The 72,089-nt window shown below is 45.4% G+C and overlaps 1 protein-coding gene across 1 annotated transcript; it reads left to right on the top strand.

Annotated features, from left to right (window-relative positions):
• The first annotated feature begins 60,336 nt into the window (after window positions 1–60,336).
• Window positions 60,337–71,619, top strand: Serpina6 (serpin family A member 6). The gene is made up of 4 exons (XM_036205652.1): window positions 60,337–60,946; window positions 62,508–62,778; window positions 69,829–69,976; window positions 71,440–71,619. Exons 1-4 carry the CDS (start codon window positions 60,337–60,339, stop codon window positions 71,617–71,619), a joined length of 1,209 nt encoding a protein of 402 aa, XP_036061545.1.
• Window positions 71,620–72,089: the final 470 nt, after the last annotated feature.

Genomic DNA, 72,089 nt, shown 5'->3' with positions numbered 1-72,089 from the left:
CTCTTTGGTCTCTTCCAGCTGTCTCACCAACTTCCTAAAAAATAAAATAAAATAATAAAATAAAATAAATAAAAAACCTTACAGGCTTTCACTGCCCAAAGGGTCACTGGATTCTTCATAAATTCTTCAGATTTCTTCTGAAAACTACCAGCCCCTATCCCACCTGGAAGGGGCTTCAACATGCTCCTTCCAATGTTGAGACTGTCACCCTCTGGTTGGAAGAACCTTCCCACTAAAAAACTACAACCTCCTCTCCCTTCTTTTTACTCTTCCAGAGATGGGAAATGTTGGCTAACAGCCTCAAGTTATGAGGAATTGAGTCAGGCTGTCCAGGTCAATAGTCCCTAGGCATAAAAAAATGGCTTAGCCCCAGCCTGACCCTTCAACTCTACATCCTTTGAGGTTTCAAAAGTCAATGCCAGACCCAGTCTCTCTCTCTCTGCTTGCAGATCAGGATATAGCTCTCAGCTACTCTCTCCAGTTCCATGCCTGCACACCACCATGCTCCCCACCATGATGGACTAACCTCTGAAACTGTAAGCCAGCCCCCAATTAAATGTTTTCTCTTATAAAAGTTGCCTTGGTCATGTGTCTCTGCACAGCAATAGAACAATGACTGAGACAATCATGAATGGATGTAGCACTTATCAAATACTTTTTCTGCATATATCGAGATGATTATATGATTTTAATCATTATGTTGATTGGTGGATCATGTTCAGCAACACCTGTGTATTGAACCATCCTCGCAAAGCAGGTTTAAATTCCTTGTGGTCCTGCTATACAATCTTTCCTTTTTCAAGTTCTCTTGGATCCAATTTGCTAATATTTTGTTAGTAATCTTTTTCTAGTGTGTTTGACAGGGTACAAGGGGTTTAACCCTCATATGTGAGGCTTTCTGGGAGTAGTCAGGATTCCAAGTTGTTCTCAAAACCCCTTGAGAAAGATGGAAAAGAAGAAAATGGTTGTTTCTTGATGGTCATTGGTAGGGCTGGGTTTGTTCTAACCACTAACACAAAAGCACAGCTCTCACCTCAGATGGAATGTAAAGTTTATTCTGGAGTCAAATCTGAGTGACTGTGGCCTGCGAACATAGAATTAGGGTTACCTCAAAGACGTTTCAACACGGAAACAATTTCACAAATTTTTTATAGTGACAGAAGGAAGCAAGCTATAAATCTAGATATTTTTGAAGTTCCTTGGTGGGAACATCAAGAAGAAGAGCTTTAGCAAAGTGACAAAGTCTCTGCTACAGACCTCAATGCTATTGATGACATTCTTAGCTTCAGGGTTAGTAGAAGCTATTGATTGTATAAATTATAAAACAAATATACCAATTTGTCACAAGAATGCTAGGTCTAGCAAAGGAATGGGCAAGAAATGGCTACTACAGGGGCTAAAGGTGGCCCAGGATAATTTGCCTCCAGACCTGTAACATTCCAGCTGCACAGCCAAAGAAGTTCTGACCAGTAAATTAGTCTTGTAGAATCTCTAACACAGGTGCATGCATACACACACACACACACACACACACACTCACATACACACATAGGAGTTCACAGTCCCCATGCTGGTCAAGCTCTCCCATACCAGCTAGGATGATCTGTGTTTTGGATCAGATTTAAACACTCCATTATGCGCAGAGCATAAACAGCTACCACTCTGAGATTAATTCCTCTCACTGTGTCTGGGGCTGATCTTGAACATTTGTTGAATGTCTGTGGGGACTTGAGGAGCCTCGAGACTCTGGCTACCCAAACCCTTATGTATGTGTACCTAGCTGAGTCAATAAAGTTCCTTCCAACCCAGGAGTGGGACATGCTCTGCTGAAAATCTTTAGGAGGTAGTTAAACATCATGGGATATTCTATCTGATACCTCCACCCTGTCAGGATGGAGGGAACAAGTGTCTTTACAATCAGGCACCCCTGGAATCCCTACACTAAAGGCAATGAGGTTGAAATAAAGAAAAGAGGCCACAGAAAACCACAGCATTAGGTAGGAGGTCTGCCTGTCTAAGAAAGACTTCATTTATGAAGGACATCTTTGAGGAGGGGACAATGTTCTTAGGTATCACAGGTTTCTGTTTGCTTACTTTCTTTTAGCATTCTGAATATATCATTTCATCCTCTGCCGAGCCCACTGAGAATCCACCTGCCTGGTCAGTTGAGAACTGTTCTCTCCACCCTGGTAGAGGCAGCTACTCTCCTGGACTCTTCCTTCCCAAATAAACCTCTTTCTCAAAAGAGTTTTGGGTGAAGACCCTCATTCACTAGTGCACAGAAGAACCTTGCTGGGACGTCCCATAGTGGACTGAGCAAGGGGGAGTTGGACAGAAGAACCTTGCTGGGACGTCCCCTAGTGGACTGAGCAAGAGGGAGCTGGTAACACTGAGCTGGAGATTGTGGCTCCCCAGGAGAGGAGCAGAATTGCTGTGTCCTGCAGGGAGACCATTCCCCATCACACCAGGTATATCCTGACTTTCCCAAAGAGTCAGGATACTCTTCCTTGCTGAAGCAGTTCTAGGCCTGACTCTCCTGAGAAGTCAGAAAAATTTCTTTTCCAAGGTTGGACTGTTTCTTTGCAGTCCCAGCCATCACAGCTGTGCTAAATAGCTTCAGGTGTCTGGGACACCTCCAGGGCACAGCTCTTGTTCTGAGTAGCTCCAGGTGTCCGGGATACCTCGCCCTCTAGGGCTGAACTGTCTCCTTGCAGTTTCAGCCATCAGTTTACTAATATTTTAGTGCTGAAACCTGGGACACCAAACACAGAGTTTGTGCAGTTTACTTATACATTCAATCACAGATACCCAGCCCCATCCATAGAAAATAGAGTCTTGCCATCAACCAAAGCCCACAAAGTTGGAGAAGATGGGTGTTTCTTCGAAGCAGACATATACACAAAGATACAAGGAAAAAGAAAAGTTAGGGATCAGGAAATCTCCAATGGACAAAAGAATTCTCCTATCCCAGATTTCCCATCTCAAAGGAATTTAAGAGACTCCTGAAAAAGGAATTCAAAATAATGTTCTTGTGAGTACTCAAGAACACCCAAGAGAATCCACATGAATGGTTCAATGAAATAAAGAAATAGTTAAGCTTAGAAAGAGAAACTATAAAAGACACAGATATCATGAAACAAAATCAACAGATTTTTCATATGAAGAAGTCAATGTATGTATTTTTTGAAATAGAATTGAGAGTCACAGAAACCATCTAAATCAAGGGAAAAAAGAATTTCTGAACACACACACACATAAGTGTCACAATTGAAGTTAGATCTTTACACATGGCCAGCTGGTGCTCTACCACTGAGGTACACTCCCTATGACCTGTTAGAGGCACATAAGCCAGTTAGGGGTTGTGAAGGGAGAGAGTAAAAAACATTATTTTATAAGACTGGTAATACACCTCTATAAAAATATATATTCCCATTATAGTGATACAAGAGAGAGACGAGACAAATAGAAAATGTAATTAATGAAATAATGGAAAACTTCTCAAGCCTTTGTAGGTGGTATTTTCTGTCCTGCCAGCCAGCTCTCAAATAACCACACAGAGACTTATTATTAATTATAAAGCCTCATCTGATAGCTTAGGCTTGTTACTAACTAGCTCTTGCAACTTAAATTAACCCGTATTTTGGCAACTTTTTTCAACATGAACGGCAAGTTCATCTTCTCCCCGTGTCTCTTGGTGACTCTACCCTTCATCCCTGTGCTCTCTCCATGTCCATAATTCCTCTTTCTGCCTAGCTATTGGCTATTTACCTCTTTATTAAACCAATGAGAGCAACATATCTTCACAGCATTCAAAAAGGGCATTCCACAACACAGCCTTATGAAACTCATAGACTCCCAATTGCATTCAAAGAGACCCTCTCCAGAATACATTCAGAACGAACTGTCAAAAGTCAAAGGTGAAGAATTCTAAAAGCAGCAAGAAAACACATGGGCATGTTTTGCATAATGGAGTCTTCCTTAAACTAATAACAGGATTCTCAGTGGAAGCCTTGCAGCTCGGCAGAGGATGAAATGATATATTAAGAATGCTAAAAGAAAGTAAGCAAACAGAAACCTGTGATACCTAAGAACATTGTCCCCTCCTCAAAGATGTCCTTCATAAGTGAAGTCTTTCTTAGACAGGCAGACCTCCTACCTAATGCTGTGGTTTTCTGTGGCCTCTCTTCTTTATTTCAACCTCATTGCCTTTAGTGTAGGGATTCCAGGGGTGCCTGATTGTAAAGACACTTGTTCCCTCCATCCTGACAGGGTGGAGGTATCAGATAGAATATCCCATGATGTTTAACTGACCAGATGGTTACTGGAAGGTTCATCTCTAAAGAATATAGGTCCAAGCGTTTCCCACCCTCCTGAATTCTGATGACTAAATGTATTTTGTACAATGGTTTATTCTCACCAAATAAATATAAACTCTTCATGACCCACTGGCTGACACCAGCCAGGCTGTTCACTGTTAAGAGCTCAGAGGCTTTCTTCTGGAAATGACATCCAAGGCCAGTTGCCTCTTGACCTCACTGGAAATAAGCCCACCAATTTCTTCTCACTGCATGTACTGCAACTAAAATTAAGGCCCTTGAAACATGGGGTCCACTTTTTGACAACTGAAGATGAAGTCCTTTTAGCCTCCAGGAATGCACAGCCATTAAACATCAAGACGAAGCTAAGCACAGACATTCTTCAAAAAAGGATATAGCCTTGTAAGACACAGGTCATATACTAGTTAGATATAATTTGCCAACTTGACACCACCTGGAATCATCCCTGAAGAGAGTCTCACTGGGGATTGTCTACATTGGGTTGGCCTGTGAGCGTGTCTGTAGGCGATTTTCTTAATTTAATTAATGTGGGAAGACCCAGTCCACTGTGAGCAGCACCATTCCCTATGCACAGAGCCCTGAACTGTATGAGAACAGAGAAATCAAGCTGAGCACGAGTGAGCAAGCAGGTGAATGTGCGTGCATTCATTGCTCTCTGCTCTCAGCTATGGGTGTGATGAGTAGCCCCTGCTGAGACTTCCACACACTTACAGACAGCAATCTGGAGCTGAGAGCTAACACAACCCCTCTCTCCCCTAAGTTGCTTTCTATCAGGGTATTCTCTCACAGCATACGGAATTAAACTCAGACATGTGGCTTTCCCAAAGTGGCAAATCTCAAAGTCTGCCACCATGGTGACACTCTCTTTTTTACATCTCCTACATTTCTGGCCACTCTTTATTTCCTTAGAAGGAAACCAGAGGGCAACAGATCTGTGAATGACTTTACCAAAGACTTATACTGTAGGAGGAAATCAAAATGATTGGAGGTATGTGGGCTAACGCCAAGCATACAAACAAATAAGAAAAGGGACACTTGTGTGAAATCCAATTCCTCCCGGTGTTTGTAAGAACAAAATTCTCTGTATGTTCTGAGATTTCCCTTGATGTAAAAACACATGAGGTAGAAAACTTGTAAAGGAGAAATGTGGGATTAGATCCAGGGCTGCACGTGGTGAATTAATTTAACAAACATTCTATCTTCAAACAAGGTGATCCATAAGTACCACTAGGTGGCACTCTGTTCCATCTCAGAAGGTTACTTAGAATGAGCCTATTTTATCCCACCCCTACATGGTTTAGGACTTTGCCTCTCTCTCTCTGTCTGTCTCTCTCTCTCTCCTGAGCAGATTTCTCTCATAGCTTTTCAGAACAGTGTCATTAATCAGGTAGTCAATGAGTCATTAAGTCATGTGACTTTACCAAAGCTCTCCTTGACCCCACTGAGGCTCCTGAGGACTGACTGATGATGGTAACAGAGTGCTGATGTACAGAATTTAATGACAGCTGGGAAAGGTGGGCATGGATACATGCCTGTAATCCTAGCACTTGGAAGAAAGAGATTGGAGGAGGAAGAGTTCAAGGTTATCCTCAGCTACATAGTGGATTGGAAGCCAGCCTGGGCTACATGAAACTGCCTACAAAAATTTAAGAAAAAAAAAAAAAAAGAGCAGGACTGTGGTGGTTCATGCCTTTAAGGCTTTAATCCCAGCACTCAGGAGGCAGAGGCAGGCAGATCTCTGTGAGTTCAAGGCCAGCCTGATCTACAGAGTGAATTCCAGGACTGACTCCAAAGCTACACAGAAAAACCCTGTCTCAAATAAATAAATAAATAAATAAATAAATAAATAAATAAATAAATAAATAAATAAATAAGAAAAATTGGACTTTGTAACCTATCAGACAGATGGAGAGAGACCACCCTGTGGCAACTAGGTCTGTGCCCACCACAGCACTTCATGATCTCAGGGGGTTTTGATCTCCACTTTGTCCTGGTTGTGGGACTGTACCTAATACAGAATAAAAGTGAATACTGCTGCTGCTGTGTTCCCCAGTGGAAACACCCTGGAGAGCTTAACTCAGGATGACTTAATGCTTCCATATTGTGGGCATGAAATACAAGAAGCAAATTGCTCAGAGGCTGGGACATGTGCAGTAGTCAGTCTGAGGTCTTCTGTCCTTGGTAGTCTTTCTTCTCCCCGTGGTACAGAAAGACCGTGCTGTTTCAATGCTGTTCTTAGTTTTGATGGCAGAGTGCTGTGCTCACTCAAACGCTGGTGACCTACCCAGGCAGGGAACCTGGCTCAGCAGATAAAAGCATGACCTGATATCCTGGGCTCTGTTCCTGGAATCCATATAAAGGCAGGAGAGTCCCGTTCCACAAAATTGTCCTCTGAATGCCACCCCCCATGCCATGACACATGCGTGTGCATACACATCACATATGTTAATAATAAGTTTAGTAAGTTTACAGCCCATATTCAACCATTGTCATTTGTGTACCAAATGCTCTTAGTCATGGGAACAGCAAAAACATAAAATGAAAGTATCATCTAAGTAACCCGGCACCATGAAGTTGTGAATACTGCCCCCAAATCCAGAAGAATCTGGTGATGGCTGCAGAAAATGGTGGTCCATCCCATGACCACAGTGGTGACCCATTATGGTGCTGTTGGTCCTTTTGCTGGAAGAACAGAAGGCAGAGATGCTCAAAAGAATTTACTTTGGCCCCAAATGATTAACGTATTTGGGTGATATGTGTGGTCCAAATTGACCTCTCTACAAGGAAAACTAGAACCTGGATTAATAGGCAAATAAACTATAGCCTAATCTATGCAAGCCCATAATAACCTTGTAACTGAGCCTCAGCACACCATCACAGCAGCTCAATCTTAACCAGGCCCAGGCAGAAGTCTGCCAAATTGTCTCAGCAAGGTGAGACGTTAGTGCATTCAGCTAACCTGCTGTCGTTTCTTCTATCCATTCATGGAGAGAGTGGCCTTAAGCTTCTTTAGGTTACGTGATGCCTAGTCATGGAAATTCCTCCATGCTCAAATATACTTTGTTAGGTTTAAGCAGTCTTAGGGAGTTTAACCAGCTGTGTACCTGACTGCTTTTAGATATGGCATCTATAAGCAGAGTTCATAGCAGTGTGATTCATAGGAAGTACCATCTGCAGATGAAGGAAAAGCAAAAGGCACCTGCATTCAGCTTCGCATGACTGGAACACAATCCCTGAAACAGCTGAGTTCATAGAGTGATGGGATTTATTTTGCTCACAGTTTTGGTGGTTTGCATCCTAGATCAGGCAGCCTTATCTGTTTAGCCCCTTCAGAAGGCTGCACACCACAGTGGAAACACACGTGGGAACAGACAGATATTGCAAACCAAAGAGGCTGGCATCCCACAGTCCCCTTGATGACCATGCTTCCAATGACTTAAGAACCTCCCACTATGCCCACCATAGGCAGCGGGACTTAACCATAGGTGCCTTTGGGGGACAGTCAACATCCAGGCCAAGGACTTTGCTTCTAGTTGCCACAGGTCTGTGTATCTCACAAACCAAAGCAGGTTTATTCCACCACAGAGTCATAACTGTTGCATCATTACTCAAAACCTAAGTCCATTGTCTCATTTGAGACTCACGGCAAACTGAGCTGACCTCCCAGAAAAGGCCAAAATAAGCGGTACATTTCCAAGAGACAATGGTGGAGCAGCCATGGGGTCAACAGTCCTATTTCTAACGTGATAAATAGACAGGAAGTGAGAATCAATTCAAAGCAAACTGGAACCCAGTGGAGAGAGCGCTGATGGAGTTTGGCAACTGGGTCACACTGGGTGGGATGCAACCCAAGGGCTTGGGCCATCCTGCCCCTGTTACTTTGCTGTTTGAAGCCCACACAGTTCCTCTCTGGTTTGGGGGTTGGTTTTGCATGCAGCCTACAGCTTTCAGTGGTGGGCACCCGCTGTACTGGAGCCTAGGAAATTACCTTCCTAGTTTCCGGGGCACTTGGATCACACAGCACCACTATGAACTGCCCCACCGAGGGCTCCGCTAAGGACCTGCTTCCAAGGTTTCTCTTCTCAACTCCTGCATTCTGGGTGTCTGTAAAACCAGTATTACTCAGGTGACAAGAAGATCTGTTGCCACAGAGTGCTTTTCAAGTTTAACGGTGAATAAATGGAGCCTTGGATGGCTCTTTTCACATTTTGCCCAAGGCTGGTCAAGTGCTCCATCACTGTACCCATGTGTACACAGCCAACTGCTCTAGCTAATACAAACTTCTTGCAACACTGCTGGGGTGCTGGGTGCTCCAAGTGAGTGTCCCCCTACAGGCAAAGATCCTGTCTGCTCTGCTCTGGGACAGAGAGATGAAAGTAGGGCACACAAAGAAAACTCTAAGCTCAGCGAAGGACGACATAACCATGCCCTTATGTTCCCTTACCCTATGCAAGGGAAACAGCATGGGAATCAGAGGTGAGCCTGATCACCAGGAGCTGGCCTGGCAGTGTGAGCCCCATTGAGACCCACTGTGAAGTAGGGACAGAGGCCAATGTTTCTGGGCTCCTAGATGGAAACTGAGTCAGAAATGGGAGATATAGCTTACACATCAAGTCTCCTCCTAGAAGTAGCCAACAACAAACACATTGACGTTGGTTCTATCATCATGACAAGACTGAGAGACCGGAAAAAAATCTTCCGACTGCATGGAGGGGTGTTGCTCCGTGGTGGTGGGCATCAGTCAGTCAAGAATAGGCCACAGGGTCAGCATGCAGTTCAAACCCCTTCTAGAGCCCCAAGAAACAGCCAACAGCAGCCACCTCACCTCCAATCCCCAGTACAAGCTGAGCAAGGTTCCTGAGGTCCTAGGAAGCTTCCCAGGGTGCAACAGACAACACACAACCCCTCTCAGCTCAGTACCAGCCTGAGCCAGAGCCACATCTTGGAGGTCACATGGTGGCTTCTGTATAGGAATTAGGTAAATATGCCCTCCCTGAGGCAAGCCTCCTCACAGCAAGGACTAAAGCAGCATCTGGGAAATATTGAGAGGGCTACAATGGGAGAGAATAAGCTGTGTGGCCTGACATCAGTGCCTCGGCAGCTCTGTGCCTTGGGGTCTTTGCCCTCGGGGTCCACTCTTGAGGATGCAACAATAGTCATACATAGTATCTCCATAAAGACTCTGACACGGCTCCTTTTTCAGGCTCCCATTTGTTCTGGTCACACCCTCTAAGGAATGGTCCTGTCCCTGCCTCCTCTGTCTCTGCATATGTACTCACTCAGCCACTCTCCAATGAGAGTCCTTGGGATTACATTCTGAGACCAAGTCCAAAGATTCTCCCTGTGTGAACACTCTTAGCCGGATTATACCATCAAGTGCCCTTTTCCAAGTCATTAACACTGCAATCTTGGGACCAAGAGCCCACCAGGGGCCCGACCTTCCAGGAAAGTGAGGTGTGGGTCACAGAGGTCAGAAGAGAAGTAGGTGATATGGAGAAGAATGAGCCCCCAGGTTGGTCCTGGACCCAGCCTCAGCATGTGGGGAGATTTCAAGGATGTGTGAAGCATAGGAAAGAGAAAAAAGAGGCCAGAAGCTTCACAGAGGTCTTCACTGTGTGTACTGGGGACCATCCTGGATGGCTTCAGTAGTTCTCTGAGGTAGGCTGCAATGACCACAGGGCTCCCTCACCTTCTGCATTCTAGATGGATGGCTCTGGCTGGTTACACTACACTAAGTTAGTTCAGGAAAGAACAGCCATGCCCTCAGGTCACGCCATCATCTGGCCAGGCTCACATGCTGCCCCACGCTCTCCTTGGGCACAGAGGGTCCAAGGCACGTAGGGACCAAGTGTCTCACGCCCTCTGTTGCCCTATAAAGCCCCAGGATACAAGTATGACAGACAGCTGCGTGTCTAGCCCACTGGCCCCAGACGACTCTGGTCAGTAAGTCCTTTACCAGCCTCTTCTTTGCCTGGGCACTATCACTCAACCTCCCCAGCTGGGTTGGCACGGGCTGCACAAAGGGGAAACAGGTACCAGCTGTAGTTCCTTTGGGCAGAGCAAGGATACAAGAGTGGCCTCTCTCTGCACACCCAGGGTATCAGAGGGACACTGTTGAGTATTGGGCAGGGCTGAACTAGTAGTCTGTTCAAGTGCCTCCCAGGCCTGGGCTAGCTTTAGGCTTCTTGCCTTCCACTGGATGCTGGCTTCAGAGGATCTGCTTCAGGGAACCCCACTCTTCTCCCTTGAAATTGCTCTACTTTGGGGGTTCTTACTCCTTGGTGTTCTTAGAACCCAGGCCCAACTGCAGACATAGTGTGTGACTTTGGGGCTCAATGACCTTCAACTGCCTTAGAAGAGAAAGGGGTCCCTTTCAGCTCTAGCTTTTCAAATCTAAATCCCAGAGCTCAGTCTGAGATCCTTGCCTTCTGCTCTCTGGGCTCCACTCTCCTGCCCAGTGACCATCTACCCTGATCTCCTCTTGGGAACTCCCAGCCCCCAAGGAAGAGATGTTCATTAACTCTCCAGATAACCTTCCTGCCCCTCTGTTCCCTCCTCCTCCCTCATTCTTATCTGGGTTCATAACCCCAAATTCCATCTCTGCTCTATGCCCGCAGCTAGCTTTGATGGCTAGAGTTTGCAAAGCCCACCTCCCCCACAAACTGCCCTGAGGTCATCTCTTGGTGAAAGTTTGATATCGCCTTTAACTCTTATTTCCCCCCAACTACTGTTTAAAATGAGATTTAGAGAGGTTTAAATGTTTGTTGCCACAAAATGACTGTTGTCAGAGTCCAAATTGGAATGCAAATTTGTTCTCACCTCTTCATATGCCCCACAACTGGATTCTCTTTGACTCACTGGCAGTGGCCTGGGTAGACTGCTGAGCTGCCAGGGGGATCTCACACTACACATTAATTGACCCCTCAAATTCTTGTTATCCTCTGTGCCCAGCCCTGAGCCTAAGCCACATGTTCCATGGAGGGAGGGTCATGGGACTGCCTCAGCTGCACACAGAGCATATACCAGAAGCTGGAGACTAGTCTGACCCAGCTCAGCCTTCTTGGCTGAGTGACCTTGAAGAAGTTGCTGAGCTGCTCTGAGCTTTGCTTTTCTTGCCCTTTCGAATGGACAGAACCTGATGTGTGGAACCCATAGGTAATAGCCACGAATGCCTCCATGTCTCATAGGCTTCTGACCAACAGGAATCCTTAGGCTCAGAATGTCACAGGACTTGGACAAAACAACAAATTCATGCTCAAGTGACCTCCAATGTGAAGGTTGCAGTAGTTGGGAGAAAGGGGTGGGGGACAGAAGTGCGTGCCATCTGGGGAGCTTGAGCAAGACTTAGACCAAGGTGTGGCACAGCCACTCTGTGCTCTGGCTGTGTGTGGCACCGCAGGATCCTTCCTGGTCTGGCCAGCAGCTTCTTTGCCCATGAAATCATGAAGACAATGGAAGCCACCCACCCTTCTATGAAGCAATGAGGTCCTTCTCATCCTGGTCTTACCCCCTTGTTGGGTAACTTTTTGTGATTCCATTTTATCCGCTCTGCCTTAGTCTCCACCCCTGGTAAAGTTGGGCCATGGCACTTACATCTTAAAGCAGAAGGTAAGATGGCCACTGCCATGCTTGGTGACCCCTGGAACCACATGGTAGGAGAAAACAAACTCCCACAAGTTGACTTCTGGCCTTTATGTACTTGATGTGGTGCTCACATTTGCACATGCATGAACAAACACACACACACACACACACACAATTTTAAAAAGAAAACTAACTAATGAGTTCATGTATCTGAGCCCTCATAACTATGATGGTTTCCTCTGGTTCTTTCCATGATAAGAATGTAGAACATGCCCCAGCTGGGCACACAGCTTTAGGAAACTGATTGCTTTTACATGGTGTCAATGGTTGGCTTGGTCAGTGAGTCACCATAGAACTAATTTGGGCCTTTTGTCCCCTTCTCTGCCTTACAGGACAATGCCACTCTATTTCTTTCAGAACTTCCTCTTGCTAGCAGGTCTGTGCTGTCTGCTCCCTGGCTCCCAGACCAAAGGTCATCAAACGACAGGTAACTCAGGCCATAACAAGAACCAGAAGGACCCCCAATGCCAGAATTTTGCCCCCACCATCACCAACATCTCCTTGTCCTTACTCCAAAAGGCAATCCATTGGCCCGGACAAACCAACATTGTATTCTCCCCAGTGAGCATTGCAGCTGCCTTCACAATGCTCTCCCTGGGAGCTAGAGGCAACACTCACAAGCAAATCTTCAGTGGGCTGAGGTTCAATCTCTTAAAGATGCCTGAAATGGAGATCCACAGGTGCTTCCAGCACCTCCTCCAAAAATTCCTCCAGCCAAACTACCAGCTCCAGATGATCACTGGCAGCAGCCTGTTCATTGATAAGCATCTGGAGGTGGCAGACAAGTTCAAAAAGGTGGTTTCAGAGTTGTACTACTCGGAAACCATCCCCACCAACTTCAGGGACATTCAAGAAGCCAAGACACAGATCAATAAACACACGTTGAAGAGAAGCTATGGATATATATCAGAGGTGATCGAGGACCTGCCAATTGACACAGCTCTGGCCCTGGTGAACTACCTCTCTTTTGAAGGTAAAGTGGGGCTGACACTGAGGAGGGTAACCACGGAGGTCAGAACCCTAGGGTTCAAGTTCTTCTTCTCAACAACAAAAGAATGTCTAGACAGGTGAGAAAGTAAGCAGGTAAGAGCATTATTTAGAAGAGGCAGTATTTGACAAAGCAGACAAGCTAGGGAGCAGCCTGGTGGGCTCATGAATGATAATCACCCTGGGACAGCTGGGGTATTGCTCACTATAGGATCAACATAGAGATGATGGTGAGTGTGGTGTGTGTCATGGACATCATTTAACTAGCCCCATATTTTATGATAATTAAGTCACATCATGAGTTAGATGACCATGCCTTGGAGCATATCTATTACCAGCTTGAAATGAGAAGTGGTGAGGTTTTACATTTATTCACTTACTGCTGTGTGTAAGTGCATGCCTACATATGACATAGAACACATGGGGCAGTCACCTCACACACAACCTGTGGAAATCGGTATTCTCCAACATCTGGGCTCCAGGGATCAAATTCACATCATCAGGATTAAAGGCCGCTGATACTCAACCTTTTAATAACCATGATATCCAAAAGAGAAGAAAAACGAAACAAAACAAAACGTTTTACTCTTTAGGCTATGATTATCCCACCTTTGTAGGGAAAGCTAACTGTCCCTTTCTGGACAAAAGAATTAGTAGTTGCCCAATGTAACTAACCTGACCCCCAACACCCAGCTTGGCATCCTGTCTGGGAAGGGGAACCCCCCCCCTACATACAGTAGGGAACTGGGGATTAAAGGCAAAAACTTCTCTCCACCATGGCTTTCTGGCCCCTGGGCAGAGTCCTGCAGAACAGAGACCCCAGGCCACATCCAGGACAACCGAGGTCCCAGCTCTACTGTGACAGAGGTGGGCCTTGTCCACACCTCAGCCCTATCCCCTACTCCTTTCCAATGAACTCAATCCCTGGGGCTCTGTCTTCTCTGATGATCTCAGCGGTGGCTCTCACACAACAGCAGAGACACTCACTGTCCTGGCATTGGTACACATGACGTTTCCCCTGCGTACTGACTAAATGACTGTCTGTGAGGGACAGGACTCTTCCACCAGGGAACTTTGACTCAGGAGGTTCCTATTTTCACTGAGAATCTCCAGGCAGGGCCAGAGTTACATCTCAGTAATGGAGAGGGGGCTAAGTATATGGGAGGTCATAAGTTCAATTTCTATCACAAACAACAAATACTCATAAAACTATCAAATATGCCTAATACCCCAAAGAGCAAAGGGACAGAGGGAGGGAGGAAATTGCAAATTTTCCACTAAGTAGTCTGATACAAAAATAGTCTGTATCTTCTCCAGCTTCAAGTGGTCCTCACAAAATCCCTTCAGCAGACTTTTGTGACCATACTCACCCCATTTGCGCTTGATGAAGCTATGGCTAAGAGGGAAGTGTCACACAGGGGACCGGAAATCCCTTGCTCTGACACCTAAATTTTGATCCCACCCCTCCCTGATACCCTCTTCTCTTTCCCCAGGAATCCGGAATGATAACTACATTGATCAAACTATCAAAGTTGAGTTCTACCTGGATACAGGAGAGGTGGTTTATCTGTCCATGATAAACCGTCTGGATAAATTTTACCTGCAAAAGGATAGGCATCTGTTCAGCTGGGTGCTGATGCAGCATTATGTAGAGAATTCCATCGCCTTCTTCTTCTTGCCAGACCCGGGGAAGATGCAGCAACTGTTAGAAAACCTGAGCCCTGAGTACCTCAATAGCATCCAGAGGAACATTAACCAAAGGTGATTCCCTAGTCTGGAGTAGGCCACCAGTTAGGATAGGTGAGCCCAATCCCAGGTTCACTGTTATGAGTCACAACCTGGAACCTCTGGAAAGTAGCACTAGCCAGGTTGGGTGGACTCACAAAGCTCACTGTGAACTCTAAGGTCCTGGTCTTAGAAGTTGCCTTCCCATTATGCACACTGTGCCTTCCAAAGGTACACTACTGGGTTTATGACAATCAGAACCAAGAACAGGAAGATGGGCTTTGAGACAAAGACCCCAGTTGGTCCAATTTCCAGGACAGAGTGTGCACAAGGGATGCCAGTCTGAGAATGTCGGTAGAATAACTGTCCCAGAAGCAGCAGACAGCTGCCATCACGACAGTCCAAAAGGACAATGCAAGGGAAAGGCTCTAAAGGAAAAGGGGAAAGCCTGGCGGTGGTGGCGCACGCCTTTAATTCCAGCACTCTAGAGGCAGAGGCAGGTGGATCTCTGTGAGTTCGAGACCAGCCTGGACTACAGAGGAAGTTCCAGGAAAGGTGCAAAACTACACAGAGAAAAGAGAGGAGATTTCCATAAGCTTCTTGGATGCACACAGTTTATTGGCCATGGAGCCTGAAGGCAGGACTAGACATTGGTATAGGTATCATTGGTGGGCAAACCTTCTATCCAGAGCACTTATCAGAATTGCTGCATTCTTAATGAAAATGATACACGCTGCTAAAAAAAAAATTGACATGTGCCTCAAAGCATGCCATACTTGTGCCTTGGACTCTCCTTGAAAAGGCACTTCTCTCAGAGAATGAGTTCATTTGGGTACCATGACTTTCACAGTGGACACAGGCAGAGTTTGGCAAGAGAGGCCTAGAGAGGGAAAGGTTAAAAGTGGGCACTTGGGTCACATTTGCAGGATATTCTGCCCTTTGACACTCTTCAGGGTGGTTCGTTGGGTCCCTGAGAACCAACGGGTCAGAGTGTGTTCTCTATCAGTGAGCCCAGGTCCTAGTGTCTGGTCTGTGGGCTTGAGGCAAGTGTGGGCAGAGGTGCTGCTCTGTTGAGCACAGCCCTGAGGCCCTGCACCCCCAGCAGAGAGCAGAGAACCAGATGGGGCTCTGATAAGAACTAGTCACAGAGCGGAAAGACAGTCTGTTCCCAGGCCTCCTCCAGCTTTCAGGGTCACTCTGCTCTGCTTGTCTGACTAGATGTCACCCAGCTGCGTTGGCCCCACCAACTCTCAGGAGTATCCCTAGCTATGGTGGAGGAGGTAAGACATGGTTCCATGTGAGCACCCTGAACCTGTCAGGAGGACTTCTCAGAGGAGGTGGCACTAGGGGCTACTTCTGGGGCTATGAGGACAAGATGGTCCCATTATTGGCAATACCAGACCTCTATGCCAATATAGAGGAAGTTACAAGGACAGGTTACCAAGGTGACTTACCATCCCGCTGTGGACATCAACCAGGCAGTAAATGGGAAAAGAAAACACGTTCACAACATGGTGAGTGCCAGAAGAACAGGGAAAAAGCCATGAAACCCCTATGTTTTTCTTCTACTATGACAGGGTTGTCAACTTAAATTTCCCCAAATTTACCGTTTCTGCAACCTATGACCTGGAGACAGTCACAAGGATGCTGGGCATCACCCAAATCTTCAGCAACAATGCTGATCTGACAAAAGTCACAAAGGATGCTCCTATGAAGGTATCCAAGGTGAGGCTGCCTAATCTATGTGTAGTTCTGGATGTCTGAAGATCAGAAGGAAATGTAAAGAGCACAGCTTAGGCATGAGGCTGAGGATGGAGATAAAGACACATGAGTAGGTTCAGCTCTGAGGACTCTCAGGAGGTATCTGGGAGGATGGGATTAAAGGTCAGAGCTGGGAAGTGGCTTTTCATGTCGGTAGTACCATGGTTTTTCCCTAAGGTGTTTCTCTGATGATCTTTGCCCAAGACCTTCTACTGTTTGAGATTTGGTTTGCTCATAATTATGCAGAGAATCTTACTTAGGCTCAGTTACTTTAGAGAACATTCTATAATCTTCCATAAATGTGAACCACAAAGTCCAATTTATGAGTGAGTTAACCAATGAGGGAAAATCAGTAGACCAAAAACAAGAGTGGTTGAACATGATGAGCTGCATACTTTGGGAGTTTGGGCCCTCTGAAGGTCACATTCAGAGTCCTTGTCTCAAGAAGGTCAAAACTGTGCACTTGAAAGGGGACACATGTAACAGAGGGCTCAGAGAGGTTGTTCCCTCTAAGGCTTCATACCAAGGGTATGAGAGATGGGAGTTATGAAGGGAACAGATAGAAAAGCAGGCCAAGTCAGGAAAGGTTCTGAGTGATCATGAAGAGCAAGGAAGTTGTGGACAAGGTAAAATTGACCAGGAGGAGACAGGCCCCAGGAACTCTCTCCTTGACTGAGGCTTCCACATAGTCTTGCTTCAGCCTAGAGTGGGGACTTCCTAGCTTCTGATCCACTTCTACCTCTCTCTCCCTCTCTCTCTCTCTCTCTCTGTGAAGGCTGTGCATAAGGCTGTGCTGGGAATTGAAGATACAGACAGAAAAAACGTTCAGTTTTCTAATGTATTCGGGATTTCCTCGCCTAAGGTCCCCACTGTCAAGTTCAACAGACCCTTCCTAGTCATCATCAAAGACAAAGCCTTAGATCTTCCCTTTATTGTGGGCAAAATAGGGGATCCCAAACCAAAATAATTATACTTGAGCATCAGTTCCCACTTTCCCCACCAGGTTCTCTCCCTAGATTACTTCAAGCATGGGTATCATTTATAATTTTCTGGGGAAGAGCAGGGAGACTATTTCTAGTCATTCCCATGTATAGATGGCAATGACAAACCAAAATAAATAGATAAATAAATATTTTTTTTAATTTATCCATGTCCTGCTTGGTGAACACATGAGCCAATGACTTCACCGAGGTTCTTTACAAGATCTTCACCTACAAGCAACAGTAATCTATAGAAATAAAAAACATGTTTAGAAGGCAAATTGATAGACATATCACATATGTTTAACAACAACAACAAATAACATTAACCTCCCACTGGGTCTTCTGACCTCCTGAGCCACACATTTTTGTTCAGGCATACAGTACTAAATAAGGGTTCCCTCCTGTGGTGCATATCTCAAATCTAGTCAGAAAACAGTTGGCTCCACCCATGAGCCAAATTATTATTCTACTACATCTTAATTACTGTTCTGTTGCTGCAAAGAGACACCATGACCAAGGCAAACTATAAAGGAAAGTATTTAATTGGGGGCTTGCTTATAGTTTCAGAGGGTGAGTCCATGTTCAGCATGCCGGGTGGCTGGCAGGCATGGTGCTAGAGCAGGAGCTAAGAGCTTACATCCATCCACAAGCAGGAAGCAGAGAGTGAGACTGGGCCTGGCATTGGCTTTTTGAGAACTCAAAGCCCACCCACCACCTCCAACAAGACCACACCTCCTAATCCTTCCTCAATAGTTCACCAACTGGGAACCAGGCGCTCAAATGTATGAGCCTGTGCGGACCATTCTTATTCAAACAATTATGCACCAAGAGACCTATTTTGTCTGTTAAGTCCATAGCAAGACCACTGGAAATAGTTCTCCCCTAGCTAACAACATGTGGGGCACTTTCTGGCCCTACAGGGAGCAGCAGGTAGAAAGCAAGTTTACAGCCCATCTCCAGCCCCATTTCTCTGTTCCTGAAACCAGTATCTCCAGTGACTCCAGCAGTAGGGACTCATGGTCTAGTTCTGGAAGACAACAAACAGCAGTGGCCAGGGCCTGCATTGTGTGAGGCCTCAGATGTCACCCTGGACAATATCTCATAGTGAGGTTGCCTACTCCTGACAATGGCATTGTCTACCAGAAACTTTACAATCCTTGGGAGTACCATCTTTTACCCACTCTGGGTTTCATTCAAACTCTTATACCACCGTTTTTACTGTTCCTCAGATGCTTTTCTAATACTGTATGATACTCCAAGTTTAGAAGTATATAGAGAAATATTTTAGAGAGGGTGAGAGGAATCCCTGAAGTCCACTGTCATCCATTACCAGCCAATGTCAATCAGTCTTGAGATTTGGCAGCTAAGGGGCTACTAAAAAAGAAAAAAAACAGTGTAAAAGCTAGACTAGAGATATGACTCAGTTGGTAGAGTGTTTGCCTCACATATGCCGGGTCAAATCCCTAGAACCACACAGGCTGGGTGTGGGGATGCATGCCTCTAGCCACATCACTTAGGAAATGATGACAGGAAAGTGAGAAAGTTGAAAGTCATCTTCAGGCTACACAGAGAATTCTAGGTCCAAGGCCAGCTTGGGATATGTGAGACCCTATCAAAACACACACACACACACACACACACACACACACACACACACACACACACACAAACCAATACTTACTAGCATTTAATAGAGCAGGAAAATACTGCCTGCCTTAGTTATTCTGTCAAAAGAGCAATGCTTAGTACAAATACATGGATTGGGGAACATTACCTCACCTAACCATCCAGAGTTCACAGTTAGTCATTCACCATGGGACATTCAGCCCCCTCAACTTGGGGCACTGCCACAGCGACATCTCACATTTCCTTGTGCTCAGGTCCCTAACGGTACCTGTGATCATGCTTTTTCTTGCCATGATTGTCTCAGTGGCATTCTGAGGACAGCCACAGCTCTGGTGCGATGTCAGGACTCCTGAGCACAGAGTTTTTCATAAGACTCAAGCAACCCTGTCTCAACTTCCAAGGCTCCGATGCTGTAGCTAGACAGTCCGAGAGCCCAGCAAAGTGTACCTGCTGCCCAGATCCTCCTGGACACTCCTGTCCTGTGGAACTACCATCCCAGCCTCAGAGGGCTGGGTTGGACTCAGGTAAAATAAAATTACTTCTTGAATCATGTGGTCCATGACTCAAGTCTATGATGTGTCCACAGAGGAGCGGAAGGGGCGACTGACCTGCTAGAACTCACCCAGCCTCCATTTCAACAGCATCAGCAACCAAACTGCTCTCAAGTCCCAAACTGCCCTTCTTTTAGGGAAAGGAAGCAGACCTGGGGTAACTAGATCCTGGATAGTCCAGGGTATGGAAGTTATGAATCAAATTGTGCAAATTATTGCTTAGATAAGAGTCTTTCAAAGGCACAGACATTCAAAGAGAAATTGGACTTTTCAAAAAATAAAATAAAATCTGTACATGAGAAGGAACTATCAGGAGAGTGAAGGGAAACACTCAGAATGTAAGAAAATGCTTCAGATCATGTATCGGTTAAGGGAATAATATCTGAAAATGTAATTGTAAAATTATAGCACATCTTTATGCATACATACACTCACAGATACACACTCAAAGACAGACAGACGTACACATACACACACACACACACACACACACACACACACACACACACACACACACACACACACCTCTTCAAAGGCTCCAACCAGAAACCAAACAAATCCATTAAGCCTTGGCTATTTCCCCAAGGAAGATACACAGTGACTTCTCCACAGGGAAGGAGTGATCCACATCAGTTGGGGTTAAGGAAACAAACACATCTTTAATCCCAGCACTCAGGAGGCAGAGGCAGGCAGATCCCTGAGTTTGAGGCCAGCCTGGTCTACATAATGAGTTTTAGGACAGTCAGGGACTTTGTCTCAAAAAAAAAAAAAAAAACAAAAAGCATGGGTGTGTGGTTATTTACAGGCACATAGGTGACTTTAAGGAAGCTGCATCTCTGAAAAGCCTGACACAGCATCATGGGTGACATGTCTGGAAGGCAGTTCTTTACACAACTTGCAGGTAGCTACACCAACATGTGGACTGAGTTATTTCCCATACCACCCTCTGGCTTCTCTAGCCCACATCTGGAATTATTTCCAAATTCCTCCTGGACTGGTTCCCCACACATTCACCTTCTACCACAGCAATAATGCCGCTTCTCTAGAACTGATTTTCTGTTTCAATCACTCTTACATCACAGTAACAAAATATCTGACTATAGCAACTTAAATAACCCAAAATTTATTCTACCTCATGGTCTCACGGAGCATTTAGTCCATGGTTGTCTGGCTCTCTGTACTTGGACACAAAGTCATGGCCACAAAGGCTGTGTCCTACACTCCATGGTGGGCAGAAAGTAAAGAAAAGAGGGATGACAGGAAGAAGGCAGGGCAAAAGATAACCTTAAGGGCACACACCCGGTGACTACTTCCTCCAGCTAGTGAGCTCCCCTTTGCCTTCATCACTTTCCCCAAAATGGCATCATATGACTCCATCCACAGGTTAGATAGATCCAAAGAGATGCTCATATTCTGATGTTCTGTCTCCTTGGCGCCCCAGAGTAGAGAAGGACAAAATGCCTACATGTGTCTTCTTCAGACTTTCACCGATAAACAGTGTAACAGTTTTCAACCACCAATAGGACGAGAGGAGGAATGATGAAAGCCACACCTTAGCTGGGCTTGACAGATTGGTCTCTACACAGATGTTCTTTTGAAGTCTGTGTGAGTGAAACAGGAGAATATGTAGTGTTTCCCGAAACAAATTATGGCACAGTAAACATAGGGCAGTTTCCATGGAATGTACTGAGAAAGAGTAAGCGTTGTGGAGAGAGTCAGTTCTAGAGCTTAAAAACATTGGCTTCCAATGTGGCCTCCTCCGTCAGCCATTACCTGTCTACATTGGACAAGCCATTTTATGTGCTTGGGGTTTGACTGTCCATTTTAGCATGGACAAAACCAGCCCAGTGCTGTGAGGCCATGAAAGAATTAGTGAGCTTACACAGTGCATGGGACTTTGTGCAGCACATGCACCTGATCAACTAACTTTGACCCCAAGAATGACCTCCTGCCTGGAAATGGTTAGTTCAGGACCCTGAGGGAACATCTGTGCCCCAGGAAAGGGCTAGGAGTCGAGGCTAAGGCCTGTTCCTTTTGCCCAGAGCACAGTACTCAGGCCACATCTTCACTCCCCTCCCAGCCCCATCATCCCCTCCTTTCCAATGAGAACACAAGGCCAGGGTCATGACTGTGAGAACAGATCTCTGAGGCCCCTACCTATTCTGATGGCCATGGTGGTCATGTTTTTGTACAGCACTGGGGAAGCTACCCAGGTATTTGTACTGTATCTAGGGGCACAGGAAAGAAGTCAAGGCACCCTGAAAGGTTTGCCTTGAATATAGCTTAAACCATGGCCTGAAAAGGACAAGAAGTCTCCAGAAAAATGGTGTACAGGTGTGAGTTATGGACCACTGATCACCTGCATTCATTATCATTTAGCATCTCCAGGCTAAATTAACATAAATTAAATAAACATAACATTACATTTTTTCAAAGATACTTTTCCTTTGTTATCTGCCAAAATATATCCAAATTCTACACCCCTCCCCAAATTCAAGTGACCCTCACAAAGCCCTTGTGCCATATAGGGTCCATTCTTCTTCTATTTTTAGCTGATAAAACTGGGGCTCCAAGAAGCGAGTCCTGGCTCCTTTCTTCTGATACACTTGCACAGAACTAAATCCTCCCTATCTGACACCCGCTCTTCATCCTCTCCAAGCACAATTATCAGCAACTTTGAGTGCCAGTTCATCAAGATGGAGGATTTCCACTTAGAATATAGAAAGACCATCAAAGTACTGATGCTCAATAATGTGGATGTGTATCACCTGTTCTGAGTCAAGGATCCGTCTAGCATGGTGCTGGTGTATAGTCACAGCCCCGTGACCTGCTTCATCACACCTGATAAGGGGAAGATACAATAGATAGAGGAGAGACTGACATACCCACACTTCCACCAGATGAATCAACAATTTAGCCTAAGGTGATGATTCCCTGTCCCAGGAACTACCCAGAACCACCAACCTCTGATCGTTATGCAACAAAGGCCCTAGAAGACTGGCCAGAAGCTGGAGCCACAGCCTTTGAGCTTCCAGGCAGACTCTGTTCATTTCCATACCATAGGCCAGGCTTGTTGACAGAAACAGTGCTCAAAATAAAGAGGTAAACATGTTGTCCTCAGAGGAATCACACCCCAGCATGGACACATTTCATCCTCAACAGGCAAAGCCCAAGGTCAGGGGCCACAGCTGCAGTGTCTGTTATGGCTGAGCCAAGAAGATGGAGATGGTTCTCAGGCCCTAGCCTCCTTAAGCTTAGAAGTCAAGGTGTACGGTCCATGGAGTGTTGAGAGGATAGGGAAAACCTCAGACAGAAAATAGCACTCAGGGCATGACTGCAAGAGACTCTTTGTCCCTCTTGCATGGGGTTTATTGGGTCCCCAGAGCTGTGTGCCACAAATCAGTGAGGCGGCCCTCTGTAAGCTTAGCCCACACCCTGCGCAGACTGTTAAGTGAGGTGTGCTATGAAACACACGGACACTCAGGCGGGCCTGAGGTGAACTGTAGGCAAAGGTGCCACTCTGCTGCCTGGCCCAGCACTTTCTGAGGACCAGAACCTGCAACAGAGAGCAGAGAACCCAGCTGGGGCTAAGAATAGAGCTGTTGAGGGCCTAAGACCCAAGCTGAGCACTGAACCTTCAAGCTACCTTTCCTGACCACTAGGGTGGTCAAGGTACACATTCCTGAATTGTCTGTGTCTGAAACCCATGATGTGGAGTCAATGATGATCCTACTAGGAACCCCTTTTTCCAACAAGGAAGCCAACCGCACATTGACTGTGGAGGACACACCCCAGGAGTCCTTCAAGGTGAGATCACCTCACAGTGCTGTTCATTGTCCATTTGAGTCAAAGAGGATAAAGGTAAAGATCAGGTGTGAGGTTAAGGGGAAGGAAAAGGGTATGGATGAAGGCAAGGCTGAGCTCCTGCAGAGGACTTTTGGGATTTATCTGGAGGATGGGGTCAGAGATCAAAGCTGCAATAGGAAAATTCTTGGGCTGCTGATAATGTAAGTACCTCCCCTGAATGGCCTCCCTGAACCTCAATCTCACATGTGCCCAGGACCATTGAGTCCTTGGGAGTCAAATAACCCATATTCATATAGAGAGGCCTAGGCTTAGTGACCTGGGACATTATTCTAGAACTTTCCACCTGTGGTATTTAGAGTTACTAGTCAACTACAAAGTCAGAAGTATTAATGAACTTTCCAAAGGTACCACTGGTTCAGAAAAATTAAAGGCAGTTCAGAATGGGCTGGATACCCTTGGAGTCTAAACACTCAAGGTCATCTTCAGAAACCCAGTCCCCAAAGTACTCACAGCTACACACTGGAAAGGGGATCCTTGTGCAAAGGCCATGAAATACAAATGGGCCTCCCACTGGGAAGCTATGAACTATATCCAAGGCCATGAGAGACAGGGGCAGGAGGAAAGCATGGAAGTGAATAGGCCAAAGCAGGTAAAGACTGGAGAGAGGGGAAAGGTTTTCAGTGACCCCCATGGAGCGGGTTGAGGGCAGGACAACACCATGAAGGGTGGACACAAGCCATCGAGGTTCTTCCTTTGTGAGTTCCACATGAGATCTTACTCTAGGCTAGAGTGACTGCTGCCCCCTCCCCCTCTGACATGCCTCTGCTTACCTTCTTATAGGTAAGGCTGTGCTGACCCTTGATAACAAGGGGACAAGACCCACTATGAATTTATGCCTGAAAAATGACCCATGGACTGATGTTCCTCTTGTTCAGCTAAATAGACCCTTCCTAATATTGATCCAGGACCCAGAAAAAAATGCCCCCCTCTTTTTAGGCAGGGTGGCACATCCCAGAAAGTAACTGCTCTTGGGAATCAACCCTTCTCTTGAGAGCCAAGTCCCCTCCCTGCTGACATTAAACACAGGATAGTTCCACTCACTCCTGAGCACCCAGCAAATCTCTCTCCTGGTAGTGTCTGTGTCTTCCTCTGTTCCCAGAGGTGTGTGGGGACTCCATGTCACAGTGCATCACTGTGTCCCCTGCATCCGTGTTTAGGAGACCCCGTGCTGTCATATCTCCAGCACTGAAGGGAGAAGGCTGTGTCCCCTTCCGGCTGCACTGTGTCACCTCACTGGTCCTGTCCTCTCTGTCTCACTGGGCATTTCCTGAGAATGGCTGGAGGAGATGGTTGGGAGAGCTCTTCCTCCTCGGGGCTGGAGCAGGACCCCAGCTTCTCCCCCTGTCATTTCTTCCCTGTCAGAGGAGTCTCACAAATCCCCCAGTGAACAGAATGTCTCTGGATCTTGGCCTCTGTCTTCTGAAGCCAATCAGGGCCTGTGAGCCCAAAGTTGCTGCTGTGTTCCCCTCATCCTTGCTGTCCATGAAGCCATGCTGTATAGACGGTTCTAAAAGTCATAACAAGGATATGTCACTACAGAAGAACATCCATCCTCTCCCATGATTTCCCTGAGATCTTCCTGTAGTCATATGCACCTGCCTCTACCCCCATCCTTAGACTCTCAATGTAGTATTCCAAGGGCAAGCGTAAGTCTCACAGTAGATCTCAGGATCCACCCTGTCATCAGGACCGGTCAGCCCATCCCTGCCCTCCTCAGCCCTCAGCCTTGCTAACTGGCTGTAGCAGCCAGAAGCCCCCTCCCAGAGAATGCACCTACTGCCCAGAACATTGCTGTGCTATGGGGGAGCTACCCATTCTCATCTAGAGACACCCCCCACCCGTGAATAAACGTGGGCAGAAAGTATTGGCTTGAATCATTAGATTATTAGACCAAAAGTGTCATAGTCTTGTGATTTCACAGGACTTGGTAACTAACACACCCCAAGTATTTCTTTAAAAGTGACACTTTCTATAGTGGCCTAGTAATACCTCCAACCTCCCCAAGCTCCACCAAGGATAATACCATCCTCCTGACTGCACTGACACCAGACTTCAAGGTGTCAGGACCTGGGTTCTAGCTGAGACTGGCACATGCCCTCTGTATGACCTCTGCAAAGTCATCAAACTCTGAGCCATCATACTTCTCTTGGGAATGATAAAGTCTGTTTTGATTTGGTATGGTTTTTCCCATCCCAGGATCCCATGTGCCACTCTGAAGGATGGTGTCCTTTCCGTCAGGAAGGATTCTCTGAGGTGCTGGGGAACATTCCCTGAAAGCCCATAGTAAGTAGCACTTCACAACTCTGGTGAAAAGACAAGGCATCACTCTCCTCATCAGTAAAATGGAGCAGAGCAAGGGAGTTGCTTGTTCCTTCAGGACAAAGCTACCAACAGGAATTCCCATGCCTGGAAAGCTTACCATTCCCCACCCCCACCCCCACCCCCAGAGAGCTAAGTCTGCACCGACACAAAATAAAATCTCTTGCTGAACCTTGAGGAATCTTAGGCCCACAACTCAAGTTTTGAACATTTTCCTAAGATCACACCTGGCTGCTCACTGTGCTAGAACTCTCCCTGCCCCCATTTCACAGACCTACAACAGAGCACAACATTGTGAGACTCCCCATTGGTCCCCAAACTGCCCTCAGGGAGACAGGAAGTATATGAAAGTCTGGCTGAAGCCCCAAGTGTCCCAGGGAGGAAGAAGGGTGGCTGGTGGTGGTAGTGGAAGGAACTTAGGAAGTAAGACCACAACTGCACTTTTGATGACTGTGGTAGATACAGGAGAAGCAAGATGTTACCAGGTTACCAAAGCCATGCCACACACTACCAACATGACAAGAAAGGTTCCTACTGGGGACCTTAGCTGGAGTTGAATGGAGCTGTCACTTCCCAGTGGTGACGGGGCTGCTCACCTGGACACAAAGAGAAGCTGGTTTTATTGGGGGTTTGTGATGGACTAAAGTTTGGTACTTGTCCACTAACCCTGGACGTTTTAAAAACGTCTCATGCTGGAACACTCTAGCCTTGAACTTGGGACACACTGTTTCCCTGCACCTTGCAGCTATCACTTAGAGCCAGAAATAGAGCACTGTTGTGACATGAGTGTAGAACACAGTCACCAGGTGACAGCCTGCACCACTTGAAAAGCTTTCTGTTCCATGCCAGAAGTAGTACTCTGAAGAGACAGTCAGGTGTATGTCCTTTGTGCTTGTGTGGCCTCCAATGAAAGAAGGCTCAACATCAATGTGTATGCATGTGGGCTCCTATAGGTATGTCTGTATGTGCTGTGTTTCTGTGTGTGATGGTGTGTATGTGTGTGTGTGTGTGTGTGTGTGTGTGTGTGTGTGTGTATGTGTGTGTTTGTGTGCCTGTCATTATCAGTCTTTATGCATACCTCTATCTGTGTCAGAGTGTGTGCACCTGTCTGCAGAGGTAGAGCATGGAGCAGATGCACACGTGAGGATGAAGGCCCTTTTTTTTTCTCCCCCTTCTCAAGGCAAAGCTTCCCCTCTCTGGGATGGAGGGACACCATCAGTTTTTCTCAGCACATACCAAAGACCCCTTCTCTGGCATTAGACACTTGACCTATCTCTCCTCCTGTCCCCAAACAAACAGACCTGCACAGTACAGTACAGAGGCTAGGTCCTCCGTGTGAGACTTCCCAAGGCAGGAATGGAATCACACACACTGACTGGAGACAGGTAACACTTCCTGAAGACACCATGGCTCAGGCACAGCCATAGGCCCCTGATGCTCATGGACCAATTGCCCTGTTCTCAGCTGCTCCTTGAGAACAGAACTCCCTCCCTTCCCTGATTCCACAGAGGTGATGCAGGCTGCTTCCACAGGACTAACCCTAGAGAAGAAAGGGCAGGCCGTGGGTCACAGCTGCACACAACCAGGTTCACAATCTACCCTAGATTTTCTTCCGCCAACAGTGTCCCAGGCACAGAGGGACCGAATGTTCCTTTTCCTACTCAATCTGTGAGTCACAGAGCACTTGCTGCTGCACATCCAGCCCACACGTATCCTGCTGGCCTTGTGAAGCCTGATAAGGAAGATCTTCACCAGCCTCTTCCTGAGCCTATAGGGTGAGAGGGCAGCCTCCCGCCTACCTCAGCACACTTTGTACACGAAGGACTCAGAAGCACCCAGAGTTGTAACGGAGTCAGAGAAGATAAATACCCTTCCTCTGAGCCCTCCGCACAGTGGACCTACATGGGAGTGCTGGGCATGCTGAGCTAGCTGGTGGTCTGCTCCAACTTAGGCTACCCAGACCTAGGATGACCCTGGCTTCCTGCTCCCCATTCTCTGTTGGCTGAGAGTCTAGAGCCACCTAGGGCTCCTATCTCCAAACCAATACCTTCAGAATTCAAGCCTAGCCATATACCCACGACTTGACTGGGATTGAATGAGCCATAACCCAACCATCAGTTCTGGCTAATCAAAACACATTTCCCAGAGTTCCTTGCAACAGTTCCTGATCCTCACTCCTCTGCTTTCTGGGCCCCTCCTCCTGCCCCAGAAATCCTTTGATCTCCTGGGAACTCCAGAAAAGGGAGGCAGGTGTATTTATTAACTCTTCAGATAACCTGGCTGCCCCTCTGCTCACCTCCTCCCTCTTTCTTATCTGGGTCCATGACCCTATCCTTCACCTTTGGTACCTCCCTGGTTCCCTGGCCTGTGTCCACTGCCGTGTGTCTCACCTCTCATCAGAGCAATGTTTCCAGTGTAATGGACACTAAAGCCAGCCACAGCAGAAGGACCCCTCTGGAAGTGAGTTAGGACATGAAATGGAGTCTTTAGAGGTGCATCAGAGTGAGACAGTCAAAAAAGACACTGGCAAGGCCAGGGTAAGGTCAGGGACCCAAATAAGAAGAAGGCTGGCAAGGCAGCGACTCCGAGAGGAGCCACAGTCAGTTCAGACCCTGAGGATTAACCCTCGAGGCAGACATTGAAATGTAGAAAATAAAAATATAGAGAGATACCAAATAAATACAACCTTTCTGAAAGACTAGCCCAATTCAAAAGAATTAGCTGTGTTTGACTTTACAAAATGTAAACCGTATACAGGGGTTAGTGCCATTCAGTTCACCATGAAAGAATAGCCATTGTGTATCTATGTGTGCCAAACGTCACAGCTCCTGACAAAGGCTGAACAGAGTAGACAGGCTGATGCCAATGCCTCTCTCTCTCTCTCTCTCTCTCTCTCTCTCTCTCTCTCTCTCTCTCTCTCTCTCTGTGTGTGTGTGTGTGTGTGTGTGTGTGTGTGTGTGTGCACAGACCTGATCAAGCAATCTTGTCCCTCCTCCCTTCTTTCTAATAAAACTCTGCTCTGATAATGGGCTTTGTCATGCTTCATGACCTTTCTCAACAGTAATAGCATCACTTATTAAAACCAACAGAAAACCCAGTGAATAATATAAGCAGAGGACTTAAAAAAAGAAAGAAAGAAAAAAAGAAAAAAAGAAAGAAAGAGAGAAAGAAAGAAAGAAACAGAAACAGAAATGGCCAATGGAAATCTGTAAGATTTCCTAACTTCCTGCAATTAAAACATGCAAATCCAATTAAGAGTGTGGCATTGCCCACCTGCTCAACTGACACAGACACGGGGTACTGGTACCCGGTGCTATGAACATCTGAGGAAACAGACACTGTCCTGTCATGTGAAGAAAGGGAAATCTGTGCCACCTCATTGGAGGACTACTTGGTAAGAGCTATTAAAGGTTAAAGGAAAACATTCCCACTTTCAGCCAGGAAGCCCACACCTGGGAATTTATAACGCAAACAATATTAGGTCCAGCCTATGTTGTCTGCTCCCAGGGTCCATGGAAGAGTATAACCAGCAGCTGAGGATTCTAATCTGAGGGATGTTCAATGAAGCTAAGCACACTGAGTTCTTTAGTCCATTCGCTTTATTCTTCTATGGCGATTCTATCTGCAGTTTCTTGTCTGCTCTCTTACTTCGCTCCTCCCGGTCCCTCCTGCTGTTCCCTCATCATTCTACCTAGTTCTTTCTATCTCTGTCCTCATCTCTGTTCTTCTCCATCAATCCTCCCAGTGTTCTCAGAGAACCAGCATGTATATATACCCAGACAGTAATTTTTTGGCAAAGCGATGTGAGGCTTGAAGTTTTCAGGGTCTTGGAGAGAGGTGATAAGGACCCACACATAAAGCAATTAATTGTCAGCTTCCAGTTCTCTGGTAGGGTCAACTAAAGGCTGAGATCAATTAGGGAATTTATGTGCTCAATCTATAATCTAGAAAAGGCTAGGTAAAATGTTAGGCGTCAGTAAGTCATAAGAAAGTAAACTGTCTTTGGTGACACTTTTCCCGCTCATCCCGGCTGCAGCTGCTTTCTGATAGTGAGGGGGACATATGTTAGGTGGCTAAGCAACCTGTGTCAGAGCGTGTAGTATTTGGTTAGTAAGAGCACTTTCACTCAGAGTAGTTGCTGAGGAGAAAATCTAGGAACAGCACCTGGCTGAAAAGGAATTAAAACTTAATTTGCACAAGAAAGAAGCTTGGCACCTATTGCCTGCCTGCCCTGGAGGCAATCTCCTTGGGTCAGTGGGAAGTAACTGCCTTAACTTAGTAACTAGCAAATGGCTAAAACATCATCCCAGGAAAGTGAGCAGTAAATCCCTTAAATTAGAGTCTTGTATAAATAACCCAGGGTGAAGGTAAGCAGTTAAGGATTTAATTGTTAGTGGTTCTTTTCTCTATCTGTGGGTGTGATGAGCTAATGTTTATCTATGTGCAGTTTTGTCCTTGGAAAAAAAGGTATCTTTGCTGAAATACTTTTGTCTAGAGAACGGCCCTGGCCAGATATATGTTCATGAAAAATAAGCACAGCTGGGGACAGTTGTCTAATTACCCCAAATGTGTAGGAAAAGTTGTGCCCAAGACTGAGATACCATCGTGAGGTTACATGTACACGTAACATGGAGATGCATGGTAAATGGGAAGATGCATGGTAAATGGGAAGATGCATGGTAAATGGGGAGACTGTTTTTGCACAAGAAGTTTACAACAAGAGATAGCCAGTTCATTCAAAAGGCAGAAATTCCATAACACCTTGCATGATGGTTTCCTCTAACAGAACCCTTAGTTCTGATCGGTTGACCTTCTGAACTCTAGTTACTCACTGCTGTATACGCTCATGGGTTTTCACTACCAGCGGCTCTCAATAACTTCACTACCTAGGACAGTTAACACACACATGACAGCAATGCATGACATTCTTTTTCACTGCAGCCCCATTCAAAGAGGGAAAAAAGTCCACATGGAATCTCTTTTTTTTCTTCTTTTTCATAACTTGGTACATCCCTGAAATGAAACAGGATGCAGTGTTTTTCCAAGGCCCTGAGTGAGGCTGGGGAGATGGTTCTGTGAACAAAGAGATGGCCATGCCAACGTGAGGACCCGAGTTTGTGCTTCCAGAACCCACATGAAAGCCAGATGTGATAACACACGGAGCTACGGTTCCAGCATTCCTACTTCAAGATGAGAAGTGGGGACAAAGGGATCCCTAGAAGCTTGAGAGATAACCTTACAGAACCAATAAGAGACAGTCTCTAAGAAGGGAAGCAGAGATACAAGCTTGTCTCTGACATCCATGCAGATGGTCCACCCTCGAACATACCCCCATCACATACATACACATGCAAGACTTTTTTAAAAGGTTCTGTGAAGGCTAACATGGAAAGATTGCTAAAAGCTAAAAAGAGTCTAGTGACAACAAAAGAGTGCACGTGTGTGTCTTTCCCTCTGAGCACACATGTTAGTTCACCTGCCAACTATTTACCAAGCATGTATCACATGCCAGGCACTAGTGTGCCACCCGGAACAAAACAGACAAGGATGTGTGTCTGTAGGAAGGTTGTCACTGAGAGATTCGGGCACAGACAGCAGGTGCACATCGAGGGGAAAGGTGAGGAGTCCCACGGAAAAACATGCTCTGCTGGAGATGGGGAGTGCCAGGATGAGGATCCTGCTCTGTGGTCCATTGGCCCACTTGAAAGATGGCACCTGAGACACGAGGCAAGTAGAAGAGTGATCTGTGTGGGCGTTGGGAGGACAAGCAAGCAAGAGAGAGACCAGGTGTGTTTGCCATAGTTAAGGTCAGTGAACAGGCAGTTCTGTCAAAGCAGTGGAGAGTGTGAGAGGGTGGACACAGGCTATTTCACTTTCTTCTCTAATGTTTAAAAAGATACATTAGTTTAAGAAGCAAATGGAAGGGGTACCTGGGGAAAGGGGGGCAGAAGAGCCAAGATGTGTCAGGGGCCAGGATACTCCAGAGGACAGGATGCTCCAGGAGGCCAGGATGCTTCAGGAGACAGCTCTAGTCTTACCTTAATTGGGGACCTGGCCTGCAGAAAGAAACTTCATAGATTTCCAGGAGAGGGTCCTTGGTCAGGCAAATTTGGAGAGCTTTAGATTAGCCTTCACTTGAGGACTTCTCAGAGCCTTTAAAATATTCCCATCCAAGTGGGAAAAAAGAATACAGTGTTCCCCAAGCTGTCCTGGCCATGGAGGCAACTACTCCAAACCACCTCTGGCATCTCACTGGAGACAGCCAATGCTGTACTCGGGAGACAGAGGCAGGCAGATCTCTTGAGTTCAAGGTCTACAGAGTGAGTTCCAGGACAGCCAGGGCTACACAGAGAAATCTTGTCTCACAAAAAGGGTTTGTTTTTTTTTTTTTATTAAGTGTGGTGGGGTTAGGGGTGGCTCACTCTAGCAGTGATGAAGGGGAGTCCAATGGAGGCAAGACCAGAGATATTAGACCCCAGCCCTCCCATCACTGCACACATCTGTCCTTCTGCCTGTGTGCATGTTCCCTGTGGTCAAAGACAGTGACACAAATGACCTCAAAAGGCCCTCTGCTCCTGACATTCACAGCCTGCATGGAAAGACACCAATGTGGTGGGACCAGCTGACATACTTGCTTCAGAATGACATCACCACAGCATGCGGTAGCACTCTACTGCCCAGGACTGACTTCCTCCCTCCCAGGCTTTACATGGAGGGCAACTGAGGTTCCAGAGAGGAGGTGAATGATGGCACCATCCACAGGAGTTGGTGGCCAGGACCCAGTTGCACAATCCCACATTAACTTGAACCTGTTAATATTAACCTGGTCTCCAGGCTGCGGAGGCACCCACAGGTCCCAGTCACTACCCTCATGAGGTTGTTTTGTTTATTTTGTTGGCTAAATCACCTCACTCTCTCACTTGGCTTTCCACAGCAATCCTGTTCAATCCTCCATAAACATATGGACTTCTATTTTACAGTGCTGGCGATGGAACCAGGGATTCTGCATTCTAGGCTACTTCTCTACCCCTGAGCTATATCTTCAGCCCAAAACATAGCTTTAATGTCTGCCTACCCGAGGGCATGGGCAGAAACTGGAAAACTGAGAGGGAGAAAGAAAATCCTGTAGAAAGAGTATGAGCTGTCAGGCCCAGGTTGTCGCAGAGTGCCATCTTGAGCTACTTTAAGAACTGTGCCAACCTCCTTTAGCGGGAGACTGTTCATGTGTATGGATCTTTCTTGTTTTTAGGATGGTAAAATGTCTTTTCTCTTAATGTTGATGCTAGTGAGGGTGGGTGGTTTAGCGATGTTTAACTAGCATGTTACAAGAAGTTGTGGGTGGGAGGGTCGTTTGGTTATTGTTTTAATGGGTCTTGTTTAATACTATCCGTTAGCTCTCATGCCTGGTCACCCAAAGAAGAAAAGAAGAAGAAGAAGAAGAAGAAGAAGAAGAAGAAGAAGAAGAAGAAGAAGAAGAAGAAGAAGAAGAAAAGAGAGAGAGAGAAAGGAAGGAAGGAAGGAAGGAAGGAAGGAAGGAAGGAAGGAAGAAGAAGAGGAAGGAAGAAGAAGAAGAAAAGAGAGAGAGGAAGGAAGGAAGGAAGGAAGGAAGGAAGGAAGGAAGGAAGGAAGAGAAAAACTTTAACTTTTTTTTTTTTTTTGGAGCTGAGGATCAAACCCAGGGCCTTACACTTGCTAGGCAAGTGCTCTACCACTGAGCTAAATCCGCAACCCCAAACTTTAACTTTTAAGTAACTATAGCCTACATAACTCATTTGGGTCTCTGTTTTTGTTTGTTTTGCTTTGCTTTGCTTTTTTTTAAAGATTTATTTATTTATTGTATGTACAGTGTTCTGTCAGCATGTGTCCTTGCAGGCCAGAAGAGGGCACCAGATCTCATTACAGATGGTTGTGAGCCACCATGTGGTTGCTGGGAATTGAACTCAGGACCTCTGGAAGAGCAGTCAGTGCTCTTAACCACTGAGCCATCTCTCCAGCCCCTTGCTTTGCCTTTTTAAGAAGTGAATACAGATCTGGGTGGAATTCACAGAGGCATGTTGCCTAATGTTCGAGTGACTGAAGTCAAGTCTTTTATTGTCTCACGCGCTGATTGAAGGAACACACTGCCAGCACGCTTCCTCTGGCAGCAGAGCCCTCACTGCCAGCTCCCCTGGGATTCCAGCTGCCTCTGCCACCTCTGGAATAGCTGTGGTGTTTCAAGAGCTTGTCAAAGCAGTGGGTGGTTAGGGAAATTTCACTCAAACCTCAAAGCAAAAGACGTTTTTAGTTTTCTTTTTTTTTTTCCTTTTTTTTTTTTTTTTGGACAAGTCCCTTTTCCCAATTTTAGACTTTTACCCTTAAAATCTTAAATGTTATTATTGCCAGCCACAGGCATGATGGGCAATGAGCAGGTGAAGAGCCAGTAGAGAAGCGTTGCAAACCTCCCTGTGAGCTAACAGGCTTCTGAATGCATCTCTGTGCTCCACAGAGAAGGCTGGAGAAGTAGCAACGGCAGTATCAGTTACTGTAGCCTTAAAACAAAGCCGGTGTCTCTTTGGTCTTTAAAATTGTTCCTATGCAGCTTATTTTATTTTTGTTTAATCAAATAAACAGAGGGTCTTATTGTGGGAAAAAAAAAAAAAAAAGAACTGTGCCATCAAAACTATTCTAAAAATTTCTTCCCCAGTGGGCATTTGCTATGTTTGGACATCTTTTGAGGGAGATTGCTAGTCAGTGTTCAGATTCAGTCAAGCAAGCAAGCATCCATTGAGCCTCTTGTACTGAGTAAGTTCACTCGGTCAACTTGCACTATGTGTCCCTACAGGCTGGTCCAGGATTACACACTGTGCTTTGTGTGGGATTCCTAGGGACTTGGTGAATGATTCTGAATTTCAGGTGTTTTAGAGACTCTCTGCTGTCCTGTTGTTTGTTCAGAGGATTGTCCTGGATGTTGTCATGAATGGACACAGGTTGTGCACTGTGCATGGGTGTCCACTTTAGGTGATCCACCATGAGGATATTTCAGCATCGTTGGACATTTTGAAATTTTCATAATAATATGACATCCCTTATTGTGTTACACATAGACAGACAGATGCTTCTGTGGGTTGAATTGCATTTCATATATTGGGGTTCTAACCTCCAGTAACACAGAACGAGACTATATTTTGGAACCATGGTCTTCATAGAGTCAATCAAGTGGAAATGAGGATACTGGGTGCATCTTAACCTAATCTGTATCCTTACAAAAGGGGACATTTGAATGTGAAGAAATGGACCTGGGTAAACCACTTGAACATAAAAAGGATACCACGTGAGGCTACTGAGAGGTCATCATAGATGTGAACATGAAGATAACCACCCATCAGTCAGGGAGAGGTCTGGGCAGGGCTTGGGAATCAATTCTATCAATAGCATTTCTGGCCTCTGGAACTATGAAAGGCAATGATTCCAGGTATTGAGCCCGTGTGTGGTATTCCGTTGTGGCCACTACAATAAAGTAACAGAGTTGCTTCTGCCTGCTCTTCACAGGAGGAGGAACCCAGGGCTAACAGTGTCCTGATCAGAACTTTGCACTTGAACTTGAGTATTCATGTAAGGATGGCATTCAGTAGAGTTTGAGGGAAGAAGGTTCCTCTTGCAAAGGTGGGAACCTGGGAAGTGAGCATGTACTAATGTCTGCCTTGGGAAGAATGAAGGGACAGAGGAGTGCCATCCCTGGAATCTGAAGGACAGCCCATGTCCAGTACTGAGGCAAAGAGCATAGAGTTTTTACCATTGCTGACTCACTCAATGGCATCCCCCAAATAAGGACATCTAAGAAAGTGTTTGGGGTTGGGGTCATTCCTGGAGCTAGCCATTCATGAGCTGTGTCTTGTTGGGTAATACTCTTGGACTCTTCTTTTCTGTTCACAAAGACATGGGTACTCACAGTTCCTTTGAGAGTTTGGGGGAGGTTTTTAATGTGGTACTACATTTAAAGCTCTAGGTATGCAGTAGGTGCTCAAGCAATGAGGGCAGTCACCCTAAAACAACATGGAGATTAGCCAGGTGAGGTTCAGTAAACTGGCTCAAAGGCTTGTTTGTTCAATAAATAAGTGCAGGTGAAGGTCAGCAGCATGTGGGTGTACAAGTGTAGAGATCAGAATCAATATTCAGTTGCTATCCCAGATGTTTACCCCCATTGGACACACTGAGAATTGGTTATGGCTCCCCACCAGTGCCCAGAGAAGGCATGGTACAGTAGACAGAGTACTCGCTGGTATGGAGCATAAAGTAAGATTCTAACTCTCATTTTGCCTCCAGTGGGGTGGACGTTGGTGAGGTCCAGGTTCTTCCGACCTGGAAGAGTGCTGGCCTCTAGGAATGGCAGGCACTGCTCTGTGTGCCAGTTCTGTTCTCTTGCCCATGGGAGACATCACTGATCACTATGGCTCTGTTTCTTCTCTGTTCAAACAGTTCCAGAACCCCTACCCCAGTAATTCTCCAGGATGCACCACAGAGGACCCAAGATGGCAGCTTGGGTGGAAACAGCTTAGTGAGTTGTCCTAATGGTCTCCAAAGTGTCTCCCAGGTGTTGCTTGTCTGGGTCTATTTTTCTTTGCTAGAAATTGACTTCATTATGCATCTCCCAAGGTCTTTTCCTCTCTACCTCTATCCTGTTTCTCTCTCTGTTGTGTTTATGTGGGTACATGCACATGTATACATGGCAATGTGGAGGCCAGAGGTTGACAGCGGATGTCTTCCTCAAGCAGTCTGCACCTTATTTTTTGCCAAGCGTTCTCTCCCTGAACCTGAACCTGAACAACTAGGTAGGCCAGCTGGCTGGTGAGCTCTAGAAATCCATCTGCCTCTGCCTTCTCCCAGTACTGGGGTTCCAGGTGTGTGTTACATCACCCAGCTTTGACATAGGTGCTGGGGATCTGAACTCAGGTCCTCATGCTGGCATGGCAAACACACTGCTAACTGAGCCTACCCTCACCTTCTCTTAGGGATTTTGTATGGTGAATATTCAAGCCTTTTTTTCTGGGTAGGATCCTTCATAAAGTCTTGTCCTGTGCTTCCTCCCCTCTCTGCCAACTTATATATCTATTGTCCTCTCTAGGACCAGAGTCCTATATCTTAGTTTCCATCACTCAGATCCTTTTTGTGACTTCTAGATATCTAGACTAGTTTCAATAAGACTACCAGCCCACCATACTCACATAGGAGTTCAGTCCCCAGAGTCATTTGTTAATGGTACAAACATCGTCCAAACAAAACCTACCTATGGGGTATAAAGATGGAAACCCTTTTGGAAAGTGATTAGGACTAGATTAGGTCATTAGGGTAGAGCTCCCATGACTGATGGTTTATAAGAAGTAGAAGAGAGACCAGACTGGCAGATATGAACATAGACTCCCTGCCGCATGATATCATTAGGTGCCTCAGAACAATGCCAGCAAGGAAGGTATATGCAGAACTGAACCAATGCCAGCAACATGCCCCTGAATCCTCAAATCAGTGAACTAAGCAATCCTCTTTTTTTTTAAATCAAGCTTAACTGACTCAGGTATTTCATTATGATCATGTTTATGCATCATCTCCGAGTGGGATTTGTACAGATGATTTCACACACCTTTTGCCCATTTCCCAGTCACGGTTAGAAGATCACAGTGCTCACCCCCCAGACAGACAGAGCCCTAGATGTGCTCTCAACCCTGTCTGCTAGACAGTGGGAGAGCCAATGACAATGACTGCCCATTCATCCTTAGAAAATTTGGCCAAAGAAACCCCAGGGTAAACTATTAAACTAAGGAAAGAACAGCTCTCTCTCTCTCTCTCTCTCTCTCTCTCTCTCTCTCTCTCTCTCTCTCTCTCTCTGAAGGACTCTCAGATCTAAGCTGGTGGCTATGAAACACATTCAGTTCTGTTCCTCTTCCAGCCTTTGAGACAACTACAAAATGTGCTGGTTCCCATGAAGCTGCTCACTAGAGTAGAACATGACTCTAGGTTCCCCATTGTCCAGCTCAGCCTGCTTGCCTTGGTTTCTACGGGCTGTTTGCTTTGAACAAATCACTCAATCTTTCCTGGGCTTACCTGCAAAATACAACTGCCTCTCGTGGGGGTCCTCAAAGTGCATCCCTAGCATACAAATGAGTCAAGAGCAGCTGCTCTCCCTGCTCAAAATATTGATCTGCTTATTGCTTGTACTTCTACACAGAGGAACAAAATACTGCTCATGCAAATCCTGGAGACACGCAAAAGGGAGCAAAGATGATGAGTTGTAGAGATGCCGTGGGCATACATGGGCTGGGGAGCCATTGGGGAACTATTCGACATCACTTAGCCAGCATTTCCTGCACCTGCTTTCTGATTATGAATATCCTGTCCTTCCTTTGTGTTCAGCTTAGAGCCTCCTGGTGAAGAAGGCTTCATCTTAGTGAATGCTAGCTGAATTCTGAGAGTTCAGGGGGACCTTGAACAATTCAGGGTTCTGAGGCAGGCCAACATAGGAATGATTAAGAACCTAGGACTCTACTTTATTTGGGTCTATCTGCCTGTCTGTCTATCTATCTATCTATCTATCTATCTATCTATCTATCTATCTATCTATCTCCACTTAGCAGCCTAACTCTTTTACTTGCACTTAACACACACACACACACACACACACACACACACACACACACACACACTCCACTCCAAATAACGCACCTTTCAACCTCAGAACCCCAAATGCAATGAGTTACATGTACTCTCCAACAATAATAAATGTTTCTCTACCCCAACAACAATCAAAGTACCATTCAGGTGCATTCCCAGTGTGGATAGGAAAAGTAGAAAGACTGATCTGGCTTGAACTAGTTTTGAGTACATGTGCAGTAAGGCAAATTATATCTTTCAAATGAACTTACACTCTATTCACCATCTTATGTATGTGCATAAATGGGCATGCATATGAAATCATATGAATACAGAAAGAAACGTGAGCAATAGGGAAAAAATGAATGCATGACCTAATCCACCAGTCAAAATAAAGAACCACCCAAACTATACCCCTGAGTAACCAGCCCCACCCTCCTTTAGACCCCACAAAAAGAGACTCCAGGCAACAGCATGGGGCCCTTGAGTACTCTCAGGCCTGTGGCCCACTGTCAAACTTATTTGTGTATCCTTCTATAATCTGCACAACAGCTTCTCTCCAGATAAAATTATTGTGTTGCTTTGCACACTCATGTGTCTTTGCCTGTGTGTGCCAACTTTCAATTCTTTGGCTAAGACAGCAAGAACCAGAAACATCTGGCCAAGAGTCTGACCATAAGGAATAGTTCTTTCATCAAGTCCAGAGGTGTTCACATGTCCTTACCACAGTCCCAGAAGTGTTTGAGGGTGGACACAGCAGGGACACATGCTCCCAAATGATGCCTAGCTTACTGGAAAGAGTGACCTGGCCTGTTTTTCTCTAATCACTTCTCAGTGCCCAGCCATGGTCAGACATAAGCAGGTGCTTCAGGTGTGAGTGGATGGAAGGGTAGATGGATGGATGGGTTAGGGGAGACGATGTCCCAGGGTACCCCTCTTCTTGCTTTTTGCTGTGACCTACTGCATGACTGTTTTTCACACCAAGCTGGCTCAGCAGTCATGTACCTCCATGTTTCCCATGCACCAGTGAGCACTGCACTGAGGCTGAAACAGTTGCCCAAGGAGGGCACATGCACAAAGACCACCGGGCTGTTAAACAGCATCTACTCCAGCCGACCAGCCGACCAGGTGACAGTCATTTCCTTCATTCAAAGAAGATAGGGCCATGTGGTGAACAAGCCTCATTCCTCCAATGCTTGCTTTAAGCTGTGCCTGCTACAGCTTTATACAAACTCATAGCCTCTTTGATTCCCCATCTCATCTTCTGAGCAAGCCCTCTGACCACCTCCCAGCATTGCCAAGAAAATGGAAGAAAATGGTCTTGAGAAGTCCCTGGCACAGCCTGCCTGTTGCAGACATGCAGCACAGGGCTGCCCTCATTTGTTCATGCAGTTGGCAGGCTGGGGTGGATGATTAAGCAACATGATTTCAACTGTTTTCTTCCTTCATCTCCCTGAGCAGCAGGAGGCAGCTGTATTTCCCCAAATTCTCCATTCCGGTTGCTCTTCGTCTGGAGCATTTCAAGTATGCTACCGGTGGCTTTAATCTGTTCTATGAACACATGGACCTCTCGGGAATCAAAGGCACCCCCGAAGGTCACCATGGTAGGTTAACACCCTGTGGCCAGGATCTTTACATCATTAAGGTTCATATGGTTTCTCTTCCCTATCTCATCCAGGAAAAGGCAATGAGCACCCACAGGGCAGGATGAAATGGTGAATAACAACTCGCTGTGTCCTGGGCCTGGCTGTCTCTCAGAGGTCTGGGGAAATAAAAAGGTGGGTTCTCAAGTTCACTCCCTGCTGTGGAGACAGCCGGGAGCTTGGGTGTTCCAATGCTGGCTGTGTCTATGTACCAGGAGGCCCTCATACGCCCAGGTGATTATAAGAGTGTGGTGTCATTACAAAAATGGCTTGTGTCTACCCTGTATCATCCCCACCACTACCACACTGCAGAGGTTAGTAAGTTAGGTTGCAGCAGAATCCAGTGGGCAAGGGTGGGGTAGAGTCAAGCCACACAAGGGGGCTTTTCCTGGAACAGAGCAGGGGGATGCTAAGTTACTGGTTGGCAAAGTTACAGGGGAAGCCCAAAGAACAGATGCTGGACCCACTGGCTAAATGGCCTAGCTTTCAGGTCACATGGGGTTTGAGGGCCATTGGGGGCTTTGGCAGGAATGACTGAATGGAATCTGAACCAGTGGAAAGAGAATGCTGCAGGCTACCCGAGAAATAAGCCAGTGAGTGACAGCAGAGGCAGGCTTCAAAGAAAAGGGTGGGAATGGAAAGAGAATCTGGAAAAGATTCATTTCTGGGGTGGAAATTCTAGTACTCAGTGACTTGAGATGGGACAAATAACAAAAAGTTATCCTTCTAGGAGGCAGGCACAGTGTAAAGCCAGAGGTGGGAGATGGTTCAGACTGAGTGGAGAACAAGGCACAGTGTTCTGGAACTCTCAGAGATCCAGAATGAGTCTCCATTGTTGCTGGGTCCTAACTGCTCCCTCGGGGGAAGGAGTGAGAAGGCACAGTGTCAATGGCACAGACACCAGGAGTCAGATGGAAGACAAACAGCAGACTTGTTTATTTAATACAGGGAAGGTCTTATATACCCTCTTCCCAGCACCCAGACTGTATCCTGACCTGGTGATATTGCATGGTGGTCACCCCTCATTAGCTAGGCATGATCAGAACCTCTGACAGCACCTGTTGCTAAGCCCTCAGGCAGACTCCAGGTTGGGTCATAAGGAAGTACATTTTGTGCATGCCTTGACAACTGGTTTGAGCTGACTTCCTTGACCCTATGGGCCCTGTCCAACTACATGTCCACTCTTTTATTTTATTATCTGGGTGCTCAGTGGGAGTCAGAGTTCTTTGCTCTGGCCTTGTTGACCCCACCTCAGGCTCAGCAACTGGACTGTGCCTGTCTTATGTTGGCTTGCCAAACAAGCTCTTACCTGACATTAACTATCATCCTTCAAAGAGTGTCCATCCCTGTGAAGTCACCCCAGGTCAGGAGGATCAGGCAGTAGCCTTTTTAATTTCAGAAAGCTAGGCATGCATAGCCTCCTGTGGAGGACTATGAGTTGGATGTCTAAGAGTCATTAACACCTGAAGAGTTGCCTTAGTGGCATCCCATTGTTGCCTGATGTGCTGTAAGATACTTAAAAAGGAGAAAGATTAAAAGTATTACCATGCCAACCAAAACATAAGTGAGAATCCAGGAGGGATCAAATAGCCTTTTTATATTATGCCAAACCTTTTCAAAAAATAAAGAGTCAAAGACCATAACCTCTGCAACATATACACCTACCTCTAGCAGGACAGTGCTAGGCCTAGATTCTGGGCATCCTAAGCCCAACACAGATGAAGAGTTAGTGTGATACTTGCTGAGGGAGGGGTTGACAGACCTCCTGCTCCCTTAACACTGTGAACCTTGGTCTCCAAAGGCAATGCACACGGTGGAGCTGACCATAGATGAGGATGGAGCACAAGAGGAAGACGTTTCCAGCTTCCAGTTCCTCCCTAGGCCACTCCTCCCTTCCCTCCACTTCAATAGGCCCTTCCTACTATTAATTCTGGAGGAAGCTAGCCACAACCTTCTCTTTATGAGGAAAGTGGTAAATCCTGGAAAATAGAAAACTGTCCAAAGCTTAGGACAGTGGCTGGCTCACGGGAAGGAGGGGGGGGGGGGGGGGGGAGGGAGGGAATCAGTGAGTCTGACCTTCCTCTGCTCATGAATGTGTCTGGGGCAGTGGTTTGATAATCTGTGAAGTGAAATCAGCTACTCAAGGGGTCCTTGTGCAAAGAGGAAAACAGACACATAGGCTGAGCATCTGTGAGGGAGAGCTCCAGACCTCATGTCCTTTAAGAACCACAAAGGAATGCACCAAGGAGAAGGTGGGGCTGGAGGCCCTGAATTCTGATTTAAGACTCTCACTATCTGGGTTGTAGTAGAGTTCTATTCCTTTGAAGATTGGTTCAATAAAACAGCAAATGAGAATGTTGTGAGTGGTGTTCTTGGATGAGCAGGCAGGGAAAGACCTGGAGGGACTTGAGGACTCTGCTAAGAACAACCTGGGAGCATACTTATGAGACAGAAAGGTTAAGGTCATCCTTTCATTGCTGCTGGCTGGAATCTAGATGGCCCAGTGGCTCACAAGGGTGTCAGCTAAGCCTCTACTTCCTTGGCACATGGCTGAGAAGGAAAGCATGCAGGGGTTGTCTCTGGATCTCTTTGATGAAAGAAGTTACTGGAATTTAAGTTGTTTTGAAGGCCACCTTCATGCAGCAGTCAGCTCTGCTCCTACACACTCTTTCCAAGAGGGAACCATCCTCCATGAGGAAAATGTCTTCACACAAGTCATTAGAGTCAGCATCCATTAAGCACCAACTGTGTATAAAGTTCAGTCATAGGATTGAAAGACAAAAATGAAAAGGTGTCTCCAAATTCAAGAACCCATTCCACAGGCACGGGACTTGCCACCCTTCTGCAGCCATCATGGATGCACAGGCATGGGTTAACACTGTAACATATTGTCTTGATCTACAAACAGGATTCATGTTCTTACTGGCAGTTGTGTCAGATGGAGTTTTGAGAGGAATGGGTGAGCAGCCCAGGGCTGGCAGTTTGCCTTCCTGTGAGAGAGAGAGAGAAATGAGGTAGCTTTGCTGCCAACTGATGCCAATAAGCAACAGTGAATGTGCAGCTCAAGTTAATAGGAACTTGTAGTGACTTCAAAAGTTCCTTCAGTCACCCACAGACACTGTCATACCACAGCTGCTGCCCCTCCTCCAAAGTCTCACATACTTCATGCTCCAGCTGGATGGAAACTCAGTAGTTGTGTGCTGCCTACCACATTGCTGCCTGCTTAGCATACAGCTGCCTTCTTTCATTCCAGCTCATTCCATTTGTATGCAACTCCAACAACACTTCAGCCCCACCAGGATGCACAACCCATAGAGTTTTCTGGTTTCACTTCCCCATTTTCCATTAGGTCTCCCTTGTTTGGTTAATATCCATGATCAGTTCCATCTCAGCTCTTTTGCTCTTATCCCTGGTCAAAATCATCTAACTCCATGCTTGAGTCTCAGCTTTGGGAAGTAGCCAAAGACAGTGTGCACACTAATTACCTCGCTTTACTCAGGACTGCCACCTCTGAGCCACCCTTGGGCTCTGGGTGGTGAATCTGCTCCTACAGGCCTTTCATGATCCCACTGTCCACACTCATCCTGCCTTTTCCCCACCCCTTCCTCTCTAAGTCACTCTCAGCCCCACCCTTCCTCTCTGATCATTCCCGGGTGATGACCTTGCTTCTTTAACCATCAACTACTGACGTCCACCCCTACCTACCCTCCTGTGACATCAGGACCCTGTCATGCCCAGACTGAGGCCACTCCACAGCTGCCTTTTATCTCTCTCAACCAAACACTGCTGCACCTGTCTTCACTTCAGAATCTCTAGTCACAGACCTTCCCGTCACCAAGTTTTTGCTAACTGGATACAAATAGGTTCTTAAACATGATCTGCCCTTTATATTTAAACAGAGAGATTGATAGCTGCTAAATGGATACATAGGTACAGGTGATAAATGGGTAGGTAGTATTGATATAGATGCTCCAGAGATAATTAATAGGTCATGGGTAGATGCATAAAGGAAAGAAATTGATAGATAACTGAGGATGTAGATGAATGATGGATGGATGGATAGGTAGATGATAGATGATAGATAGATAGATAGATAGATAGATAGAAAGATAGGTAGATAGGTAGATAGATAGATAGATAGATAGATAGATAGATAGAAAACCATTGTTCCTTCTCACTAACTCACTACTGCTTTTAGAATTTATTATATTTCTGTATTCCAATGAGAATAACCAGTCTTAGCAGTTTGCCTTGGAATAAAAGGGGTTCCAGGATATGGGGTTTCTAAAAAGTATGAGTTTTATATATATATATATATATATATATATATATATATATATATATATATATATATATATATATATATATATATAAATGCCACCATTCCCAAGGCTTGTTCAGCCTGCTTTCTTAAACCACCAAAGACCACCACTGGGGAACAACACCACATCAATCTTTAATCAATAAAATGCCCCGATGACTTACCTTCATGCTAATCTGTTAGAGGCATTTTCTCAATGGATAGTCCCTCTTCCCAGGTAACTCTGGCTTGTGTCAAGTAGACACAAGTCTAACCAGCACAACTGACCCCTGTCAACTTAACATTTGTCAAGTAACACATCACTATTAAACCATGACCTTTCCTTTCTTGTTTATCCACAAGATCTCATCTTATTCTCAATACCACAATATAAAACACATTAAAACTTCCAAAAGACTAACGGTCTTTAAAAGTACAGTCTCTTTAAAATATCCAAAGTCTCCAAAAAGTCCAAAGTCTCTTCATTGTGTGCCTCTGTAAAATACAATTTTAAAAACACTTATATACTTCTTATTCCAAAAGGGAAGACTCAAAGCATAGTGACACTCTGAAAACAATTAAAACCAAATGCCAACGTGGAAAATTAAATCCTGTTGTTCAGTGTCCTATGTGTAGGAATCACTCAAAGTCTTCTAGGTCCCAAAGGGCTTAACAACTCCACCTCTCAGGCTTTGCCATTCACAACACAAATAGGTCATCCCACAGGCTCAGGTTGGCTCCATTCCACAGCTTTTGCTGTCCTTGGTAGTCTTCCTACAGTCCTGACATCATTTCCAAAATGCTGGGGTCTTTGCAGGATACACCTTCACCAAAAGCCTCCTGGGGGTCTCTGGCCCTGTCACATGGCACCAAGCCTCAGCCTCTCTCCAAGACCCCTAAAATTCTGGAGTCCCCACTGCTAATGAGACTGCACTTTTACCAGTGGCCTCTCCTAGCTTCTCATTGTGTCAAGCTTCCCCATCACCACCTCAGTCCTGGAACTCTCCTACTATCAAAACCAGCAATATGTGAGAGACTCTTACACATAACCAAGCTCAGCTGCCAGAACAAGATGCAGCCTTGACCTCCTCTAGCCTACAGCCCCTCTGTGCTGCCCTGAGGAAATACTTCACAAGATTCCACCTCAATGCTGCTGGTCTCTTCTTAATCACAGCTCGTTTCTCATCCCTAGCTTCCAGTTGTCCTATTGGTTGTCACAATCTGATAGCAACATTTCCTCAACTGAGGATCCCTCTTCACAAATAGCCATTGCTATGTAAAGTAGACGGAAAAAAAAAAAAAACACAAATAAAAAAACTAACCAACCAGCACAAAGTTTTCACTACCAGTATATTAATTTTCTTTAAAAGTCACATGAATGACCCTGATACTTTGTTTCCCTCTGAAACTTCACAAGCTGTCGTATGCATTTCTCTCAGCAGCTTCTTCCTAGATCCCACAGCACCTCTTTAATCTCTGTAGTCAGTAGCTTTTCCAGGCCAATTTTCCAGGATCCTTCCACAATAGTCTCCAAAACATGATCAGAGATGTCACATCAATACCCCAATTTCTGTCCTAATTTGGCTTTTTATTGCTACTATAAAACACTGATCAAAGGCAATTTGAGGAGGAAAGATTGTATTTGCCTTACATGTCCTGATTACAGCCCATCATTGAAGGGAGCCAAGCCAGGAACTTGGGGCAGTAACCTGGAAGCAGGAACTGAAGCAGAGGATGTAGTTGTTTTTGTTTTTGTTTTTACTCTTTGGGGGCCCACCACACAGCTCTGAAATAAATACATGGAGGCTTATTCTTAGTTATGAATGACCAACCTTAGCTTGGCTTGTTTCTAGCCAGCGTTTCTTAAATTATCCCATCTACCTTTTGCCTTTCTCTATGTCTGTATCTTTTCTTTTCTTCTTATTCTGTGTCTGGCTGTGTTGCTGGGTAGCTGGCCCTTGACATCCTCCTCTTCTCCTTTTCTCACACCGTCTATTTATTCTTTCTGCCTGGCAACCCAGCCTATCCCGCTCCTGCCTAGCTATTTGCTATTCAGCACTTTATTAGACTATCATGTGTTTTCAGCAAGCAAAGTAACACAGCTTCATAGAGTCAAGCAAATGCAACATAAGAGAATGCAACACATCTTTGCATCATTAAATAACTATTCCACAGCATAAAAAATATAACACATCTTTAACTAATATTCCACAACAAGAGGCCACAGAGGATCACTGCTTACTGGCTTGCTCATCATGGATTGCCCAGCTTGCTTTCTTATACAACCCAGGACCACCTGGTTGGGTTAGGCTCTCCCACATTTGTCATTACAGAACTGCCCACAAACTGCCTACAGGTCAATCTAATGGGAGCATTTCCTCAGCTAATGTTCTCTCTTCCCATATAACTCTAGATTTTATCACTCTGTGTCCAGGTGATAAAAATATAACATAAGTACACAGCATTACATGTATAAGAAATGAACTCTGGGGCTGGAGAGATGGCTCAATGGTTAAGAGTGTGTGCTTCCCTTGCAGAGGACCTGAATTCAATTCCCAGCACCCATATAAGGTGGTTCCTAACCACCTATTACTCTTGCTCTGGGGGATTTCCAAGCCTCTGGCTTCTGAGGATACCTTCACTCACTTACACACATGCACATACATGCACACACACACACACACACACACACACACACTTAAAATAAAATCTTTAAGATAGAAACTCATACATTAAAACTCAATTTTCAAAAAGAAAATGTGCTAAGGAAATTCCATTGAGAATGAATTATCTTTTCAACAAGTTGATTTGGGGATGATTGATACTAAGATGAAAAGGAAAAGAAGATTGGGAGAGAGGGAAAGGGAGGAAGAGGAAGTGAGGAGGAAAGAGAGAGAAAAAGAAAGGAAGGAAGAGAGGAAGGCAGGGAGGCAGGGAAGGAAAAAGAGCTTAAATCCCAACACATATCCTGCTCAAAACTCACAATGAATCTATATACCCACAAGAAATAAAACTATCAAAGTTCTAAAATAAACCACAGGTTTATTTTACATGACCTCAGCTTAGGTCAAAAAATTCTTATAAAACAACAAAAACATGAGCAATAAAAGGGTGAAAACCAAACTTCACCAAGAATTGGACTTCAAAGGACTACTAAGAAGTTGAAACAATAACCCATAGGCTTCTTACCAGTTGAGATGTAGTCTTACCATACCCAACAATCACCATCTTAGATATTTCCAAATCAATCTGAAAATATTCTGCAAACATACACACACACACTGTACCCAAAAGCCTATTGGTTTTATTCAAAGTCATTAAAAATTGGGAACAGCCACCATGTCCCTCAAAAGATGGATAAGCATAAGCATTCAAACAACAAAGATTGCTGAGCAATCAAGAGATAAAACAATGAGAAGAAACTGACCTGTGAAATAACAGAAGAATGCAGTTGTCTGACACCTATACTGCAGTGATAAAGAAACTCAACCGATAGTCTCCAGCCTGTGGGGTTCCAACCATCTGACCTTCAGGAAAGGAAGAGTCTGGAGCATCAGGAAGATCAGCAGTTACAGGTGGTTTGGGGAAGAGAGAATGATGAAGAAATGGAGCACAGGGTGAGAAGACATTTTGCACATTTATCAAAACCCATTAAACTAATTTATAGAACCAAATATGGACCTTAAAATGTATGACTTTGAAAAAACTTTAGCAACTGTGGAATCTCAGAGTGGAAAGAAACATAGGACGAGACCGCCTATGTTACAAGAGTGTAAAAGTCACTTCACTGAGAGGAAGAGGAAAAAGAACTGATCTCTTCAGGGAAAAGGTCCAAGGCAAAGGACTTGTACACAGTGCTGAATTCTAGGTACTAAGGCATTCTCCCCGGGGCACGCGTTGACGGTTCAGACACTTCTGTATGGAGTAAATGAAGGGAGCTAGTGGAAGCCCGTGTTGACTGGAAATCAAGGTGACTTGCTGACAAGCCTGACAACTTAAGCTTGTTCCCTGGGACTCATATATGGTGTTAAAAGAGAACTAACTCTCACAAGTTGTCCTCTGACCTCCACAGGTGCACTGTAGTGCATGAAGGCATGCTTCACACAGTCACAGGCACACACACACACACACACACTCTCACATAATGTAAACAAAATTCAAATAACCCATGGCTGAGAGCTGGAGATTTAGGTGTGAACTGATGTTTAGCTTAATACATTTCTAGATAGCACATGTGCAAGTATTCATAGATGCATGTGCACAGGTTTGCAGCCACGCATGCCCCCTGCACAGTCTGCTGAAAATCTAGAAGTGGTGGTACATGGCAGCAAGGAGCATGTGTCACACGGAAACCTTGTTTTTACTATCTGCAATACAGAAACTGGACCTTCTTGGAGAAATGGTGGATTCTAGGACCAAGGCAAGAAAATGCAAGGTGACCTTGCAGAGGTGCCTGATGATACCAGGAAGCAAAGAAATGTTCTTTAAACCCCCGCTGTGCTGGGGAGGCAGTGATCCCAGGTGTCCAGCCCATGTGTGTGGTATTTCATTGTGGCCACCAGAGCAAAGTAACAGCGTCGCCTCTGCCTGCTCTTCACGGGAGGAGGAACCCAGGGCTAACAACGTCCTCCTGATCAGAACTTTGCACTTGAACTTGAGTATTCATGTAAGGATGGCATTCAGTAGAGTTTGAGGGAAGAAGGTTCCTCTTGCAAAGAAGGAAGTGAGCATGTACTAATGTCTGCCTTGGGAGGAATGAAGGGACAGAGGAGTGCCATCCCTGGAATCTGAAGGGCAGCTCATGTCCAGTACTGAGGCAAAGAGCATAGAGTTTTTACCATTGCTGACTCACCCAATGGCATCCCCCAAATAAGGACATCCAAGAAAGTGTTTGGGGTTGGGGTCATTCCTGGAGCTAGCCATTCATGAGCTGTGTCTTGTTGGGTAATACTCTTGGACTCTTATTTGCTGTTCACAAAGGCATGGGTACTCACAGTTCCTTTTAGGGTTTAGGGGAGGTTTTTAATGTGGTACTACATCTAAAGCTCTAGGTATGCAGTAGGTGCTCAAACAACATGGAGATTAGCCAGGTGAGGTTCAGTAAACTGGCTCAAAGGCTTGTTTGTTCAATAAATAAGTGCAGGTGAAGGTCAGCAGCATGTGGGTGTACAAGTGTAGAGATCAGAATCAATATTCAGTTGCTATCCCAGATGTTTACCCCCATTGGACACACTGAGAATTGGTTATGGCTCCCCACCAGTGCCCAGAGAAGGCATGGTACAGTAGACAGAGTACTCGCTGGTATGGAGCATAAAGTAAGATTCTAACTCTCATTTTGCCTCCAGTGGGGTGGACGTTGGTGAGGTCCAGGTTCTTCCAACCTGGACCCCAATGAGAGTGCTGGCCTCTAGGAATGGCAGGCACTGCTCTGTGTGCCAGTCCTGCTCTCTTGCCCATGGGAGACATCACTGATCACCATGGCTCTGTTTCTTCTCTGTTCAAACAGTTCCAGAATCCCTACCCCAGTAATTCTCCAGGATGCACCACAGAGGACCCAAGATGGCAGCTTGGGTGGAAACAGCTTAGTGAGTTGTCCTAATGGTCTCCAAAGTGTCTCCCAGGTGTTGTTTGTCTGGGTCTATTTTTCTTTGCTAGAAATTGGCTTCATTATGCATCTCCCAAGGTCTCTCTCTCTCCTCCTTCCTCCTTCTCTCCCTCCCTCTCTCCCCACACAGGGAAGGAGAGGAAGAAATAGAAGAAGGGAGCGAAAGAGGGAGGGAGGGAAGGAAGAAAGGAAGGAGAGATTCTGTCTCACTGTGTAGCCCTGGCTGGCCTTGAGCTTACAGAGATCTGCCTGACTCTATCTCTTGAGTGCTGGAATTTAAAGACAAATGCCACCATGGCTGGATCTCATAATTTCAGTTTAATCACAAAAATAAAATTGAAGATATCCTAATGTCAACCTCTGGCCTTCACACATGGCCCAGCATATATATGTGTTCACACATAACAGAACACACACACACACACACACACACACACACACACACATTTTTTAAAGCTAAAATTTATGACTTGGATGTGGCTTGCTTGTGGCCTGCAGTTTGGAATTTTGGTATCAGGGTGGTGGGGTCACTATCAGAAGAGGCCTGGTAGGAAATTCTTAGTTAACTGAGGTTGTGCTCTCAGAAAGCATTAGTAAATGTGGGCCTCATTTGGTCCCCAGTTGCTTTCTGGCTGCTTGTCTTCCCTTGTGACCTCTGTCTGCTTTCACCTCGAGGGTTCTCCACACTGAGGTTCTCACGAGAGCCAAGACAATGACAGTGTAATGCCCTAGAGCAGTGGTTCTCAACCTGTGGATCATAGACCTTTGGCAAACCTCTATCTCCAAAAATATTGGCATAACAGTTCATAACAGTAGCCATATTACATTTATGAAGTAGCAATGAAAATAATTTTATAGTTGGGAGGGTTACCACAGCATGAGGAACTGTATTAAAGGGTTGCAGCATGAGGGAGATTGAGAACCACAGCCTTAGAGCCTCACAACTGTGAGGGTGAATGGACTTTTTTTTCTTTTCCAAGTTTCCCAGCTGCTAGTACTACAAACTAGGAAAACAAACAGATATCATGCTGGGTCCCGCCTGACTTGAACAGTCTGGAATGGAGGAGTGAGGATTAAGAAATAATAGATATGGGCTGGGCGGTGGTGGCACATGCCTTTAATCCCAGCACTCCAGAGGCAGAGGCAGGAGGATCTCTGTGAGTTCGAGGCCAGCCTGGGCTACCGAGTGAGATCCAGGAAAGGCGCAAAGCTACACAGAGAAAACCTGTCTCGGAAAAAAAAAAAAGAAAGAAAGAAAGAATAGATATGAAAAATAGAGACATAGACAATGAAAAAGGAAAAGACTGAGAAACAGAATAGCATCGGGGAGGCTCTGAGTCAATACCACATTCGCCCAGAGTTTATTCCTCATGGGATTTTTATACACCAGCAAGGGAAGAGGCAAAAGACCTCTCCCTGTCAAGGACACTATGGTTCAAGATCACGTATAGATAAGTGTTTCCTTAATTCTCAAAGCATCTAGTAGCCACGCCTTATGGCAAAGTATCCTGTAATTAGGCCTTGATGTATAAGACACCTGGTAACCACACCTTTGGCCAAAACATCCTATTATGCAGCCTTGCAGGCAAAACAAGCTCAGACTCTCTGACCTTGAGTCAAGATGGAATAAGGCCACACTATGTAGTCTCTATGGCCCCCACAATATCCAGCCTCAGAGAATTCAGATCATGACAGAGCTCCAGGCAGAACTCAGATTTTGCCCAGTTTCCTACAAGAAACATGATGGCCCCTGCAGAACTTTCCTCCCTTACCTCATATTTCTGGAATTTTCTCAGGACACTGTTAACTTGTGAATCCATGGGACACATCTGGATCAATGGCAGGCATTCACATGACCACTCTACCCTGCCTCTGAAAACAGATGTGTTCCATGGAGTGCCAAGGGTTCAAACCTGGAATGCCATGACCTCTGCCCCAGTGTGAGACATAGAAAGAGAGAGCTGAACAAAGACAGGACAGTAGAGTTTAGTGGAAGGAGCATAGGCTTTGGCTGGGGTCCATGGATTCAAATTCATTTCATTGTCCATTTGTTTGGCACAAGTGACTTAATGAATTCATCTGACATCTATGCCAATTTTCCCAAGTATAGCTGGAGAGCTTCTTTCTGGGTCCCACCAAGCCCCAGCAGTCCCACGGCCCACTTATAAAATAAACACACAGATGCTTATATTATTTGAACTGTTTGGCCCTAATGGCTCAGACTTCTAGCTAGCTGTTCTTATATCTTAAATTAACCTATTTCTATTAATCTATAAGTTTCCACATGGCTCGTGGCTTACTGGTATCTTAACATCTTCTCATGGCGGCGACTGGCAGCGTCTCTCTGCCTCAGCCTTCCACTTCCCAGACCTCTTCTCTCTCTCTCTCTTTGTCCCACCTATACTTCTGGTCTGGCTACTGGCCAATCAGTATTTTATTTATCAATCAATCATCCACAGCACCCAAGTGCCCACTGGCAACTCTCACTGGCATCCATGGTAAATAAAGTCACAGTAGGTCAACACTATTCCATGTTCTTTCAATATATTACCTCATCTAAACTTCATGACATTCCAGAGGGACTCTAGGGACTGGAGTGACCCTAAGAACCCCTGAAGAGTATGCAGCAAAGTGAGAAATCTGGATTTGAATCCAAGCTCTAACTATTGCTACATTACCCTAGATGACAATACATCTACCCCATAGGGTTCCTGAAAGGATAAGTCAGACAACACACATCCAACAGCAGATCTGGGAGCTTGTGAGAGGTTCCAGGCATTACATTCATCTCAGTGAGCTACATGTTGCTTAATCAACAGAGTAGAACTGAACCTGAGGTAGGAAGGGAGAAAGAAAACAAAGGTGGTAACTTGACAGGTAACAGACCACCCTCATTAGACAAGGTGTAAAAACTAAAGCAAAATAAACAGCTTTCCCATGAAAATGAGGGTTGATGGGGACTCAAGGGATGTTTGGTTCAGGGTCTGCCTCAAGTCTGGGACCAAGAGTAAAGACAGGTGGCCCCAGTGGCTATGACCAACAAGAAAGAATATAGTTGGGTCTCATGGCCTAAAAGGCAGGTAGGTGACATTCTAGTATCAGTGACATCCCACCCAGGTTTAGGATTTTCGAGAAGCAGTGGAAACTCCCTGCAGAGCAACCAGCCTACCAATGTCACCCACACACTGCCCAAGGGCACTGGTTGACATCTGTATTTTCAACACAGCTCATGACTCCTTGAATAAATAGCCAGGATGGGGAAGGCCAGCCAAGTGCCTTCTCTGGAAAATCTAGTCGCTGTAGTCTTTGGCTTGACATGATCTTTCCCATGCCAGGCAAGGCCTGGGCCCAGTCTTTCTGGCCATAAGATTCCAAAGAGCACTGCCATTGCATCCCTTTTCCTGAGGAGGCATGATGGGCCCTGTGACAGACCAAGAAAAGACTACACCCGAGTCTCACCTAGTGAACCCATGAGTTTACTGGGCCTACTTACAGGAACATGGATGACTCGAAAGTACCCACATCAACAAAGAGCATATTTTAGCATGGTTGATGAGTCAGAACAGAATCCCTGGAGCTCCTGGTATGATTTACAGGCTGCTCAACCTGTGGAAGAGTCTCCCATTCCCAGTAACTGTTACTGCTTATATAACCTTGAGAAGGGGCCTTGTGAGTCTTGTTACTTTCAGGAGTTCCCTGAGCCTTGGGAGTTCTCTGTTCACTTCCTGAGTCCTAAGTGTCTCTCCAGGTGGCTGTCCTTAACATCATCCAGATGGTACTGGCTTTACAGATAAGGAAAACACAAGAGTTACAGGTTCATCAAGGCATCGGCACACATTTTTACAGAAGGCCAGGCAGTTAGACTGTGTTCAGTGGGATCAAATTCCCCAAGAGAGCCCCTGAGAAGGGTAATAATGTTTTAAACTGTGAGTGTGACATTTGAGCATCAGTAGATAGCCCAGGATGTTGAAGATGCCAGGAATAGGGGATATCTGACAAGGAAAGCCATAGGAAATGAGTGAAGACCGCCCAGGAGACAGGCTATGTGGGCTGCAAACATCAAGACTACAGAAGCAGAGTTGCTCGGGCCTGTTGCAGTACACATTGTGGTATCATTGCCCGAGAAACCAAATGTGGAGTCAGAGGATTTAACCTTTGCCCTGCTGTGTTTTGTTTTGTTTTGTTTCTTGCTTTGGTCCCATCCTTCTTTATGGCTTCTTACCAGTCTTCCCTTTGGAATGCAATCATCTGTCATGTACCATTGAATTTTGAAAGTACTTAACTCCTTTTTTGCTTACCTAAGTCAGCACAGCCAAGAGTTTCCTGAGTCTCGGTGGAGACTTCATACTTAAGCTTTTGAGCAATGTTGGAACTGGTAAGGATGTCCCAACTCCTCAGCATGGACCTAGTGTGTCTTGTGTTATGAAATGGACATGGTATGGCTCCTCCAGGCTACACTGCTTAACCTTCATTGTCAACTCAACTAGCATGCCCTAGTGTGTCTGTGAGAATGTCACAGAGGACATTCATTGAGGAAGGAAGACCCACCCTGAAGGTGAGTGATACTAACACATGGGCTGGGACCCAGACAGAATAAACTCAGAAAAGTACCACCTCCTGTCTTACTTCCTGGCCTGCTGTGATGTGAACAGAGGTGTTCTATGAGACTCTCCTACCAGACGGACTGAACAATCTGAAACTAGGACCCCAGGTTAATTCTTTCTTCTTGTGATGATTATGTCATATATTTGGTCACAGCAGGAAGCTGAGACTTTATCTCAAGAAAATAGAAAAAAGCAACAGATCAACACCCAGACACTTCTTTTTTAAAAAACTGGTTTCTAAAAATAGAAGTCAATTGTAGGTTTTTTAAGTTCCACACATGAGTACGATGCATTTGGGTCACATCTACTCCTCTCCTCCTCCTCCAACTCCTCTGTAAGAAAACAATAATTTTTTTAAAGCTAAAGCTGAGTCTTCTAAAGATTAGACAGATTTCTCTAATAAGATTTATCAAAGCGATAGGAGATTGTTCAGTAAATCAAGTGCTTGCCTTGCAAACTGGAGGACCTGAGTTTGATCCTCAGAGTCCACGGGAAAAAACCTGGGTGTGGTGGCATTTTCTTGCAATGGTAGGGCTGAGGAAGTGGAAATGGGCTAATCTCTGAGGCTTGCTGGCCAGCCAGTCTATTTGGAGAGTCCCAAGCCTGTGGGAAACCCTGCCTCAAAAACTGATGGATAGAGCCTAGGGAACATTACTTGGAGTTGTATTTGGCCTCCACATGCATACCCAGACTTGTGTATGTGCAACACACACACACACACACACACACACACACACACACACACACACACACACAATGTAGAATACATTTGTGAATAGCTTGTTTCATTTTGTTTCATTTTGCTTTGTTTTGTTTTGTTTTGTTTTGTTTTGTTTCATTTTGTTTTGTTTTTGACAGGGTTTCTCTGTGTAGTCCTAGATATCTGTCTTAGAACTTCCTATGCAGACCAGACTAGCCTGGAACTCATAGAGATTTTCCTGGCTCTGCCTTCCTAGTGTTGGGATTAAAGGAGTGCACCACTGCATCCAGATTGTGTTCCCTAATATATTGCTCACTCTAATAAACTTATCTGGAGTCAGAGAACATAACAGCCACTAGATAGACATAGAGGCTAGAAAATGGTGGCACACACATCTTTAATCCTATCACTTGGGAGGCAAAGATCTCTGTGGATCTCTGTGAGTTCAAGGCCACACTAGGAATAGAAACAGATGTGGTTGCACACACTTTTAATCCCAGCACTTGAGATCTCATGTCTTGCTTGGGAAAGATACACGCCTTTAATTCCAGAAAGTGATGGCAGGAAGCAGAAAGGTATATAAGTCGTGAAGATCAGAAACTAGAGGCTTTTTAATCTTTTAGGATTTTGAGCAGCAGTTCAGCTGAGATTCATTTGGGTAAGGACTCAGAAGCTTTCAGTTTGAGGAAACAAGATCAGCTGAGGAACTGGAGAAGTGGGATTGGTTGTGGCTTGTTCTGTTTCTCTGATCTTTCAGAATTCACTCCAATACCTGGTTCCTGGGTTTGTTTTTTATTTAATAGGACCTTCTAACAATGTGTGCTACACAGATAACTGTGAATAACATTTAATCTACAAATCTAAATGAGAAAAATCCCTGAGTATAAAGTCCAAAACTGGCTTACGAAATAGAAAACTCAAAAAGAACAAGAATTAACAAAACTGGAATGCTCTAAACTTCTAGGCATGACCAATGACCTTCTCTCTTTCCCATCTTCCCTCACCCTTGGGTGGAAGTAATGGTGCTGTCAACCAAACACAGGGCTCGGGGCTCAAGCTCAGGGTGGGTTTTCACAGAGGTGTGTCCCCTTGGACACTGTACTCAGTCCAGGGACAGATGGGTAGTCCTGTCCATGGTCCTCTGAGGAACTGAAAGAAACACTGAGGCAAATAATTATTTTTTCCCTTCACTGTTAGCCAGTGAGATCCACATAACCCAGGGTTTCAGAAGACTCCTTCTCCCCACCATAACTGAATAGAATGGAAGTACAGAAGGAGATGAGAAGGAAGAAAAAGGTCTGGTGACTAACCAGACACCCTGAAGCCCTTTCCACTCTTTGGAAGTCTCATTCATGAAGAAAAACAAAACAAAACAAAAACCTAATATGCCCTCTCACTTTATGATGTTTCATTGTGTGCCTCGTGCAACAAGGAAATCTGAGGAATGAACACCTGGGTAGGTGGAAGGGTGCTAGACTTTGGGGTAAAAATGGTCTGGAGGCAGCTCCCTTCATCTCCAGCACCTCTGTTTCCTTATGTAGAGGACAGATGCAGATGGGGGATGTAGCTCAGGGGTCAAGCCCTTTGATCAACATGCAGAAGGTCTCAAGTTGAATCCCTGGCAGCTTATCAAATTAAAATTTAAAATTAAAAAAAAAAAAAGCTTGGTCAAGTCAGTCTCATATAAAGACGGCGGTTGTCTTTTTAACAACCCATTGGGAAGGTTGAGATAACCCACAGGAAGCCCTTGGCTGGTCACGCATTCATTCATGCACGTCTGTTTCTCCCACCCTTGGCTAATTCTTCCCCTCCTGGTGCCAAGTATCTGGCTCTTCACAGAGTCCATGCCATGGTGCTTATTAATGACACCAGTGGATCCTCTGCCAGCTGGCATAGAGCAACCACAAACACTGACGCAACTCCAGTCACATTTTCATATTAAAAGTAAAACTTCAGGGAGCAGAATGCAGTGGAAAGTTAATTTGCAGCATTACTGTGTTTACCCTCACTACCCATAAAGCCTCCCATTGGTTGATGTTTGGGGGGTGGGGACCACCAAATGGTGAAGGCCACTGTCTCCCTCCTCTAACCATTAACCAGCAAACAAGGTTTAGTGGGCAGTCTCCGTGAAGCCTTACTGTACATATGCTAGCATCCCAGGCAGCCAAGCAGAGCCAGCAAGAACAAGAGGAACTCACTGCAGACGTAAGTTACCCCTGAGAGCACTGCACGCCTCCTGCTCTTGCCAGGATCCCCACCTCTGCATCTGCTGCACTCCAGAACACAGCCATGCATGCAGCTTGCTTGTTCGAGATTTTTAGTAGACGAACATGAGGGCAGTCAGCTGTGGCATGAGCCAACCTCGTGGAAGGCTTCCCAGATCCTGGAGTCTGGGAGTCACCACTGGGGTTTGATTTCCCCTGGGCTCCTTCCTTGCCAGGAGGTGGTCACTGGGAGCTGTGACTGTGTTTCATTGTTACCAGTTGCCTAGTGGAGCAGGAATTGGGGGGAAACCTCAGAGCTGAGATGGATAACTATCAGGCAGCAATATGGGGTAGGGTTGGGGTACACAGCTGGTACATACAGGGACATTCTAAAGAGTGTCCACCCACTCTTCATCCATTGATCCTTACTTGGTAATCTGGGGTGCGGATGCTGCCGATAGAAGAAAAACCTGTGTTAACTGCATCACACCACGAGCTATGATGCCTACCTAAATCCCTGCCTAATCCAAATCACTTCAGAGAGGAGTAGCAAGGAGGACATTACTAGAAAGAAACACATGACCCTCAAGCCTTTTCATAGGCTGGTCTTAAAGAGACACCTTGCTGGCCATGTGCTTTTCAGTAAAGATGAACAGGGAAGCTCTGGAGATGCATGCCCAGTCCTTTATGAATGCCCTCCCTTGTCCAGCTCAGTTTCCCCAACTCTACAATGAGTTGCAGGATTACTCATGATGTGAGTTTGTGTAAGTCATGTGTTGATGATAGCCACACCAGGCATTCACAACAGTCTCATGAGGCAGTTGGGGTTTTTATCTCCGTTCTACAGGAAGAATGAGGCACACAGTTGCCACCCAGAAACAGCAGGAAGAGGAAGGAGGCCCAGCCTATTGTTGACTGGGGTCCTTCCCCTAAAGGGGATCATAGACAGGTTAACAGCCCGGTGCCGAAACCAAGATGTCCCTGTGCAGAACACGAGGACAGTGGCTGAGAGAAAGGAGGATGGAAAGCGTCCTGGAGGCAGTGACCAAGCACCTGAGTCTCAAAGGCCAAAAGGGAATGAGCCAGGCAAGGAATGGGACAGGCCCACAGAGTGGAGCCATATGGGCAGGGGCAGGGTATGGCCACCTTTTCTCCAAGTCTCAGGTCAAGATGGAGCTCAGCCAACACTAGGGGACTGTAGTGACCTGCCCTGCCATCTATGCCCTGCCTTGTCCTGCCCTAACCTCTGACCTGGCCTGTAGTAGGGTAACAATCCAGTGTGTGCCCCAAGGAAACCTGTGACACCCAGCAGTGTTGCAGACAGACAGACAGTACTCCAATTTAAGACTGAAGGACTGAGTCATAAGGGTCCAGTGGGCTGGGCCTGCTTCCTCTTCCTGCTGTTTCTGAGGGCAACTGTGTGCCCCAGTCATGTGGACACTAGGGAGCCCCTGAAAACTCAGCTTCTGCCCCTCTGTCCTAACCCCTTTTAGTCACAGATGTTATCTTTCTGGATTGGGGAGCCCCCAAGACATCGACTTACAATCTTGTTGTTGTTTGAGAATTGGGGAATTTCACATATGAATATGTGGTCTGATCAAATCCACTCTTCATCCCCTGAAAACCCTTCCCTCTTCCTAGCACATCCTCCCCAACTTCATGTGTTTTGTTCATTTGTTTGGGGGGTTTTGTTGTTTTGTTTTTTGAGACAGGGTTTCTTTGTGTTACTGTCTGGCTGTCCTGGAACACATTTTGTAAACCAGGTTGACTTGAACTTATAAGGATCTGCCTGCCTCTGCCTCCCAAGTGCTCAGATTAAAGGTATGTGCCACCATTGTCTGGTGTTTGTTGTTGTTGTTGTTGTTGTTGTTGTTGTTGTTGTTGTTCTTCTTCTTCTTCTTCTTCTTCTTCTTCTTCTTCTTCTCCTCCTCCTCCTCCTCCTCCTCCTCCTCCTCCTCCTCCTCCTCCTCCTCCTCCTCCTCCTTCTTCTTCTTAATACTGAGTCCACTTAGTGTGGCTAGTATGTGCATGGGTGTAGGGCTATCTACCGAAGCATGGCTAGTCTCCCTCTTCCAAAAGCCATCAATGGAAACCCTACTGTGGTCACTCTGCAAAACAAACATAGTAACAAATTGCCTGTTGGGTTCCTATCTTCTACCCAGGGGTTAGGGCCAGCTCTCAAAGAGGCTTGTTTTTGCAGCAGTGGTTAACACAGAGAACCCTGAACAAGTAAACCTCAAGGCTGTTAAAAGTCACATAGAATATCAAAAAAATGTGGATTTGCAAAGTAAAATTCAATGCACCTAGCCTGACAGTTGTCTGCATCCTGCCCTTTAGCAGGCATCTGTATCTCTCCATCGGCTTCTAACTGATGTCCAGTGGCTTTTCATTCTGATCGGGAATCAAAAGGAGACCCACTTAGCAGAGTTTCATACTGTGCAAACTAAACATGGTTTAGCAAGCCCTCGGTTTTGAAGACGAGCTTGGCCACATTTGGTTTAGTTTTTCTTGCATGTTAAATATGTGAGTTGCATGGGTCCTTAATCTGTCTGAGTTTCTGGATGCCTACAGTAGAGTTAATAAAGTCTACTTTGAGGTTGTTTTTTTTTGATGAAACTTACATGAAAATATAGGCAAGATGCTTGAGAAAGTGTTAGGTACTTAGCAACTGTACTGAGTAAAAACATCTTCAAATATCTCTGCTGTGACTGCCAGGGTCAACAGCCAAGGTGAAGGAAAAAATAGAGGGCAAAGTGGGATCTTGGCCTGCCTCCAACAGCACCATGTGCCCCCAACTCTGGGACTGCCATATCCTCTAACAAGCACTCTTGATTTGGCAGGGCATAGTCAACCAGAACAATGCCACTTGCTCTGCATACCTGTCTCCTCTGGCTATCTGCCAGTGTCCTCATGACTGCCCACACCATGAAGGACAGCACTGCTGAGTCTTCAATGAGCCCTCACCGAGGCCTGGCTCCCACCAACGTTGACTTTGCCTTCAACCTGTATCATCACCTATCGAACTTGGAGCCTCACAAAAATATCTTAATCTCCCCTGTGGGTGTCACAACGGCCTTGGCCATGATGTCCCTTGGCACATTGGGCCCCACAAAGACACAGCTTCTCCAAGACATTGGCTTCAACCTCACAGAGATATCTGAAGCTGAGATCTACCAGAAATTCCAGCAGCTCAGTCACCTTCTCAGCCAGTCAGACAGCAACTTGGAGATGAGCATGGGCAATTCCATGTTCCTCAACCAGAACCTGAAGCTGAAGGACTCGTTCTTAACAGACATTGCACCCTATTACAAGTCAGAGGCCGTGACCACCGATTTCAATGACTGGTCTAAAGCCAGCAAGCAGATCAACAAGAACGTTGAGAATAAGACACAGGGGAAAATCACACATGTGTTCTCAGACCAGGAGAGTCCAGCCGCCCTCATCCTGGTCAACTACATCTTCGTCAAAGGTACTGCTCTCCCCTCCCTCCTATCCTAATGAGATCCCACTCCACCACAGATCTCCCTAGTGCCCACAAAGCCATACCATACAAAATGGCCTAGAGTTCACAGCCAGCTCTGACCATGTCCTATCCCTGACAAATGCCAGTGTCTACCAGATTGGAAGTAGGATATCCACAGTGCTGTTCTTGAACACTTCCTGAAACACTTGTTAGAATTATAGATTCCAGAATTCATGGCTGCCTTCTGAAATAAGACATCCACAGGAAAGCCTAGCATGTGTGTTGTGTGCCCCTCCACCAACCTAACAAGACTTTTATGATCAAGTTGGTTAGTAGACACCTTGTTCCTGAGAATCAAATCTGAACTTCCGCTATAACACTGATTCTCAGCAGAAGCTGAGGTTCTCACCTTCCCAGGGACATTAGGCAACGTTGAGGAGCACTTTTTGAGGAGGGGTGAGATAGGATGAGCTATTGGTATCCAGTAAGTAGAGGCCAGGAAGGCTACTGGACATGCAACTCACAATGCTGTTCATAATGTACACACACACACACACACACACACACACACACACACACACACTCACTCATCTGACTATACCAAATTCCCCTCCTGTCCTTTGAGCATGCTTGCCTCCACAGAAGCCTGTGTGAGCCTCCTGATAGTACTGTAACAAGTTACTGTGGACAATGGCTGTATACATTTGTTATCTGCTAACTATAGAAGTCAGGACATTAGAATGGACCACACTGCTTGGGGCTGGCTCCTGAAGGACAGAAGTGGCTAAGGTTAGGCAGGTGTTGCAAGCAGACAAGCTTTGACTCAGTCTAAGGAATGACATTCTTTCTGTCAGAACTGACCAGTACCACAGTAAGAAAACAAGATGACTCCACCAGCTGAGAGGGAAGGGATCTGTGAGCCTGAAGGCATCCTGTATCCTGACTCTATACACAGAGAGCATCATTGTCTGGAATGTCCTCATTCCAAGTGGCAGAGGCACAAGCCTCCTCCAGGAACTGGCCAGACTTTTGAGATGGTTCATTTCTCCAAAGCAAGTTCCCCCCTCTTCCCACCAGAGACCATGAGTTCAAGGTTTGAGTTCTAGGACCACCAAAACTCTCAGCACTGAGACCCACCTCAGACCCAGAGGCCCAGTTAGAAATCTAACTTAAGTGGGGCCTAGCTGCAATCCAAAGCCCATGGTCCTTTTCCTCTCCCCTGGCCTGTATTTGGAGGCTAATCTCAAGCAGAGCTAATCCTCAACCACCAGAGAGCAGGGGACAGGGCAGGCTGCATAGCCCAGCACACTGCTGCTGCACCACTGTGTTGCATGCAGAATAGGCTTTAAGCTCCTGGGGATTATTGCGTCTTTCTGGAAATTGGGCAGCTCAAGCAGGGTATTCCTGGCCTGCAGCAGGCAGCTGCATGCCTTACCTTGTTTCTGCAGGATCGGTGGGTGTTCCGCTGCTTCACAAGAGGGTGTCCAGGCTTTGTTTTAATTCCCAGTCTATAAACCTAGTGATTGATAACCCCTCCCATCTATTCTCTTCCCTCACATCTTTCCAGGCATGTGGGAGCTTCCCTTAAACCCAGAAAATACCAGGGATGCGGACTTCCACGTGAACGAGACGAGCACTGTCAAGGTGCCCATGATGTTCCAATCAGGCAATATGGGTTATCTTCACGACTCAAAGATCCCCTGCCAGGTGGTAAAGATGAGATACTTGGGAAATGGAACTACCTTCTTCATCCTTCCAGACCAGGGCCAGATGGACACCGTCATTGCCGCGCTTAACAAGGACACAATTGAGAGGTGGGACACGCTTCTGAAAAAAAGGTAAAGCCTCCAGTCACCTTGTGGGTCTCTATAAGGTGTACGTTCTGGAAGACTTCTTCCTCTCCAAGATAGACCCCACAAGGCCTTACTGCTCCCCATAGGCTGTGAGCTGTAGCTGAAAGGTATACTTATATATCCATCTATCACAGAGGTCATTTGGGGCATAGCATACGTCTGATCCCCATTTCTTGTGAATTTCATAGTCATAGCCATCTTGTACATTATATTTTTATATCAATTACTTAGAGGGAACTCGCCAAGCACCAAGCTCCCCACTTTTCTCTTTTCTTAGCTGGTTCACTAGAAAGTGAATGTTAGTCTTTGGGGCCTCTGTAAAGAACAGAGCAAATGGCTGTTGCATCCTGGGCAACTGACCATCGTGGAAAGAATCATGGAGAAACAACTGTCCAGGTGCCCTGTGTGAGTCTATTGCTCTAGCTGCGTTACTTTCTTAAGCGCATATCTTTTAAGTGAGTTTATGCTTTTACATATGGATCCTGTGGTGTATGTGTGGTCTCACCTCCAGATGTGGCTCCTATTGCTACAATTTAAAATATCTCATTTTTAAATTCAGTACCAGGAATTAAACCTGAGGTCTCTGCATGATAAACTCACCACTGGGCTGTATTTCCAATACCTCCCGTTTAAAGGTGGGTTTACTCAGACTGGCCTTGAACTCATTTTTTATGCCAAGCAGTCTTTGGAGCTTCAATCTCCTGCTGTGGGGTCTGCAGTAGCTGAGATTAAAGATTACCACAAGGGCTGGAGAGATGGCTCAGCTGTTAAAGGCTAGGCTCATAACCAAAAATATAAAGATTACCACAAGGCTCAGGCTCATTTCTTGGGTATCATGCAAATGTCTTTAGCAACCATAACCTCCTCTCCTTGTTCACAACTTTTAACGTGTTCTTCTTCTAACCAGATTGTCCCTTTTTTTTTTTTTTTTTTTTTGAGATCCTTCCACTCTGCATTTTTGTTCTCGGTTCTCACTGTAGATCTGATCAAAGCCAACAGAACCCATGGCATGATACTGGATGCCTCGAAATCTCCTATGCTTTGTGAATTTATTCGTTACATTTAGATCCAGGCCCCACGCAGGTCTCAGGAAATGGACAAAGTGCGGATAACTTGATTGTCAGAATGCAACACGAACTTCCTCTTGCTCAGTTCCCTACCCAGCTCTCATCCTCACTTAAAACTTCATGACCACCTTACTGTCTACATAGGACCATCAGCGTTTTGCTCTTCTGAGCCCCCTCCCTAATTACATGTTAGGCTCCTTTTTACAGAATTCCAGACCTTCTCTAGCCATACCTCCAAGCATTTCCAGTTCCTCAAGCCAGTTCTCAAGACTTCTGAACCACACTGTCAGGTATTCACAGAAACCAATCCCATTCCTGGTACCAGGAATGAGATATGTTAGTTTTTGTTTGTGTTATTTCATTCTTCATTGCTGTTGTGAGTACCTGAGAGAAACATTGAAAGAGACAGAAAGATGTCTTTTTCTCTAGAGATTCAAAGGCTTCAGTCCATAGTAACTTGGCTCTGTTGATTCTGGGCCCATCTATGGTGAAGCAGAACACTGGCTCCCTTTTGCCCCCTTTGCACAGTCAGGACACCCAACCCACATTTAGGAAGGGTCCTCCCTCTGCAATTAACCTCTCTGGAAACACCCTCACAAACACACTCAAAAGTGCATCTCCTACCTGGTTCTAAAATCCAATCAATTATGAAGATTAATCATCACAAGTCCACCCCTTTGACAACTTCATACTCAAAAAAAACATCATTTTTAAACTATCACACCCAACTGCTGGCCCCTACAGGTGCATGGCCATCTCATAATGCAAAATGAATTTACTTCTTTAAAAATTAAGTAGGCTTAACAATACTGACACTGTTCAAAAGTAAAAAGTTTCTTTTGAGACTCAAGGCAATATCTTGACTGTAAGTTCCTGTAAAATAAGAAACCAGTCTACATACTTCCAATATACACAGAATAAAATTTCCAATTATAAACGGGTGGATTGGGAGAGGGGAGACAGACCAAAGCAGGACTGAAATCCAAAAGGACAAAAGCAACATCCTGCAGTTTCATGTCTTGTAGCTAGAGTTTTCCTGCCTGGCCCACAGTCAGGACAAATCTCTCTTACCCGCCAGTCCCACAGTTGCTCAGACCCAACCAAGAAAGCATACAGAAACTTATATTGCTTATAAATTGTATGGCCGTGGCAGGCTGTTTGTTATCTACCTTTTCTATCTTAAATTAACCCATTTCTGTTAGTCTATACTTTGCCACATGGCTCGTGGTTTACCGATGTCTTTACATGTTGCTTCTCCTGGCGGCGGCTGGTGGTGTCTCCCTCCAGCCTTCTACTTCCCAGAATTCTCTTCTCTCTTGTCCCGCCTATACTTCCTGCCTGGCCACTGGCCAATCAGAACTTTATTTACACAGAGCGATATCCACAGCACTTCCCCTTTTCTTTTTTTTTTTTAAAGGAAGGTTTTAACTTTTACATAGTACAATTACATATAACAAACAATTATCAAGCAAGAATTACAGTTACAATATTAAAGAAGATATCCTATCTATCTTATATTTGTGAGTCTAAGGTTTTATATCTAACTTATCTTTTATCATAACTGAGGAAATTATAACTATCTAGTCTTCAACCACATCAAAGACCTCAGAAGGATATAATATTACCTGAAAACCGGGAGAAGGATGTAAGCATTTTTCAGGAGTCTTGCAAGGGTAGACAGAGACAGCTGGCAGCCTGGACAGTCACCTAATGTTCCTTTGTAAAGTTGGGGCATTTGTCTTCAGCCCACAGGGCTAGAGTCTCTTGGTCACTTCTCTCAATGTCCTGTAGAATGTCTGGCAGTTTCCTCTGCGAAGCAGGAACCTGAAGGACCATTTTGTCAAACAAAGTTTAGTGGTCACCTTTCTATGGGTCCTGCATGTCCAGTTGATCAAGCAGTCCAGGCAAGAACAGTTTCTTGCCCAAATGGCTATTTTTGCCAAGGTGAAGATAAGATATGAAGTATCTTCAATGCCCATCCTTGTCTCTGAAGTAAATTGGTGCTGCCAGGAGCAGACATGTCTCACTGTCCAGAAAGTCTAAATTTTAAATGCCATATTCTGTAGACCTTTGAAGTGTTTGAAGATTACCTGTCTATCTGAAATATCTCTGTGTATACCTAGAAGACTTAACTAACATGGCTATGAGTATGATTATCATAGATGACCAGTTATTAATCTATTTTTAATTATCCATTACAATTTAAATGAGCTATACAAACATAATACCTTAAACATGATTAGAAATATACACACAGTATAACAAAATTAACTTTAAGTTTGTATCAATAGACTAAAATCTATACCAATGTAAAACATTTTAAACAAGTTGTTGCTCTTTAGAAATTCCTTAATCTATCCTTTCATCCTATTATATCTGTATCATATCCCCTTTTCTTCTTTAGAAAGAGATCTCATTTATAATCAACCTGCATTAAAGAAAAATATTGGTTTTTCTCTGTCCCACACCAGAGGGCTCTTCTGATTTGGGACATAAAAATCTCTTAACCTTTTCTTTTAGCAATATGTCTGGGTTTAGAGAAGGAGTGAGCCAATTCCATCTCCAAAGCCAGCTTGATAATTTTGGGAATGTGGGCGTAGTTTCTCTTACTACTTCCTGCTGGAGGGGGGCTCTGTATCTTATGGGGACACAAAGAAAATTTTAGGATTATGGAGTAGTCCATTAGGGTGAACCTCTGAGCCAGTTGCTTTGAAAGCATTCTGGATGTTGGATCATCTGGACCACTGTGTCATCGGAGACCTTTCAGGTGGTCTTGGCTGATCAAACCTGATATATCTTAATCTGGAACAAATCCACAGCCTCTGGCTTTCTGTGGAAACAAAAGCAGAGACTCCTTTCCAAAGCAACATATCCTTATATCCAAATTTTGAAGTCAAGGTACCTTTAAAATTTACATTTTTGTTTAACTCAACAGCTTTTACGATCAAGTCTTTTTCTGTAGTTAAAAATTCCAAAGACAACATAAACCAGATTCTCTGTGTAATATCCATCTTTGTAAGACTGAAATACCGCTGTGGCTGCTGGCTCCGCCCACCTCAGCTTCCCAACATGGCGGTGGTACAGTTTACCGCCAGCTCTGGGTCTGGAGCCATGTGTACCATCAACTATCAGAAGCAGTTCTATCAAAGCAGTGCATAGCCCAGAAACCTTTTTTTTTTTTTTTTTAAACTAGCAAAGGCTAAATCTACCATGCAGCAGAGTAAAGTGCCGCTTGTAGACTCCTCATTCCCGCCGCACTGCAGGTCAGACGCACATGCCAGGAACCTGCCATAGTAGCTCAAACCAGCAGGCTGCCACTAACTTAAGAAAGACAACTAGGAAGCTGTTTTTAGCTCTGGTTTAGAATCTTTTTTCTCAGGTTTTAGGTGGAAATTCTTGCCAACACGTTGGACGCCATTTGTAGCTAGAGTTTTCCTGCCTGGCCCACAGTCAGGACAAATCTCTCTTACCCGCCAGTCCCACAGTCGCTCAGACCCAACCAAGAAAGCACACAGAAACTTATATTGCTTATAAACTGTATGGCCGTGGCAGGCTGTTTGTTATCTACCTTTTCTTACCGGTGTCTTTACATGTTGCTTCTCCTGGCGGCGGCTGGCGGTGTCTCCCTCCAGCCTTCTACTTCCCAGAATTCTCTTCTCTCTTGTCCCACCTATACTTCCTGCCTGGCCACTGGCCAATCAGAACTTTATTTACACAGAGCGATATCCACAGCAATGTCTGGGCCTCTTGGTGGCCTCAGCTTGTGCTTCCCTTTTGCTGCCTGTAGATGATGTGGTCTCTCTCCTGGGCTGATTCCACTTCACATCTGCAATTATCCTTGATAGTCACCAGACAGCCCTGTCACATCCAACATCCTGGAATCTCCATGGCAACTTAGGCTTCACCTTCACATAGCCTGCTCAGGAACTCCGCATGAGAAACCTATACTATACGTTGTTTGGCCTCAGAGACTTCCTGGAAATCTGGTGCCAGCTTATTGCATCTTTCATGCCTATCAAATTTCCCAATGTGGGTGATGCCAAGTTCTACTGCTAGCTTGAGATGTCACCCCTCAGATCACAAATGCAGTAGCCTCTATATGCAGCAATTTTCTTACAGGTACCTTGGAGGCTCTATCATTTCAGGTGCTAGCCTTTCAAATGGGTCTTTGGCGCTCTTGATGAGTAAGTAGGAACTTGCACTCAGGGCTCTTTGCTTGCTGTCCCTGTTTTCACTAACAATGTCAATCTCTTTAACAATAATATGGTCAGTTTATCTAAACCCATTCTGTCCTCAACTTCAACCAGCATTAAGTTCCTTTCCTCACCAAACTATACATTTTTCACACCTTTCTGCTCCAACTTTCTGATACCTCTTCCTGTAAATCCGGGTAAATTCAGTCAGTAATAACAGTACCACAACTTGGATAACGTTTTCTTGAAATTTCCCCTGCAAAACAACTTAGTCCACTACTTCTGAACTCATCCTCATCCAAGCTTTTAGGACATGGACAGAACACAACCACACTTTCCACATAATGTAAACTGGATGGCCTGCAGCCTGGCTGTTGTCAATAGTCTGTCTTTCAAGATGAAACCTTGTAATCCAGGACTTCACTGCCTGCATTTCTATTAGCAATCTGACTTGCACGCTCTTACCAGATCTTACTATCAAACTCTAGGGTTTATCTAGACCACAGGCTCAAATTTTACTAAATTCCTCGTCAAAACCATTTCCAAAGGTTTACAAACCAGGTAGTCCTAGGAACAACCCCTTTCTGGTACCAATTTTCTGTATTAGTTTTATCATTGCTGTGACAGATACTCAACAGAAGCAATTTAATGGAAGGCAGTTTTTATTTTGGGTTCTGGGTTAAGAGAGGATTCAGTCAGCCCATTGTGATGGAAAGGTATGATGGCAGGAAAGTGAGATAACTGGTCGGTCATATTGCATCGATAGTCAAGAAACAGTAAGATCAAATGCTTGTGCTTATCAGGCCTCTCTGCTCCTTTTTCCCTTGTGTTTTTATATATTAAAGAAAATTTATTAGATTGGTTTATACACCACTGTAGTCCAGGTAGTCCAACAATAGAAGTCTTGCCCTGGTTGAGAAAACAAAAACAAAAAAAAACACAGGAGTTTCTCAATCCATTATGCTGGATGGCTCATCATTCTAAATATGATGCTGAAGACCTAGGGAATTCTTGTAGAGTAGTTGGTCTTCATTCCATAGTAGAAGTCTGAAAAACTGGATTCTGGTGGCAGCTAAAGATGACAGAAGCAGCTGTGGTGGCAGCAATAGAGCAGGTGAAAGGTCAGATGAATTTGCCAGCAAGACATGAAAACAAGCAGAAGCTTCTCCCTCTGATTTCCCTTCTCCCCATCTCATAGCAGAACTCAGGCCATTTAGGATGGGTCCTCCCTCCTCTGTTAAACCTCTCTGGAAATGCTTTCATATATATGTCTGAAAGTGTGTCTTCTACGTGATTCTAAAGTCCAGTCATTTGAAAATAAAGATCTACCATCAGAGGTCTTAACAGCACATAGGCTGAACCAGCTGTGATAAGGACATTAGCAGAGGGGGCAAGACTTGGCTATTGGGGCATAGAATAATTTGTGTAGGTTGGCCAGGACTACTACTTCTGACCAGGAGTTCTCTCTACACTCTTATTCTCCCTTCTTCAGAGACCATAAAGACTAATCAACAGTCCAGCTATATCACAGACATAATCAGCTCAAAGGAATCATCCAGAAAAAAATATGAATTTAGGTAATTCAAAAACCTAGAGAAGAAGCTTACATATGAAGAAGAGATCATTCCTGCTTTTTGCCCTTCCTGTCATCCCTAGTGAGTGAGTCAGCCTGTTGCTACAAGTGCTGAAGAGATCTGTCTAGGAAAGGATATGCTGCTCTCTACCACAAGGCCTAGCCTTGGACCCTCTAACTTCTTCTGCTTCACCTTGAGCAGATGGGTGAACCTGTACATCCCCAAGTTCTCCATGTCTGGTACCTATGACCTTGAAGAGGCACTGGCAGGCATGGGTATTACAGATTTGTTCACCAGCCAATCAGCTTTCTCAAACATCACCAAGAATTTTCCACTAAAGCCATTAAAGGTAAGTATCTTGGGAGCTTTTTCTCCAAAATTTACACTAAAAATCTTAACAGAAAGCAACACAGCCCATTTGTGAATGGTTCTGCAGATCCCAAGCTGAAAACCCCAGGACTAAGCCCCATCAACCACAGTTCAATAAACAGAGGCTCAGCAAGAAAACAACCACACAGAAAGCTCATGACAAGGGAGAGTCACAGCCCAGGCATCTACCCAACCATGAAGCCTCACAAGAGAGGGAACACTGGAAAACAAAGTTGTCATGGCAGAAATGAGAGCAGCCCCTGGCAAAAAGAAATAGAAGACACAGTAATGGTCCTCCTTAGCAACACATTGTGCCTTCTACTCAATTGCATGCCTTAGCCTTCAGCTTGATGTTTTCAATTCATAAATTCATTCAGAAAATTTTGATTGAAGACCTACTATGTGTCCAAGCCTGTGCTGGGATCCAGATATTTTTCCATTACTCAGATGTAGACACTGTCCTTAAAACACAAGGGCCCTGGGTGGTGCATGGAAGCCTTACTTAGTGAAATGTGAGTTCAGTAAATGGGCTGTGTGGATGAGTAAAGCCATTGAGGAAGCTAAACCACACAGAAGCCTCCTTTTACCACTTTTTTTTCTTTTGGAAAAACATGAAAGGGATTTTTTTCCCCAGTATAGCTATACTAGAAATACCAAAGGATTGAATGTTCTAAGGCCCCAAAGCACACTGACCACTGACTGAAGCTTCAAGTTTATATAGAGAAGGGAGACATTACCCCAACTGCTCAGGGGAATCCTTAACCCAGGAAAGGCAGAGAGCTTGACATGGTCATGGAGCCAGCAAAAACAAACAGCAACAAAAACAGTTGGATGTCTGACTTTGGGTCAAAATCTCAAATCCTCAAGATTCACCACAGAGGTCCCAGTCCCAGCTCAGCCTCTGCCTGGCTGCAGGAGCCTATCGCAGGGACACTCAGGGACCTTCAGACTTGCTGAGAAGTGGAGTTGATGAGACCCCACCACCACCAAGGTGTACTGGGAATACATTGACTGTCACCTATTGTTTAGTTGCTGGGTGGGATCTGCCAGCCATTTAGCTGTCTTCAGAATTCCATCTAATTTTAATCATTAAAAGGAGCACAGCAACAGCAAAAGACTTGCCTTTCTACTTCAGCCTGGACTTTCCTAGGCAGAGTAGGCAAAATACTCCATAGAAGTTCAACTCTGCTGTTTCCATAGTGAAGTGGGCAGCGTGAAGGGTCTTGAAGCCTGGGGTCTGGTAAGTCCAGCCCAGGGTACACCAGGAGACCTGGTTCCTTTAACTTATGTGTGGTGCGTGCAGCCTGCTAGTCTAACAGGGAGGCAGTTTGGGGCATCCTGGCTGCTTCACCTTCCATGGATGCAATGTCCATGTGATGAGTTGTGGACAGTTCCTTCCTCATGACAAGGACTCATTTCCCACCTCTGATGTGTTTCTCACAGGTGGTCCACAAGGCCATGCTGCAGCTGGATGAGACGGGTGGACTGCATGTTGCCACCACAGAGGCTTCCCCGGTATCTGAACCACTCACCATCAACTTCAACAGGCCCTTCATAGTCCTAATGTTCGACAACTTCACATGGAGCAGCCTATTGTTTGGCAAAATCATGAATCCACCCTAAGCTCATGCCCTGAGATGCCATGGTACCACCTGACTTTGGGAGGGCATAAAAGCCTTTCCCCAGTCTTCTCCAGGTTCTCTCCAACCCAACCAAGTATCCCTACCTTTAGATATTTTGTAATGAATAACAGTTGAGAAGGGACCACTGAGAAAAAGGAAAGAGTTATTAAAGGATGTTTTTGCAAACTCTGGAGTGCCTGGGTAGTTGCATTCTGATGAGGGTTCCCTTCTCAATTTATACACAGGTAGTGCCTTCTCACTGTCCTCACATGGAGGGATGAGCAGAGAGGACTCTCTAGGGTCTTTCATAGGGACGGGAGAACAGCAAAGGGTACGAAAACCAGGTGCACTGGGAGCCCTGGAGTGGACACTAAACCAGAAAAGGTGGGGCAATCGAGATTTGAATGAGTGGATATTACCAACACAATGCAGTCTCCCTATGAACTGTCTGGGTTTGATGGTTACATGGGT

Source organism: Onychomys torridus, chromosome 14 (assembly GCF_903995425.1).
Source record: "Onychomys torridus chromosome 14, mOncTor1.1, whole genome shotgun sequence".
Lineage (NCBI taxonomy): Eukaryota > Metazoa > Chordata > Mammalia > Rodentia > Cricetidae > Onychomys > Onychomys torridus.
This window is presented reverse-complemented; position numbering and strand designations above follow the sequence as displayed.

Coding starts and splice junctions, on each gene's coding strand:
- Serpina6 (XM_036205652.1), top strand. CDS start 60,337: ATGCCACTTGCTCTGCATACCTGTCTCCTCTGGCTATCTGCCAGTGTC. Junction 62,779..69,828: donor GACACGCTTCTGAAAAAAAG/GTAAAGCCTCCA, acceptor CACCTTGAGCAG/ATGGGTGAACCTGTACATCC. Junction 69,977..71,439: donor TTCCACTAAAGCCATTAAAG/GTAAGTATCTTG, acceptor TGTTTCTCACAG/GTGGTCCACAAGGCCATGCT.